Genomic DNA, 72,089 nt, shown 5'->3' with positions numbered 1-72,089 from the left:
ACATACAAAGAACCTTAAAACAACCTCATGACTGCATCACCTACCTCAGAGTCACACAGAGGGGCCAATATGGCAACCAACAGGCAGAGACAGAGAAGGGCAGCCATGATGCCACAGCTATTTCAGGGGTCAAAACTGGAGATCACACTCATGTTATATCACTTTATGCTGATAATATCCCGCTTTTTATTTCTTATCCTGAAATTTATTTTACTACATTTGTAGATTTATAACTAAGACTTGGATTTTCTGGATACAGTATAAACTTGAAAAAGCCTGACCAATAGGACACTTTGGAAATGAGGGATCATTGGGTGATTTACCATTTAAATGGTTAAAACATTGGATTTGCTATGTATTGTAACCACACAGAGAAATTTGCAAACAATACATTTTGCTCCAGTCATGAAAGCAGTGACTCTTTAAAAATGAAAAACATATCTAGCAATCATATCATTAAGATAGTTGGGAGCATTTCCATGAATAGATTTAAAAATCAATAAAAGAATCTTAAAATAAATTCTAAAAGACACAGGCAGCCAATGAAGAGATTTAAGAACAGGTCTCTCATTCTGGTGCGCGTCACAATTCTGGCAGCGGCATTTTGAACTCGCTGGAGATTAGAAATTGTTTGTTACAGTAGTCCAATCTAGTAGAGACAAAGGCATGAACAAGTTTTTCAGTGTCAGCAATGGAGATAAAATTGCATACCTTGGAGATGTTTCTAAGGTGGTAATAGGCAGTTTTGCAGACATTGCTAATGTGGTTTTTAAAACTGAGTTCTTTGTCTAAGACAACTCCTAAGTTTCTCACATGGGTTTTGGCCTTAAGAGATAGAGAGTCTAAATAGGCTGACACACTCTCTCTCTGGGCTTTGTTGCCAATGACAAGGACCTCGGTTTTATCTTTATTTAGTAGTAGGAAGTTCTAAAGTCATCTAAGCAATTTATAGGGTTCAGAATAGGACTCTGTTCCTCAGGTGCTCGTGACAAATACAATTGGGTGTCGTCCGCATACTGGTGGAAACCAATGTTATATTTGTTAATTATATGTCCCAGTGGGAGCATGTACAGATTGAATAATAACGGCCCAAGAATTGAGCCCTGGGGGACACCACAAGATAGGCCACTATGCTTAGAGGTAAAAGTGCCTAGTGCAACATAATATTCACGATCACTTAGATAGGATCTAAACCACTCCAGGACTGTGCCAGATAGGCCAACCCAGTTTTGGAGCCAATCAAGTAAAATCGCATGGTCAATTGTATCAAAGGCAGCTGTAAGATCTAAAAGGGCCAGAACAGAAAGTTTACTTGAGTCACAGTTGACTCTCAGGTCATTAACCACCTTTACCAGTGCTGTCTCAGTGCTATGGTAGGCCCGGAAGCCTGATTGGAATGTCTCATGGAGACTATATGTTTATTAAGGTAATCATTCAGCTGAATGTGTACTACTTTTTCAATCATTTTACCAAGAAAAGGAAGGTTAGAAATTGGTCTGTAGTTAATTAGTAATGAGGGATCGAGATTACTTTTCTTCAGTAACGGTCTAACCATGGCTGTATTTAGATAAATTCCTTTTCGTAATGATTGATTTACAATGTTCAGAATATCAACTGAGATAGAACTAAAAACTTTACTGAGCATATTAAGATCAATATCTAAAAAATGAGCCAAGTTTTAGAGCCCCCATGTGGTGGGGAGATAGCAGGCCAGTGTTGATCAGTGGCTGTCCAGGCCTTTCAGAGACACTGACACACCGGCAGCACAATGATGATGTCACAGATTCTACTGCTGGGCACCCTGGGGCTCCTTGTTCAGGGTGAGACTCTCTTCTGAAAACTTTGCTTCAGGATGTAACCAGGTTTACCAGAATGATGTTCTGCTATGATGGAGAAACGCTGAAACAACCAGCATTTACCTTCTTCCATCTATTCTCCATGTTAAAGAAATTATACTCTTCTGTTTTGAAATTGATCATCTTTCTCCAAGTTGTATTTGTCTCAATAACCACCCGCTTCGGATGTTATCAGCCGATTAAATGGCCGTTATCAGTTGTCATCGGGACCATAGATTTGAGGTAGTATGGCCCTACTCTACCTCCTAATTGGCTCAGTAGGCTGTTATCATCTTCTTCTTATAACCCTTCGCCTCTGTTTTGATATTTTTCCAGATTCATTAGCAGAAATCATTCTGACTCAGTCTCCTGAATCTCAGTCTGTTGAACCAGGACAGACTATTTCTATCAGATGTAAAACCAGTTCAAATGCTAGAAGCTACCTCAGCTGGTACCTTCAGAAACCTGAAGAAGCTCCTAAACTCCTGATTTATGCTGCTACAACCCGTCAGTCTGGGATTTCAGATCGTTTTAGTGGGAGAGGATCTGGGACTGACTTCACTCTGAACATCAGTGGAGTCCAGACTGAAGATACAGGAGTTTACTACTGTCTGCAGTATAGCAGCACACCGTTCACACAGTGATACAACGTCGTACAAAAACCTCCCTCAGTTGGAGAGGAACTAATCTGAATCAACAGCTGCAGAGAAACTAAAACATTAGAGGTTTGACTAAAAAAACAGTTCATAATAGCACACAATAATTACATTTTCATCATGAAAACTAATTTGTAATATAGTTTTAATGATTATATTGTTGAAATTTGGTTTGAAACAGGATTACTGTTACAGTAAGTCTAACACTTTACTCAAAGTCAAACACATTTTAAATATAGAATTTGAACTGTCATGAAGCAAGTTATTTTCTTTCTTTCAACGGTCTTTTTATTAAACAATCAGTTATAAATGGAACAACAAGAGTCCACGGGGAATGTATTTTCTGTCTTATATTAACCCGACACAACAAACCCATACACATACACCCACCCAAACATACACACAGAGCTGACCATAAGTAAAGTGCTTTTAAGATTGGAACTGTATAAAAAAAAACAGACATAAGAAATATTTTAAAGGGATACACATAAATGAACACAATTTAAACATAATGATAATGTTAGCAAAGGTTGATACATTAATTAGTATTAAGTATTAATAATAAATATACTAGCAACAAATACTGTACACTTCAGAGTATACATTAAAAAAATAATTAAACAATAAAAGTAATGTAGCGTCCCAGGGTATAGGGGCGGGGAGAAGCCTCCCAGCATGCCCCGGGGGGCATTAGAATTGTTAGTTTGTTAGTCACGTTGTTGTGTTGCCACATTACTTAGTGTTGCTAGTTATTCCTTGTTCCTTTTCTTGTCGGCTGAGACTTTTATGTTGTATTTCAGTTTCACACATTGTTAAACCATGACGAGTGAGTTTAGTGACCTGCCCTCAGTACGAGGAGGAAGGTGTTCTGTTTAAATGTTGAATTGTGTGTTACTTGCCAAATAAGACACATGTTTGAGTGACGAAAAGATCTCTACATCTATTCTTCTAAATAACGATCCACTGATCGCTACAGTAATAATCATACTATAAAGCAAGGAGTTAGTGATGGGAATTCTGGCTGTTTTTAATGAGCCAGATCATTTGGCTCAGCTCAGCAATAAGAGCCGGCTCTTTCGGCTCCCAAATGGCTCTTCATTTAGTACCACTTCTGGCTTTTATAATTCAGCCAAATTTAGCAATGTTTTGACCTATGATTGGTATGTGTGCACATATCACTTAAATTATTCAATGTTATTATACTAAACCTTAGAATTTCCAGAATACCATAATTTTACATTATGTTTGGTATAAAAACCTTAAATACTGTAAAAACATCAAACACTATTACACATGTGTATTGAATGTTTTATTTATATTGAACTATCCAAAACACAAACCATTCCAAACAAATGACACTCAAATGGAACACGGTGTGTGATATTTTTACCTTTTTACCTTTTTACCTTGCCTTTAGGTTGTCTATGTTATTAAAATGCATCCAAATGCTACTTCGTTTGCGACTGTCACTCATCTTGTTTTCTGCTGTTCTGTCTGTCATCACACGTGATTGGTCGCACGCACATACACATCAACACAACATTCAGTCAGTGCATGGAGTGCGCATGGCCGAGCAGTGTGGCGAAAAGATCATCCTATTATTCTGTCATGTATTACAGTAATTTACAAAAAAAAAGAAAGAAAAAAAGAAATCGGCTCTCAGACGGGAGCCGACTCCCATCGTTCACTTAAGGAGCCGGCTCATAGAGCCGACTCGTTCGCGACCGAAACATCACTACAAGGAATCTATGTGTCAGGGGGCAGGGATTAGGACCCAAATCAGGGGCAAGTGGCCTGGGGGCAGGACAGGAGCGGAGCGGGAGACCTCAGGCGGACAGCCTGGAGGCAGGACAGAGGCCAAGCCGGAAGCCTCAGGCGGACGGCCTGGAGGCAGGACAGAAGGGCAGTGCAGGTCTGGATGACGGTCTGGATGACGGCCTGGATACTGGCGAAGAAGACGGAGCGGCTCCGGAGATCGACCTGGAAGCTGGCGATGTAGAAGAAGCAGCTCCGGAGGACGGGCAGGCGGACGACCAGACCGGCGGACCAGGTCTGGAGGACGGACAGGAGGACGACCAGACAGGTGGAGCAGCTTGGGAGGATGGGCAGGCGGACGACCAGACCGGCGGAGCGGTCTGGAGGACGGGCAGACGGACGACCAGACCGGCGGAGCGGTCTGGAGGACGGACAGGAGGACGACCAGACAGGTGGAGCAGCTTGGGAGGACAGGCAGGCGGACGACCAGACCGGCGGAGCGGTCTGAAGGACGACCTGGAGACCGGCGACGTAGGCGGGACCGCTCAGGAGGTATACTTTCAGTCAAATAAACTGAACAAACTCAAATGAAATAATTTGAACTCTTAAGATTAATAAGAGTTAATAAGTTAGATTCTGCAACAGTACAAACAACAATTTAATGTATCATAAAATTCAATAATATTGATGTCAATATATTATATTTTTGTTACTGTGTGATCAGTCAAACAATTCTCTCAAGCTCAAAGAGAGGTTTGAGGTTAAAGTAGAGATGTATTTTCTTTGCTGTGTTTCTATGTGTCAATCCAGCTCTATTCATGTTTGACCTCCCCATGCTGACCTCCAACCTGCTGAAAGTCAACTTCCCAATCATTCAGCTGTTCCTTCTCCACCCTCTCAAACCAAGACTGGGAAGACTGGGAAGGCTGGGAAGGCTGATTCAGTCCAAACACAAACACACACAAGACTTGTTGTGATTGATTCAGCCTAAAAAACTGAACAACATTCTGTCAATCATCCTTTTTCCTTTTAATTTTTAAGTCCTCTAGCTTTTCCTATAGCTTTTACTTTCAACAGTTCCTTGCCACCACTTTTATTTGCCTCAGTGCTCAATCCCTTTGCAGAGACAGAACACACTCATGTTATATCCCTCTATGCTGATGATATTCTGCTTTTTATTTCCAAACCTGAAATTTCTCTTACTACTTTTGTAGAATTATTACATAGATTCACCATATTTTCTGGATATAGTATAAACTTGACACAACCAGAAACCTTACCAATATGGTAATGAGGGATCATTGGGCGATTTTCTATTTAAACGGTTAAAAAATTTGATTTGCTATCTAGGTTCAAACTTACAGAGAAATCTGCAAACAATGAATGTGAGCAATTTTTCTCCAGTCATGAAGGCCGTGACAAGGGATCTTTAAAGATGAAAATGGCCTCCTTTCATCCTTACATCCACACCTAGTTCCTGCCCATCTTTAGGATACCACCGGTAAACACAATAACTTTCATGTGGCACTCAGAGAGTTTATGAATGTTTGACAATGCATTACATAATCCCATCATTTATTCTCAAATCATCACCAGTATTTATACAATCCTGGTCACTTTACACTGAGACGAGTTCAGTCTCTGTTGATTTAATGGAACCGCTGTTACCATTAAGACAGCATAATAAGACATCTGTTATTTTTACAATAATATCCATGGAAACAACTGATTTGGTGTAAAGATCTTTATTGTTTTGAAATATCAAATATATCAGCATTATTGTGAGCAAGAAAACATTACTATTTCAGAGAGAGAGAGACAGACAGAGAGAGAGAGAGAGAGAGAGAGAGAGAGAGAGAGAGAGAGAGAGAGAGAGAGAGAGAGAGACTATAGTGCTGAGTGCAGACTGAGAGCAGTAGCAGAGTAAAACCAGTAGCAGCAGTCCCAGTCAGGACTGGGAACACTGGTCTCTCCTCTGTGTCTCAGAGAGGGGAGACTGGGAGCCCTGGGTGACCTCACAGGTCACAGAACCCACTTTCCTCCACTGGTCTGCAGGGAGCCTCAGGGTGCTGCTCCAGCTGTAGTGGCCGTCCTTCTCTAGCACCCCGGAGCTCCTGCTCTCCTCCCAGCTGCTGCTGCTGCTGCCGTCCACCTTCCAGGCCAGCCTCCAGTCTGAGGGGAAGCCCTTGTTGGCCAGGCACATGAGCGTGGCCTTCCCCTGCTGCAGCTCCACGTTGGAGGGGGGCAGCACCGTCAGGGTGGGACGGACATCACCTAGGAGACACCAATCAGCTTAGAGGACAGGAAGGCTGCAGCTGTCAATCAATCACCAGGCGGTTTGACACCTTTACTGTGTGAGCGTCGATTTTCCCCTTTAAGGAGTTTCTGTCAGATGGTTTTTATGCTCCACCAGTCACTCACTCACACATTGTTTCACTTCCCTTTAAGAAGCCTCTCATGCATATCAGCATGTATTTGCTACATTTTAAAAAGTTCCTCTAAATTTTCAATCTTCTCTAACTGTATTTTATTTAAAAAGTGAAAAATATAAAAGAATTAGATTACCAATACATTTTAAAATTTTCTATGATTTGGTTGAAATAATGGTCAAAATATAAATGCATACTAACACATGGATTGTGTTGAAGAAGGGGTTAAATTTAAAACAAACAGCAATTAGAATTAGCAAACTGTCAAAATAATGTTAAAGCAGGCTATATTTGAAAGCATGAGATTTTGCTACATTTTCAAATTTTCAGGTATATAGAAACGCTCATTACTTTAGTTTTAATTTGACTTACATTTATGGTAAAACTGGGAAATTAAAAAAGAATCTGGCAAACCATTTCAAAAACAGTAATTTTTTAAGCTCAAGCTGTTGACTTTTGACAGTCCTACAATGTGTAAAGAAAAGTGCAGTAAAGCAGCTGTAAGTTAGACTCCATGGTTAAGGAGAGAAACAGAGAAAAGAAAAGGAGAGTATAAGGCACAAGAAATTTAAATCTACTTCTAAAATTCCAACACATGAATTAAAGCCTTAATAAATAATATGATATTGAAAATTTGTGCAGAAACTTACTTCCAACATCCAGTCTGGTTCCTCCACCAAAAGTCAACCACAGTGATACAAACTCATTGAGCCGCTGTACAAAAACCTCTCACTCTAGAGAGACACGGCTCTCTCACTTTACCAGACAAATGTAAAACTACAATGCCTCAAGATGCAACATTAAACTAAGAGTTATGAATACATGCTTTCTCCTCTGGCCCAAGAACTTATAATAATTAGATTGGTCATTTGGATGACATTTATTAATGTGTTTTTTCACTGGTGAGAGAAAACTGTTTGTTTAAAAATTATATATTAACATGGAAAGTCAAATATTTTGCTCTAAAGTGCATTGCATATGCAAGACATTAAAGTGTAGCTAATAGATTAATAAAAACATTAGATAGGTGAACTTATTTCCAACATCCAGTCTGGTTCCTCCACCAAAAGTGTACCACAGTGATACAAACTCATTGAGCTGCCGTACAAAAACCTCTCACTCTAGAGAGACACGGCTCTCTCACTGTGAACAAAACAAACTCACCAAAATTATTTTCAGTTCATAAAACTTTAGCTAACTGATGTAATAACAAGCTAAACTATCAAATTATGCACCAAAGTTCCAACTTTAATCTTTTTTTATTTGTGTATTGTTAATTTATCTTGTAGTGATATTGATTTCTCTAGCAGTAAACTAAAACAAGACATGAGATATCCTTGAAGAAAACTTGTTTATAGACATCAAGCCAAATCTACATAAAATTTTGCGTGAATACATTGTTAATCAAGAGTTTGGTAACTTGATTGATCCATTTAGAAACAGCATCATCACAGTAATCCAAGTCCCTGTTGGAGTCAGTCAGAGCATTTCCATAGAGAGCCACTTTGCATCAGCAGCACCATGCTCCAGTGCTCTGGGAGAGTTTATAGTCCTGAGAGTTGAACACTGGATGACTGACAGCTGTCCTTCATGACAACAGAAGCCACAGAAATCCTCCTCATCAAAACATGACTTTGATCTCCATCCTCATCTGGACTCTCCTCTGCTACTGCTTCACAGGTAAAATCCAGAGAATCAAACTCCTCTTCTCTATGAACATCCGTCTTTCTGAAATGAAGCGGAGAAAACAATGACAGTGGTTTATGTTTTTGTCTCTGTATCCTCAAAGACCAGAGGCCAGATCACAGTGACTCAGCCTGGAGCAGTGAGGTCTGCTCCGGGAGGATCGGTCACCATCAGCTGTCGAACCAGTCCCAAGGTTTTCGTTTGGAGTGGCTACCACCGTTTAGCCTGGTACCAACAGAGAGATGGAGAAACTCCTAAACTGCTCATTTACTCAGCTAGTTCTCAAGTATCAGGGATTCCAGGTCGTTTTACAGGCAGTGGATCAGGGACTGACTTCACTCTGACCATCAGTGGAGTCCAGGCTGAAGATGAAGCAGTTTACTACTGTCAAGAGTTTCCACTATATCAATAGTCAGCGTCTGTTCACACAGTGATAAAGCGCCATACAAAAACATCCCTCAGTCACGTTGAACAGAGACTGAACTGACTGCTGCAGCTGGAAGCTACTGCAGGGACTGATGCAGTTCACTGAGATCACACACACACACACACACCTACACAAACACACACACACACGCACACACACTTACTCACACACATTGTGTACACATACACACAAACTGACACATACACACAACTTGTTTGTTGAGAATTTATGATATTGTGCATAGTGTCTCTACCAGTTTGCCTTCTGAACTTAAAACAGCCCACCTCCCACCTCAACAACCTGAAAGTTCCCTCAAATGAAGAGGACAGTTCCAGTGAAGAAGCCCAATCAGATCATTAAAAGTACAACAACATCTAGCAAAGTAAGCTGTCCTCATGCCGACCCCCAAACCACTGCTGAATGATCCAAACAGCTTATCCACGCTGGTCCTCGAATATCTGGACTGTCAGGATCCAAAGAGATCAGTGTAATTTTGGAAATGCTGGAATGGAGCAATAACATGTATCACCAACTTTTCGTCAAAATCCAATCAGTGGTATCTGAGATATTGTGCATGATGGACAGACAGTCAAACGTACCGTCCTTAGTCCCTCCTCCAATTTCATTTTGGGAACAATAAAGCAAAGCTAATAGATTTAAAAACTAACCCAAAGATAAGGAATCTCCTGAGGACATTGGAAACTGTGTGCGTGTGTGTGTGTGTGTGTGTGTGTGTGTGTGTGTGTGGGTATGACTTAAGTCACTTTCAGGGACACACACCAGACTTAAGACCAGTTGATTGGGGACGGCTTGTGCAATTGGGGACAAAAGCCGTGTCCCCAATTGGTAAAAAGCTGGTTTTTGGGTCAGTGGTTAAGGTTAGGGTTAGGGTTAGGGTTAGGCAAGTAGTGGTTAGGGTTAGGGTTATTACTCAGGGTATTTTTTTTTTATTAAAAGTTAAAATAAACAGTGACGCTAAAGTCAAAAGGAAAAGGTTGAACTTGTGGTACAAAACAACTTCACGACGGGCAAGAAAATGTGTAAGACAAACTTTTCTCTTTTGATAGTTAATAAAACTGCAAGCACCGTTCTCAGAAAGGGGATCAGCTGACGTTGATATCGCATTACTGCCTGCTAGTGGAGGAGCTAGAGACTGTAATACATCAGTTGAATAAAGCAGTAGTTTCTAGTTTCAGGTTTATGTTCTGACCTCAGCAGATCAAATGGCCTCCAGACAGCATAGAGAAAGAGTGGCTCCAGAGTCATTTGACCCGGGAATGAATGCCGATTGTACCCTTTCACACTGAAGACAAAAGCCAGATGTTAGTGGGTGTTAGTGGGTTTTTTGTCCAGTGTGAAAAGGGTTTAACATTACATGCCATTCATAATTTTTGTATTTCGTTCACTTCATGTTCTTTTCATTTTTCAAATAAACGATTTAAAATAACTTGCCCTGTACGCTATTTCTAATTCAGTTTCATGACAGTATTGTATGGTGCTGTGTGGTTAACCTGCCTGCATGGTAGTGACTGTGAGTATAGCTGCCAGTCAGAGTTGCACTGTGTTTCTAAACAGAAGTGTGTGGCTGTGTAGGGAAGTGAACCAGGTTGACTTAGCTTTGACAGACTACTGATCAACTCTGACTGTATGATGACATCTTGTCAAACTACCACAGCAAAGTGCTGTAAATGCTACAGGGCCAAGGATACCCTCCCCGGAGCTACAAATATTTTTCCTTGAGCCTCCCTGAGTGACTGGGGGAAAATGCATGACCCTCCCCAGTGAGCATTTTTCCGTTGAAAAGACGTTTAAAAAATGACTATGGTCACCGGTGAAAAGACGTTCAAAACAGGTTTAAAAGTTAACGTTTTTTCACCGACTATTTGAAGACATTTAGACCATATTTCACTGGGATATTACACCGGTGAAATATGGTCTAAATGTGAACGGTCAAAGACAGGAAAAATAAAGGGAGAGAAAGAGATGGGGGACCACACATAGAGATATGGGGCCACATGCAACAAAAGCCCACTGCTGGATTCGAACCGCAGACATTGCAGTCATAAGGTATGCATTTTAACCAGTAGGCTACCGGAACACACTGCATGTTATGTTAAATATTTTAGTATATAACCCTTAGTATATACACCACTTAACTATGCCAGTGTCAGTTGTAGTCGAAGCTGTACCACCTAAGTACAACCATTTAAAGTTGTATGTCCCTCCCTTAAAGCCAAAATAAAAAACATAAGTCCCTCCCCAGTGCTTAAAAAATAATTTGACGTGCCTCCCCCGTTTTGCACCGACCCCCCTCTCATAAATAACGAACAGTCCCTAAGAAGACCTGAGCCTAGACCCAACTAGCTAGGACATTTCCATATGAACAGAACGATCCCACGCCTTGAAATAAAAACAATTAATCTGTAATGAATACAGAATATTAACACACCGTTTCCCCGTTACCACGGTGTTACCACGGTGTTCTGACACGTTTCAGCTCACGCTCTTATTTTGAAAGGCTTATTGAGGCGTCGTGACATCACATAGCAAGCAATACCCCTGATTGGCTGATTACATTTGTGGATCGTATTCACACTCTCTGCGGTAAAACGGTGTCAAAACTATTTGTAGACAAATGCGAAGCGATCCACAAATACACTGTGATCCACAAACACAGATTTGACACTTGAACGCTGAGCATTGCACAGAATTTGTACGCGTGTCTTGAAACAGTTGGTTGAAAATACAAGTTAGACTGTGTTTGTTTGCAAATTGTGAAGAGTGCATTTGTAGATTGGTTACACCCAAAAACAGCGGAACAGTAGTGTCAAAATTCTGAAAACAAATGCGAAACAATCTACAAATAGAATACGACCCACACACGCAGACAAATCATTTTGCATTCATTCAAATTCTGGTCACTGAATTCTATTTGTGGATCATGATGTGTTTGTTTGTGGATTTTGAATCTATTTGTGGATCGTGTTTTATATTTGTGGATCATGAAGAGTTTGTTTGTGGATTTCGAATCTATTTGTGGATCGTGTTTTATATTTGCGGATCATGAGTTGTTTGTTTGTAGATCGTGTTTTGTGTTTACAAATTGTAATATATATTTGTGACTCATAGTCTGTGCATTTACAATGATTTTGACATCGATTTACCCCCATATACTTCCCATGGTCAGAAAAAGCCAGATTTGTCGCTAGTCGCTTTTGAGAAATAAAGTCGCCAGGGGGGTCTGAAAAGTCGCTAAGTCTAGCGACAAAGTCGCCAAATTGGCAACACAGACGGCAAAATGTACTATAGAACCGCATAGGCAGGCTGTCCGTGTCCGCTACTCGTCCGTGGCAATGTTTTTTGGAGTATATCAGGGTCTTACAATCAGCAGCTCAATTCACATTCTCAGCCAGAATCTGACGGCTGGCCAAACAGTAGCTATTACAGTTTTTTACGATTGCTAGCAACCTTTTATCAGTTCTGTAGTCACATTTTCATAACTCTTAACACAGTTAGCACAACATCGGTCTGTTGCGGGCCATACCATTAACACATTTCTTGTTCCTTTGACACAAAATGCATTCAGTGAACACATTTTAAAAACTCTTGAATTTCTTTTACACACAAGCTCAACCAAAACCAAAACTATGGATTTTTACTGCCAAATTTACAAATGCTTTCACGCTGTATGTCAGAACAGATAACCTCATGTTCTAAACCTAACTTATAGGCTAAAGTTGAAGTGAACAGCAGTTCACATTGTATATTGAAACACAAATATATGTCCTATATTTTTTTTATTGCTATTGAGAAACTGATTGAAGTCATGCAAATAGACCAATCACAGCTGATTCCCGTCTAAGTTGGAGACATACCCAGGTGTTGAGGTTCTTTCAGTTGCATGACCATATATGTAAAAAGGGGACCTCTTTGGACTGATCTTGTTCAATGTGGACACAGAACAATATAGAGCAGCAGAAAGAGAGGGCAGATTAGAAAAGGACTGTGTATTTTTCTTTTTTTTTGTTCTGTGCCTTTTTCTGTTTGTATATTTTATTTTTACACAACTGTAACCAGCAGCTATATTACAGATTTTTGTTGATCTCTTGCAGTAATTTCCTATTGCAAATACTGTAAAGCCTTTACTACAGCAATTCTGTCACTTATTCCTTTTTCATATACTGTACATTCTATAAAGTAAAGATGAGTCATTCACTTTTGATATAGAATGTTTGCAAAAAAGAAGCAAAAAATGCGAACATTTACTACACTCAACAAAAGAAAAATGTGACTTCAAAAGAAACTTCAGTGCGAAAAAACAATTGACTATCAATATACTGTCTATTGTATAAGGGTAGAACTGACACATGTAAAGTAATGTATTTTCTGTAATACCATCTGCTGTTAGTATTTTGTATGTCATTGTGCTGTGATTGACTAAATGTTCCTGTTGGAAGAAAACATGTGCTAGTGTTTTGAAAGAATTATTTGATTTTGAGACATGTTTGCAGTGTTTTGGTAGAGTTAGTGTATTTTGACAAAGTATTCTTGCATTTTGAAAATTAGTGTTGGTGTTTAGTTTACAATATGTGATTTTGAGCATAAAATTAACTGTTTTGCCAACTGTGTGTTGTAGGTGAGTTGGTGTGTGAAGAGTTTAGAAAAAGTATTATAAGTATTGAAAAACGCTTGCTAGCGATCGTAAAAAACTGTAAGCACGATTTTTGCGTTTTACGTTAAAAAAGTGGGGGGGACACAAACAGGATTTTGAAAAGAGGGGGGGGACATGTCCCCCCCATCCCCAGTGGAAATTACGCCCCAGGGTGGCACTCTTCATAGCTGATTTGTGGCTTATCCGCATGGTTATCTTGGTATCCTTACATAAGGATAGGTAAAATTTGGTCTACAATAGCTCAAATCCAAAAGTAGGACTGTGATTAGGGAAAACATAAATACACTGAAGGAGTTTTGCCACTAAATAAGCAAAAAAAAACCAACCAAAATACAAATGGCTTGATTATATCCAGGCTGGAGTACAGAAACTATGTTTGGAAGAACCTGCAGCTGGACAGAGGTGAAAATTAAACATTGCCATAGGACAAAATTGAAGACATTTTTGGAAAGGCCTTGACCTGGAGAGTAACATATGTCAATATGAAGAACATGGGTGGTTCCTGCACTGCAATATTGCCCTTTGAACTCTGACCCTGAGCCACATTTGAAGGCTTATTATGCAACAACAGAACGGGCTAGAGACATGGGGTTAACTTCTCTAGAAAGCTATAGAGCTGTACTGTCATGGGGGTTGAGTTACCCATACGGGGCTCCACTGAGTAGGGTTGAAATGCAATATTTTATTGTGACCTTAGAACAATATTGAGCAGGTCTTGGACCTCTTAAAGGTAAGCAGCCAGACACCGGATTAGTTTACAAAAATAATCTTTATTCACAATCCGTTAATTTGAAGAAACTATGGTCTTGAAGAGGCAAGTTGGACATCAAAAGTAACTTGGCTCCACAATATTAAAGTGCACCAGTGCCACAGGTTCACACACACTGTCAACTGCATCAATACAAGCTACAATGAACGCCAGCTAGAGCTAACATGCGCAGCTGTAGGCTAAAGCAGTGACCAACACATGAACAACAGTCCTACAAATGCACACAACAGAACCGTATCATTCACACATAAAATACATCCCATGCTATCCAAATGAATACAAATAAATTTACTACAAGCAGCAGCAGCAATGCCCACTCACCCACTACGGTAGACTATGCTTCCGTCTCTGGAGCTACAAGGGACCCGGGACCAACAGCTAGGACAACTGCCGCTAGGAAGAACCACATCCCATTAACTGCGCTAGCACAATACAATACTTAATACAATATAATCACATAACATCTTCAACAAAATACCAAAGACATACAAACAGCAAAATACCTGCGCAGCACTGGCTCATGCACACCACCCTCCGTGAGACTGCCCGGCCGATAGCACCTTTCTGTAAATAGTTTTCTTTTTAAACTCAATTCAGCAATCCAGACACTTTACCGGAGCTTAAGAATAAACTTTATCGACTATGTAAATATCCAAACCATACTCACGAGGCAAACGGAATGCACGAGCCCCGCTATCCGCACATCTTGTCTCTGGCTCAAACAAAGAGAAAAGTTTGCCCGTCCCAACCCCCGGAAATACACGTGAGGAAAGACAGGTGCCACACCTACACTACGTCTGACAGGCCACCTGACTTGTGTCCCCAGTTCCACCTGGCTACATTATGAAATTCTCCTGCTTCCCATGAAGATGGCTCAAATAGAATTTGAGTAAGGGGTATTTGAGTAAGGGTAAGGGTAAGATGATATAAACAAAAATATCTATCTATCTATCAATCTATCTATCTATCTGTCTCTCGAAATTGCTCTACACCCATATTAACCAGTTGTTAAAATCCATATTATCACCTAAGATCTCAAGCAAAGAAATGCAGTAAACAGGAATGAGGAGCCACATTTACAATTAAAAAATAAATGAAATTGAAATTGAAATTATGCTCCATTTCCCAAAACTCTAAACACAAATGCATAACTGCACACACATCTTCACAAACTTCAAACTTCCATGTCAAAACCAAACTCTCCACTCAAAACCATGTAATCTTACATCTAAACCAAACTTTGCCTTCAGACATCACACAAAAGCCATCAAATACACATACACTACAAAATGGCCATTACACACTGGTGAGATCAATTCAAAACACTACCGTAAAAACCTGTTACTGCAATGAATAATGGCACTTATGGTTTTCCCCCAGAGTCAAGTCAAGTTTATTTATTTATATAGCCCTTTATCACAAGCATGTCTCAGAGGACTTTACAGAGAATGTGTCTAGCTAGGTCTAACTAAACACAATCAGTGGTAAACAAAATTTTGTAGGACAAGCAAAATGAAAAACACAAGGTAGGTAGGAGCAGATTTAGCGAGACAAACAATCTGCCTATTCTATATAGCCTAACCTACCCGGCACCCCAGCCTTAGACCCTAAATGCACACAAGGAAAAACTCCCAGGAAAAACCTTAGTGGGAAAACTTGGAAGAAACCTTGGGCGGGCTGAGGCAGATAGGGATCCCCCCCCAGGACGGCTTAGCATGCGATAGGTGCCGGGCAAACATTGACAGAGTCATGGCAACAATGATGACAGGAGAAGACAGAGAGAGACAAAAGAAGGAGAGGCAGCATGCGGCGGTGAGAGGGGGCTGAGGCCAGCACTAAAGGAGCGAGGGCAGCAGTCGTAAATCAGCGTCCAGGTGGGAACAGCGGAAAGGAAGAGCAAGGCAGCACTGACGACGAAGAGCCAGGGCAGCACCCGTCACTGCCAGGTAGAACACTGACCTGGAGTCAGAGAAGAGGAGAGAGAGGAAGCCGCGTACACACACACAACACACCCAGACAGACACACACACACACACCCAGACACACACACACGTACAGACGAAGGGGGGAGACAGCTGCACACAGAACACACAGGGTCAGAGACACGATAGGGGGAGCAGCATCAGGGATGGGACCGAGGCCGGCGCTGACGACCACTGGACTGCACCGGAGTCTGAAAGGGGGAGAGAGGAAGGGGAGAAGCAGCAGCAGCAGAACACAAGACAGAAACGTTGGGTAGGGAGCAGGACCAAGGCCAGCGCCGACGACCGGCCGGGGCAACACCTGTCACTGGCAGGTGGAGCACTGGACCGGAGTCTGGGGAAGGGGAGAGAAGACAGCTGCACACTGAACACACAGAGTCAGAGCACATCGGGTGGGAGCAGCAGCAGGGATGGGACTAAGGCATGCACTGGCGACCACTGCACTGCACCGGAGTCTGAGAAAGGGGGGAGAGACAGGTACACACAAAGACAACGAACACACGGAGAGAGAGAGATCCAGGTGGGAGCAGCGTCAGGGATGGGACTAAGGCCAGCACCGAAGACCATCAGGGTCAGAGGAATCTGAGAAAGGGTGGGGAAAACCAGCCGCACACACACACACACACACAGAGCTGTGCAGAAGCAGCACAAAACCCAGACGTATTTGGGCACAGACACGCTCATACAGATAGCAGATAGAAAGTGATTAGACACAGTGTAGCCAGAGGGCAGCCCTATGCTTATGTTCCCAACAGCAAATTTCTATATAAATACTGTCTAGGCTAGGGTAAGAGAAAAGACTGTCTCGAGCCCAGGCCAATGGTGCTGAGGTAGGTCGTATGATTGCGAGAAAAGATAGGTTTTGAGTCTAGATTTGAAGATTTCGACAGAATTAGCTTCCCTGACTGTAAGAGGTAGCTGGTTCCAGAGATAGGGAGCTCGGTAGGAGAACGCTCTACTGCCTGCTGATTTTTTCTTGATTCTAGGGACAGTAAGGTAGCCAGCGTCCTGCGATCGGAGGGCACGAGGTGGAATATAAGGGATGATGAGGTCGGATAGATATGATGGTGCAAGCCCATGTAACGATTTATAAGCCAACAGAAGCACCTTAAAGTCAGATCTGGCTTGAATTGGGAGCCAGTGAAGGGAGGTTAGGATTGGAGTAATGTGGTCAAATTTTCTAGTTCTGGTTAGTATTCTGGCAGCAGCATTTTGCACAAGTTGTAGTTTTTTAATACTGCAGTTAGGTAGGCCAGAAAGTAAGACATTACAATAATCGAGTCTTGATGAAACAAAAGCGTGTATTAAGGTTTCAGCATCCGCCGTGTTTAGCAGGGAGCGAATTTTCGAGATATTGCGAAGATGGAAAAATGCTATCTTAGTGATTTCCTTAATGTGAGCATCGAATGAGAGAGCTGAGTCGAACGTAACGCCAAGGTTTTTAACTGTGGGACTCTGGGTAATTAAGCAATCCCCAAAATTTAGAGTAAGGTCTGCAACAAGAGGTAGTTGGGTTTTTGGGCCAACAACTAGCATCTCAGTTTTGCTGGCATTTAGTCGCAAGAAGTTTTGTGACATCCAATTTGTGACAGCGATTAGGCATAATTCTAGGTTTGAACGTTGTAAATGGTCATCAGGTCTAATTGGTATGTAAATTTGAGTATCGTCCGCGTAACAGTGAAATTTAATACCATAACTGTGGAAAATTTCACCAAGAGGTAGCATGTAAATGGAGAAAAGCAAAGGTCCGAGCACGGAGCCCTGCGGTACGCCAAAGTTAACTTTAGAGTAGTCAGATATAGTATTTTTATGTGAGACACAGTGCGTTCTATCAGATAGGTAGGAATTTAGCCAGGAAAGCGCAGAGTCGCGGATGCCAACGTAGCTCGCTAGGCGGTTTAAGAGAATATTATGATCAACTGTATCGAATGCCGCACTCAAATCAAGTAAAATAAGAACAGAAGAAGAATCGGAATCTGAGGCGAGGAGTAGGTCGTTTACCACTTTTGTGAGAGCAGTCTCAGTGCTATGGAGAGACCTAAAACCAGATTGAAAGGGTACAAAGAGACTATTACACGAGAGGTAGTCAGTTAGTTGGGTAGAAACTATCCTTTCCAAGACTTTAGAGAGGAAGGGGAGATTGGAGATTGGTCTAAAGTTATTAAGATCATCAGGATCAAGGTTGGATTTTTTGAGCAGAGGTTTAATTACGGCTGATTTGAAGGACGAGGGCACAATGCCAGAGGAGAGAGAGGTGTTAATGATTTTGAGTAGGGAGGGGCCTAATATTGGGAGAAGTTCCTTAACCAATTTGGCAGGAAGAGGGTCAGATAAGCTGGTTGTGGATTTAGAGGAAAGTAATAATTTAGAGAAGGTGTCTAAGGAGACAGTCTCAAATTGCGAGAGTACGGCGGTGGTCTCTATTGTGTCAAATGCACGATTAGGAGAGGGATCAACGCCCTCGGTGGGTAAAGAATTGCTAATTTCATCTCTAATACAGTCAATTTTGTGATTGAAGAAATTAAGAAAGTCATTTGCAGTAAATTGAGAGCTCGCTACAGGGGAGGGTTTGCAAGTAAGTTTTGCTACCGTGTCAAATAGAAACTTCGGGTTATCTTTATTAGTGTTAATAAGATCTGAGTAGTAGGAGGCCCTAGCGGCGGAGAGCGTACACTTGTAAATCATTAGGCTATCGCTCCAAGCTAGCCGAAAGACCTTGAGTTTGGATAAGCGCCATTTGCGTTCTAGCTTTCTACACGCCTGTTTTTGTGCACGAGTTTCATCAGTAAACCAGGGCGACGGTTTCTTTAGACGGCGGGTCTTTATGAGTAGGGGCGCAACAGAGTCAAGCGAGTCAGTTAGAATAGAGTTAAAGTTATCCGTGAACTCGTCGAGGGAACCAATTCGTTCAGGGAGAGAGGCAAGAGTTTTAGGTAGGAGATCAGCGAGTTCTGTAGTTGTGGAAGTATCAATACGGCGGATGCTGTAGGTATCAACTAGATTAGAATGCCGACAGGGCAGAGCAATTTGAAATTTAATGAGATAATGATCTGATAATGCCGGTGGATACGGCAAAACTTCTAAGTCTGACACGTTAATACCACAAGCGAGGACCAGATCAAGAGTGTTGCCGTTAGAGTGGGTCTGTTCGTGAACCAACTGAGTAAAGCCAAAAGTGTCAATTAGGGACGAAAAAGCTTTGCTAAGTGGATTAGTTTTACAATTTAGATGAATATTGAAATCACCGATAATTAGGATGTTATCCGTACGAATTACAAGGTCAGAGAGGAAATTGGAAAATTCTTCTAAAAAAGATGAATAGGGCCCAGGAGGGCGATAAAGGATAATTAGGTAGAAAGGCAGAATACCAGAGTGGTTAAGGCCCATGCTAACTGGAGTGGACGGGCGCATAGTGAGCATCTCACAAGATGAGAGTTTATTACTTAGATCTGGTGAAAGGTTCAGACTCTAATTGAAGATTAGGCCAACGCCCCCACCTTTCTTAGATGTCCGAGCGACATGCGAGTTGGTGAAGTTAGAGGGGGAAGCTTCAATTAATGGAAGAGCGTCATTTGGCTTTAGCCAGGTTTCACATAATCCCATTATGTCAATATTATGTTCTTTAATTAAGTCATTGACCAACAGGGTTTTGTTAGCAAGTGATCTGATATTGATGAATCTGAGTCGTATGCGCTTTGTGATGCTAGTAGGTTTGGGACGCTCAGCATTGCGAATAGGTTTAATCTTAATTACGTTACTACTTTTTGTTCCGGGCGGCGGCCGAGGACGACGGGAGGAGAGACGGGGAAGGGATACGGTGCTGATTTGCGAGTACGCAATACAGTTCGTTGTAGAGTCAATGCTGCTGCCAGAAGGGTTGATATGAATAAGGTTATGCTGAGAACGTTTGGCTCGGCGATGGCAAAAGGTGGCACGGCGAGGGCGGGACACAGTCAAGATTGGATACACTAAGCTACCTGAGCTATCAGACCCCAAACCCGCACTAGGTGAAATCCTGGCAGGCTGTCTAACAACCTGCGACCCAGCATGCTTTAGGGGAGTGTGTCATGCCTGCCTCAAGCACCTGTCCATGTTCCTAGACAAAATGTGGGCACCCAACCCAGTAGGGTGTATGCCATCAGTCTTAAGCATGCCAGGTTTACCCCAGAAGGAGGGCCAGTTATCTAAAAACATAAAACCCTGTTGCTCACAATACTTGGCCAGCCAGCGATTAAGGGCGACTAATCTGCTGTAGATATCATCATTAAGCGTGATGGGGAGGGGACCAGAGACAATTAAGCGATGCCGACTCATCTTGCTGGCGAGGTCACATGTCCTAATTATGCTGTGTTTAGTGACCTCCGACTGTTTCATCCTAGCGTTGTTGGTGCCAACATGTACTACGATGCTATCATGAGTAGCCTGGTTAGCCTGGTTGTTGTGTGCCTTATCCACATGTCTATGCCTGTTTGTCAGCACCCTAAGAGTAGCCTCTATGTCGGGAACTCTGGCCCCTGGTAGACAGACTATTTCGGCTGGCGCTTCTAGCCTAATGTTATGGGTTATGGAGTCACCTATAACTAGGATGCGTGGTTTAGAGCGGGGCCGAGGAGCCGGGGCGGCAGGCCGGCCACAGGGACTACCAAGCGGAGCAAAACGATTCTCAACCGGGGGCGGCGGTTGAAAATCGGGCCGTACAACAGACGGCTGGCTCATGCGGGCGCTCCGACGCCTCGGGACCGGGATAAACTCATCACCCGTTGCCGAAGGGGCTGAGCCCCAGAACAACCTCTTTACATGTGAACACAATATAAAGACACAACACATGTATACATTTTCAAAATGTTTAATTCCTCAATGTACTGTAGTAAAATAAACTGAAATTGAGTGAAAAAGTAAATGTACTGTAAAAATATGCAACTGATAAAGAACGTAGAATACAGTAAAATAATTTCCATGTATTTACCAATATACTGTAAACCAATGAAAAAAAACAACAGTTTGTACATAAAGAAAGAAATTACATTTATTCTGCCTCACAAAACATCACAAAACAAGTGAACTGACCCATGGCCCTTTTATCTATCTATCATGAGGTTCTGATTGGTGTGTGAACAATTTTGACTCTTAGTGTTTCCACCTGGGGAATTGTGTGTTACAGTTTTTTACGATTGCTTACTGTAATAGGCCCAGTTATAGTGTGTAAGCGATTGAGAAAAACTGTAATTTGAACCAGCGGAACACATCTCTCAGAGCCATTGCTCTGGTCCCACTTCCTGTTACCTTGAGTGACAACGAATACATCCAATCAGTAACAATAAAGAAAGGACCTACCTTTTCCGTTTTCTGTGAATTGATTTCTCTTTTGCCGTTGTGTTTTGTGAAATGTTGTGTTTTGTGAAATGTTGTTGTGTTTTGTGAAATGTTAATTTGTTTTGTGAAATGTTGTTTTGTGAAATGTTGTGTTTTGTGAAATGTTAATTTGTTTTGTGAAATGTTGTTTTGTGAAATGTTGTTGTGTTTTGTGAAATGTTAATTTGTTTTGTGAAATGTTAATTTGTTTTGTGAAATGTTAATTTGTTTTGTGAAATGTTGTTGTGTTTTGTGAAATGTTAATTTGTTTTGTGAAATGTTGTGTTTTGTGAAATGTTAATTTGTTTTGTGAAATGTTGTTGTGTTTTGTGAAATGTTGTGTTTTGTGAAATGTTAATTTGTTTTGTGAAATGTTGTTTTGTGAAATGTTGTTGTGTTTTGTGAAATGTTAATTTGTTTTGTGAAATGTTAATTTGTTTTGTGAAATGTTAATTTGTTTTGTGAAATGTTGTTGTGTTTTGTGAAATGTTAATTTGTTTTTTGAAATGTGTTTTATGAAATGTTAATTTGTTTTGTGAAATGTTAATTTGTTTTTTGAAATGTGTTTTGTGAAATGTTAATGTGTTTTGTGAAATGTTCATTTGTTTTGTGAAATGTTGTTGTGTTTTGTGAAATGTTGTTGTGTTTTGTTAAATGTCATTGTGTTTTGTGAAATGTTGTTGTGTTTTGACCCTCACGGCCACCGTAGGAACAGGCTCAGTCATTTGTTTTTCAGTTCTGATTACTTTGATTTTTGCAATGTGGCGTTCAGGAACAGGCTCAGTTGTTTCTTTTTCAATTATAATTTCATTCAAGGTGTGCTGTGTGGTGTTCAGGAACAGGCTCAGACATTTAATTTTCACTTCCAACTAATTAGTTGTGCAGTGTGGCGTTTAGGAAAAGGCTCAGTCGTTTCATTTTAAATTCTAAATGCTTTGAGTTTTGCAATGTGGCATTCAGGATTCATTTGTCATTTGTTCTTCAGTTCTAATTGCTTGCAGTTTTGCAGCGTGGCGTTTAGGAACAGGAGCAGTTGTTTGCTTTTCAATTCTAATTGCGTTGCGTTGCACAGTGTTGCATTCAGGAACAGGCTCAGTCATTTGTTTTTCACTTCTAATTTCACTCTGTTGTGCAGTGTGGCGTTCAGGAACAGGCTCAGTCATTTGTCACCCACTTCCAAGTGGTTATTTTTGCATTGTGGCGTTCAGGAGCAGGCTCCGTTCTTTCTTACTCAATTCTGATTGCTTTGAGTTTTGCAGTGTGGCGTTCAGGAACAGGCTCAGTCATTTGTTCTTCAATTCTAATTGCTTTGAGTTTTGCAGTGTGGCGTTCAGGAACAGGCTCAATCGTTTGTTCTCCACTTCCAACTGGTTAATTTTGCAGTGTTGCATCAGGAGCAGGTTTATTTGTTTATTCTTCAATTCTAATTCGTTAGAGTTTTGCAGTGTGGTTTTCAGCAGCAAGCTTCGTTGTTTGTTCTTTACTGTAATTCTAATTGGTTAAAGTTTTGCAGTGCGGCGTTCAGGAACAGGCTAAGATGTTCTTTCTCCACTTCCAAATGTTTAGTGTTGTAGTGTGGCATTCAGCAGCAGGCTCAGGCATTTGTTCTGTCAACACCTGTCTGTGTGTGTGTGTGTGTGTGTGTGTGTATTTTTAGAAGAACACAACACATTTACTAGTGATATGATGTGTCTGTTTTGTGTTTGTTGTTTTTTCACGTTCATTGATGTGGGGTGTTTTGGTTTGTCTATGTCACTGCCACTATTGGATGCAAGACAAATTTCTACTTTAGCAGACAATAAAGTCTAATCTAATCTCATCTAATCTCATTATTAGCTAACATAGTTGACTGAACCATAGTTAGAACTACTATTTTCCACATTTGTTGGTGTTTTATCCATTGAACGATAATCGAGCACAGTCGGGTCTAGTTGTGACATTGTGCCGGACTGTCTTTGATGGTTGATAAATGTTTCATAAATATCTATTTATGAAAATATCCTAGAGATATTCAGGTGTCACTTTGCGTATACGCTTTGGACAGTGGCCCCCAATATTATAGCAATTTTTGCAACTTTTAAAAGGGGGTTTGACTTCAAAAACCAATGTTATCAAGTCAGAAATGAAATATGAAATATGATTCAGACTAAAATACATTTCACAGTAATACACAGTGGAAATACACTGTAGACAGTCATATTTCTACTACAGAAGCAGATATACATGTAGATATATATATTTATATTTGATGATCCAACCTACCAATGTCTTTACTGTCGTTAATTAATACATGTGCACTGATGATTACATGTATTTACATGTAATCATCAGTGCACATGTATTAATTTGGACTGCTCAGACAGACAGACAGACAGACAGATACATGGGAATGTACACCACTACCACATGTAGCAATGACACCAAAATGGACAAGAGCACTCTAGTGCTCGTACTCATCTGCACCTACTGCACATACATGTCATATGTCAATAAGCAATTATATATATACAGTATATACAGTATATATACTATATGTATACATAGGCCTATGTACATGCAATCAAGGCTATTTGTAACAACTTTATGTAAATCCATTCGTCAGGCATATTTATATACTGTATATATACAGTATACAGTATATATGCTACTACTACTACTGCTACTGCTGCTGCTAGTACTAGTACCACTATTACTACTATTACTATTACTACTGTTAATACTACTACTACTCTTACTACTACAACTGCTGCTGCTTATTTATTGTTTATAGACCAGCAATACTCTAGTGATGGCTGAGAGGTGAAAAGTTATTTTTCATTGATAATATTTATTGTTTATAATAATTACAAAGTAAAGCCATATTACTCTTCCTTGCTAACTGACCATTTATAGTGAATGGCTGCACAATTTGTCATTTTACAATTGTCCAGTTTCTGTTGCTAATGGAGAGCCTACAAATAGGCTACTCAGTAATGGATGTTATTCTGCCCTCACTAGAGTGTTGAGGTGCTGACTAGCTTGGCTGACTAGTTTCTTCAATAAGCATCCAAGAGGCAGCAGGTAAGTTTTAGGATGTTTACTGTTAAAAGCACTGTGAAACTGAAATACAAATAAATAACAATTACAAGTTACAATGTGTCACAATGTGTCTAATTTCTTTTCATGTACATATATTGAGGCAAAAACAAGTAGGTTACAAATACACACAACACAAATAAACATACGTATGTGCTGCTTAGCTGGTGTAGCTGTTATTCAATGAACTGGATAGTATTAGCTTGTATCCAGGTAGGGATTAGCGCAAATGCTAATTTAACATTAGAAAAGCCATAGCGTGCTAACGCGATTAGCATTGCTAACGTTTTTATAGTTATTACAAGCAAGAAGAAAATAGCGATCTTTCAGGCAAGTATTAAAGCTGAGAAACACATAAAGGTAAGTGTCTAAACGAAATGTTAATTATTACTTACAGACATATGTTGTTTAGGGATTAAGAGAAAACTGAACAGAAAAGAAAAAACAGCAGTTGGCACTGTTACCATGGAAACCAAATTAGGCAAGTCTAGAGACAGCATGGACAGGCGATTCCATCAGTTCTCTTAAAGGGGCAGCACACTCCCTGCCTGGTATAATGAGTTGTACCACTATTTACCTTTGAGAAGCAGCATGACTTCTGAAACAGGTCGTGAATACACCTTAGGGGTGCCCTCCTTTACCACTCGTACCGCCACCTTACGGACTCTGTTGTCTTGACCAGGAAAGGTATTCACTATAAGTCTATAAGTCTTCACTATAAGGAGGGCCAGTTATCTAAAAACATAAAACCCTGTTGCTCACAATACTTGGCCAGCCAGCGATTAAGGGCGACTAATCTGCTGTAGATATCATCATTAAGCGTGATGGGGAGGGGACCAGAGACAATTAAGCGATGCCGACTCATCTTGCTGGCGAGGTCACATGTCCTAATTATGCTGTGTTTAGTGACCTCCGACTGTTTCATCCTAGCGTTGTTGGTGCCAACATGTACTACGATGCTATCATGAGTAGCCTGGTTAGCCTGGTTGTTGTGTGCCTTATCCACATGTCTATGCCTGTTTGTCAGCACCCTAAGAGTAGCCTCTATGTCGGGAACTCTGGCCCCTGGTAGACAGACTATTTCGGCTGGCGCTTCTAGCCTAATGTTATGGGTTATGGAGTCACCTATAACTAGGATGCGTGGTTTAGAGCGGGGCCGAGGAGCCGGGGCGGCAGGCCGGCCACAGGGACTACCAAGCGGAGCAAAACGATTCTCAACCGGGGGCGGCGGTTGAAAATCGGGCCGTACAACAGACGGCTGGCTCATGCGGGCGCTCCGACGCCTCGGGACCGGGATAAACTCATCACCCGTTGCCGAAGGGGCTGAGCCCCAGAACAACCTCTTTACATGTGAACACAATATAAAGACACAACACATGTATACATTTTCAAAATGTTTAATTCCTCAATGTACTGTAGTAAAATAAACTGAAATTGAGTGAAAAAGTAAATGTACTGTAAAAATATGCAACTGATAAAGAACGTAGAATACAGTAAAATAATTTCCATGTATTTACCAATATACTGTAAACCAATGAAAAAAAACAACAGTTTGTACATAAAGAAAGAAATTACATTTATTCTGCCTCACAAAACATCACAAAACAAGTGAACTGACCCATGGCCCTTTTATCTATCTATCATGAGGTTCTGATTGGTGTGTGAACAATTTTGACTCTTAGTGTTTCCACCTGGGGAATTGTGTGTTACAGTTTTTTACGATTGCTTACTGTAATAGGCCCAGTTATAGTGTGTAAGCGATTGAGAAAAACTGTAATTTGAACCAGCGGAACACATCTCTCAGAGCCATTGCTCTGGTCCCACTTCCTGTTACCTTGAGTGACAACGAATACATCCAATCAGTAACAATAAAGAAAGGACCTACCTTTTCCGTTTTCTGTGAATTGATTTCTCTTTTGCCGTTGTGTTTTGTGAAATGTTGTGTTTTGTGAAATGTTGTTGTGTTTTGTGAAATGTTAATTTGTTTTGTGAAATGTTGTTTTGTGAAATGTTGTGTTTTGTGAAATGTTAATTTGTTTTGTGAAATGTTGTTTTGTGAAATGTTGTTGTGTTTTGTGAAATGTTAATTTGTTTTGTGAAATGTTAATTTGTTTTGTGAAATGTTAATTTGTTTTGTGAAATGTTGTTGTGTTTTGTGAAATGTTAATTTGTTTTGTGAAATGTTGTGTTTTGTGAAATGTTAATTTGTTTTGTGAAATGTTGTTGTGTTTTGTGAAATGTTGTGTTTTGTGAAATGTTAATTTGTTTTGTGAAATGTTGTTTTGTGAAATGTTGTTGTGTTTTGTGAAATGTTAATTTGTTTTGTGAAATGTTAATTTGTTTTGTGAAATGTTAATTTGTTTTGTGAAATGTTGTTGTGTTTTGTGAAATGTTAATTTGTTTTTTGAAATGTGTTTTATGAAATGTTAATTTGTTTTGTGAAATGTTAATTTGTTTTTTGAAATGTGTTTTGTGAAATGTTAATGTGTTTTGTGAAATGTTCATTTGTTTTGTGAAATGTTGTTGTGTTTTGTGAAATGTTGTTGTGTTTTGTTAAATGTCATTGTGTTTTGTGAAATGTTGTTGTGTTTTGACCCTCACGGCCACCGTAGGAACAGGCTCAGTCATTTGTTTTTCAGTTCTGATTACTTTGATTTTTGCAATGTGGCGTTCAGGAACAGGCTCAGTTGTTTCTTTTTCAATTATAATTTCATTCAAGGTGTGCTGTGTGGTGTTCAGGAACAGGCTCAGACATTTAATTTTCACTTCCAACTAATTAGTTGTGCAGTGTGGCGTTTAGGAAAAGGCTCAGTCGTTTCATTTTAAATTCTAAATGCTTTGAGTTTTGCAATGTGGCATTCAGGATTCATTTGTCATTTGTTCTTCAGTTCTAATTGCTTGCAGTTTTGCAGCGTGGCGTTTAGGAACAGGAGCAGTTGTTTGCTTTTCAATTCTAATTGCGTTGCGTTGCACAGTGTTGCATTCAGGAACAGGCTCAGTCATTTGTTTTTCACTTCTAATTTCACTCTGTTGTGCAGTGTGGCGTTCAGGAACAGGCTCAGTCATTTGTCACCCACTTCCAAGTGGTTATTTTTGCATTGTGGCGTTCAGGAGCAGGCTCCGTTCTTTCTTACTCAATTCTGATTGCTTTGAGTTTTGCAGTGTGGCGTTCAGGAACAGGCTCAGTCATTTGTTCTTCAATTCTAATTGCTTTGAGTTTTGCAGTGTGGCGTTCAGGAACAGGCTCAATCGTTTGTTCTCCACTTCCAACTGGTTAATTTTGCAGTGTTGCATCAGGAGCAGGTTTATTTGTTTATTCTTCAATTCTAATTCGTTAGAGTTTTGCAGTGTGGTTTTCAGCAGCAAGCTTCGTTGTTTGTTCTTTACTGTAATTCTAATTGGTTAAAGTTTTGCAGTGCGGCGTTCAGGAACAGGCTAAGATGTTCTTTCTCCACTTCCAAATGTTTAGTGTTGTAGTGTGGCATTCAGCAGCAGGCTCAGGCATTTGTTCTGTCAACACCTGTCTGTGTGTGTGTGTGTGTGTGTGTGTGTATTTTTAGAAGAACACAACACATTTACTAGTGATATGATGTGTCTGTTTTGTGTTTGTTGTTTTTTCACGTTCATTGATGTGGGGTGTTTTGGTTTGTCTATGTCACTGCCACTATTGGATGCAAGACAAATTTCTACTTTAGCAGACAATAAAGTCTAATCTAATCTCATCTAATCTCATTATTAGCTAACATAGTTGACTGAACCATAGTTAGAACTACTATTTTCCACATTTGTTGGTGTTTTATCCATTGAACGATAATCGAGCACAGTCGGGTCTAGTTGTGACATTGTGCCGGACTGTCTTTGATGGTTGATAAATGTTTCATAAATATCTATTTATGAAAATATCCTAGAGATATTCAGGTGTCACTTTGCGTATACGCTTTGGACAGTGGCCCCCAATATTATAGCAATTTTTGCAACTTTTAAAAGGGGGTTTGACTTCAAAAACCAATGTTATCAAGTCAGAAATGAAATATGAAATATGATTCAGACTAAAATACATTTCACAGTAATACACAGTGGAAATACACTGTAGACAGTCATATTTCTACTACAGAAGCAGATATACATGTAGATATATATATTTATATTTGATGATCCAACCTACCAATGTCTTTACTGTCGTTAATTAATACATGTGCACTGATGATTACATGTATTTACATGTAATCATCAGTGCACATGTATTAATTTGGACTGCTCAGACAGACAGACAGACAGACAGATACATGGGAATGTACACCACTACCACATGTAGCAATGACACCAAAATGGACAAGAGCACTCTAGTGCTCGTACTCATCTGCACCTACTGCACATACATGTCATATGTCAATAAGCAATTATATATATACAGTATATACAGTATATATACTATATGTATACATAGGCCTATGTACATGCAATCAAGGCTATTTGTAACAACTTTATGTAAATCCATTCGTCAGGCATATTTATATACTGTATATATACAGTATACAGTATATATGCTACTACTACTACTGCTACTGCTGCTGCTAGTACTAGTACCACTATTACTACTATTACTATTACTACTGTTAATACTACTACTACTCTTACTACTACAACTGCTGCTGCTTATTTATTGTTTATAGACCAGCAATACTCTAGTGATGGCTGAGAGGTGAAAAGTTATTTTTCATTGATAATATTTATTGTTTATAATAATTACAAAGTAAAGCCATATTACTCTTCCTTGCTAACTGACCATTTATAGTGAATGGCTGCACAATTTGTCATTTTACAATTGTCCAGTTTCTGTTGCTAATGGAGAGCCTACAAATAGGCTACTCAGTAATGGATGTTATTCTGCCCTCACTAGAGTGTTGAGGTGCTGACTAGCTTGGCTGACTAGTTTCTTCAATAAGCATCCAAGAGGCAGCAGGTAAGTTTTAGGATGTTTACTGTTAAAAGCACTGTGAAACTGAAATACAAATAAATAACAATTACAAGTTACAATGTGTCACAATGTGTCTAATTTCTTTTCATGTACATATATTGAGGCAAAAACAAGTAGGTTACAAATACACACAACACAAATAAACATACGTATGTGCTGCTTAGCTGGTGTAGCTGTTATTCAATGAACTGGATAGTATTAGCTTGTATCCAGGTAGGGATTAGCGCAAATGCTAATTTAACATTAGAAAAGCCATAGCGTGCTAACGCGATTAGCATTGCTAACGTTTTTATAGTTATTACAAGCAAGAAGAAAATAGCGATCTTTCAGGCAAGTATTAAAGCTGAGAAACACATAAAGGTAAGTGTCTAAACGAAATGTTAATTATTACTTACAGACATATGTTGTTTAGGGATTAAGAGAAAACTGAACAGAAAAGAAAAAACAGCAGTTGGCACTGTTACCATGGAAACCAAATTAGGCAAGTCTAGAGACAGCATGGACAGGCGATTCCATCAGTTCTCTTAAAGGGGCAGCACACTCCCTGCCTGGTATAATGAGTTGTACCACTATTTACCTTTGAGAAGCAGCATGACTTCTGAAACAGGTCGTGAATACACCTTAGGGGTGCCCTCCTTTACCACTCGTACCGCCACCTTACGGACTCTGTTGTCTTGACCAGGAAAGGTATTCACTATAAGTCCAGTGGGCCATTCATTTCTTTTGGCTTGGCTGTCCTTTAGGAGCACAACATCTCCAATCTGCAGGTTAGGCTGGTCTGCCTGCCATTTCCTTCTAGGTTGAAGTGTTGCAAGGTATTCTTGACGCCATCTTCTCCAGAATGAATCGGCGAGGCTCTGGACTTGCTTCCATTGTTTTCTGTAGAGGTCGCTGAAGTCAAGCTCTCCTGGAGAAGCAGACACTGTATCTGTCTTTTGCGTTAGAAGCATAGTAGGTGTAAGTACAGCTGGCATATCCGGATCTGATGACACAGGAACTAACGGCCGTGCGTTCATTATGGCAGCGACCTCTGCTTTAAGTGTCACAAGAACTTCATGTGAGAGACTGGGGGAGTGCATCTTGAGCAGCATGGCATCTAAGATGCGGCGAGCGATTCCTATCATTCTTTCCCACACTCTTCCCACATGGGAGGAGTGTGGGAAAGAATGAAGTCCCAAGTGCAGCCATGGTCTCTGAGGTAAGACTGAAGCTCCGGATCTTCTGTTTTTATCCTGAGTTCTTTACAGGCGCCAACAAAGTTTGTTCCACGATCTGAACGAAACAGCTTTGCTGAACCCCTGATTGCAGTGAATCTTCTAAGAGCATTTATGAAGCTTGATGTCGATAGAGACTCAACTACTTCAATATGTACTGCTCTTGTGACCAAACAGGTAAACACGACGGCCCAACGTTTGGCCTCTGAAAGACCTCCTCTGGTTCGACGAGCACAGACGTTCCACAGCCTGAACACATCCAATCCAACGTGCGTGAATGGAGGAGCTTGGGTAAGATGATCGACAGGTAAGTCTGACATTTTTTGTTTTTCCATTCTTCCTCTTAGCTTTCTGCAGGTCACACACTTGTGTATGATGCTTGACACCAATCTCTTTCCTCCTAGGATCCACAGGCCGGCAGACCTGACAGCTCCTTCTGTGATGTGTCTACCTTGGTGTGCAACCTGTTCATGGTAATACTGCACCAGCAATGTAGCGATGTGATGGTTTTTGGGGATGATTATAGGATGTTTCTCTTCCCAAGAGAGCTCAGCTGATGATATACGGCCACCAATCCTCATCACACCATCTGCATCCAGGATGGGATTTAGTTTTCTGAGAGGGCTGCGTTTTGAGACTTCTCCTTTGGACAGGCTCTTGATTTCTTCTTTGAAGACCTCCTGCTGCACACTCCGGATGATTACCATTCTTGCCTGCATAAACTCATCTGCTTTTTGTGTGACCGCCTCTGGAGCTCCAGAACAGGATTTGACTTTCTGGATGAGTTTGGCTATCCCTCGGATAAGTAGCTTCCAGCTGGAGAAGCGTTTGAATCTGTGTGATCCAAGCAACATTTCAGAAGCTTTAAAGCCATTTCACACCGGTGCGATACGAAAATGCGGCACGGATTTGCGGAATATCCGTGCGGCAATTTTCTGCATGTAAAGCATGCACACTGAGTCCGGTGCAAATTTTCGCATTCTTGTGTTCCAATTTCGCACCAAACGAAAAAAAAAAGTCGCAGTTTATTAACTGACAGAAAATGGACCTAGAAAGTAGCAGCGACGACGATGTTATTTAAATTTTTTTAAACAAGAAAAAGAGGAGAAAGTTTTGGGTCCATCCTATTTTGGAAAGGCGGGCGGAACATGGAGAGTTCCATAGGCTCATCCAAGAGCTGCGCCTGTATCATCCATGCTTCAGACAATATTTCAGGATGTCGGTAGCACAGTTTGAAGCCCTTCTGGAGATACTGGGTCCTCACCTCAGGAGGACACGAACCAACTATCGTGAGCCAATCGATCCTGAGCAACGACTTGCGGTATGTTTGAGGTATGTCATTTACATATGCTGTCTGTGAAGTGCTACCATACTTTCAATTTGGCAGGAAATACTTTCATCTGCGGATATAGCACCCATAAAGCCTGCCTAGCCAAAGTGGATCAGAGCGTGTGCCTCACCTGTGCGTAAAGGCGCACGACGGTGTGGTCACAGGCTATATGGACACATGATGACTAGTTTGTTAGAAAGTGCATAAAGCGAAGATATAATCTATTAAGCATATAGCCAAATAGCCCCTTGAGAACTTGAGACTTGGACTTGAGTCGTGAAAATCAGGACTTGCGACTCGACTTGGACTCCTGTGCTGTGAGACTCCAACCAAGACTTGGCTTGACTCGAGACTTGAAAGCAAAGACTTGATCAGATTTAAACTGGTAAAACTCCACAGCAATTGCTTATTCAAAACATGCAGCTTTTAAATGCCTCCCTTTATTGATTAGGCTATTCTGCCTTTAGCTTTTGTTTTGGAGTAACCTTGAGGCTGGGCTGCCAAACTGGTATAGCTGGTAGCCTATGCCTAATGATGAGCCAGCCGGTAATGCTGGTGACTGATAAGGAACGAAACTAACTTTGGTATAGGCCTAAATGTTTCCATATCGGCCTAAATGTTGTCTAACCAGCCTTGAAGCATAAACACGCCGCCAAGCCTGCAGCCGCTCAGCTGCGCCGGGATGAAAGCGGCGAACAACTCAGAGAAATTAGAGAAATTGTGTGGCTGAGTTCAGAAAAAAAAAAAAAAAGTATATGAATAGAGTTAAGCTGTCCAAGTAGTCCATTTGCCCAACAATGCCTGACAGGAAACAATTGCAATATTTGTGTGAAGATTGAAGAAAGAGATTGTGTGGCTGAGTTCAGAAAATAAATAAAAATAATAAATGCAGGCCTATATGAATTTAGTTAAATAAAACGAGTAGCTTACATATATTTCTATGACTGTAGCCGCCAGCATACAAATTCATTTTTTATATGCCAATTCCTGGTCTTCGTTATCGATAGAGATGTTTTTCGTTTTTATAAATATTAAAGATTATTACTGATGCCTTTTCGTCTATATTGTACCTGCAATTATGAGAAAACCTCCACCCAGTTACACTACAATGAAAACCCACTTTGAAACCTCTTCCACTCCAGATTCCTGTAGGCTACCGGGTCCTGGAGACCATCCTACTCTAAATTAGCCTACTACCAAGAAGTAAAGTGCCGTGGTGGCCTTTCCCCCCCTAATATTTCTAAAATACAGGAACTTAACAAGCTGTCCAAGTAGTCCAAGTGTAGCCTATTTTGTCCAAACAATGTCTGATAGCCAATAATTGCAATATTTGCATTACAAATTAAAAGCCCTCAAACTGCAAGGGACAGTTTCATAGTTTACATTTAAAATCTTCACATGGAATGAGTTTAATATTTCACAGATTTTTGTAAGTCATTCCATTAACAGTAAATATGAATAGAACCTAAAACCAGTTTCGCCAAGCTCAGTATTTACAAAAGGTGTATTTAAATTTAAGTAGTTGTGTGATGTACTTACTTTACTAGGCTAATTCTACTGTAATTAAAGGTTATTAATGAAGAAAAATAATTTAATAGTAATAGTATTTAATAGTAATAGTAATTTGACTCCTTGTGAGCCAATTACGCACATATCATTCCTCTCAAAATCCTCTGAACAGACTGCATAAATGCATGTATGAAATAATGGAAAAAAGATAATCTGTGTAACTTAATTATTTAATTTGTTTATTCTGCAGGTTCCTCAGCACCGGGGACTCTTTTATAACGATTGCTTCAAGCTTTCGGCTCAGGGTTTCCACGGTGGCTGGAATAGTTAAAGAAACCTGTCGACTGATCTGGGAGCAGCTCAAGGGCCAATACATGCCGGTGCCCACGGAGGAGACCTGGAGAAACACGGCACAGCGATTCAGAGAAAGATGAAGGGGATGAAGGGGATGTCACAGGCGATGATGATGATGGTGATAATGACCCCGAGCCCATCCTGCGTAACCTCAGGCCTCTGCAGGGAAACCGCGGTTCACTTGAGGCCATACGTGTCCGGGATACCCTCCGCCAGTTTTTTGCCTCGCCTGCTGGCAGCGTCCCCTGGCAATACTCCCGTGTCTGTCGCGGTGTCTTCAGTTAGAGGAGCACTAACTGATGTTGTGATATGCAACTGACACACTGTGTGTTTATTGATTCATGTTGTCTACCTGTTTATCAACCAGTCATTTGTTTGTTTATTCCATGTGTTTACATACATATTCATTATTTACTATGGATGAGCAGTTTTCAGATTGTAATCTTGAACAATAAACTACTGTTGCAAAACCTAACATTTTCAAAGCATATTGTCATGTTGAGCAAGCATATAGCTATAGAAGCTATAGATAAATTTCCTCATAGCCTTTAGTAGGTTCGAGTTTATAAAATGGGATAATGGAGTACATTTTCATGTTTCAGCTAGGGAAAGAGTTAAAAATCCAAACCAGATCCATCCATATGTCACTCTCCTACACAAAGCAATATCCCTATAAGTAAAACTTCCATAAATTATTCCCATGTGCCCACTACAGATAGGTTTACCCATACTGAATAGGAAATTATTGGGGTTATAGTCAGCTAATCTTAATACACCTTAAATACTAAATAAAACACATCCATATGAAATCATTTAATAACAATAATACAATAAATAATAAAAATACAACAAATAAATTAACAATAATAACATGTTGGAAGTTAATAAGTTAAGTTCATAATAATAATAAATACATTTAGTAAAACTGTGAAAACACTAGATAGATGAAAAGCTGGTGGATTGACCAAATTGACAAAATGCTTGGTCAAAGTAATTTCCCTGCTGCTGGTATGCTGCACCAAATTCTGCCTCATGCAGAAGTTCTGTTATTTTGAGCCTGACCCAAGACTGCTTCTCTGGTGCAAGCCTTTTCATCTGGGGTGTCAAACCAAGAAGGACGTGCTGCACCCCATCCTTGTCACCCTGAAGCTCCCTCTGCCTGGTCTGCTCCCTAGCCTCTTTCCTCTCCAGGTATTTCTCTAGGAAATCTCCCTGGCTGCGCTTTGCCCTCTTCTTTGCAGTTTCACCTATCTTGGCCCTGTCTCCTGGCTGAGTGCTGACTTCTGCTGATTGCCCCTCATCCTCACTGTCCTCAACTGTCTCTCCTTCCGCTTCATCTGCCTCTCCCTCACAGTCAATATTACTGGATACACTGTTGTAAAATGCAACTTCAAGTCACAGCATGCAGTCATTTTATAGACTTCTATAATTCTAGGTTACTTTAAGGTAAAAAAAAATAAAATAATAAGTCATAGTGTAGCTTTAAATCACTATGGTAAAATTGTTTAACATCATTATGCCACAGTTACATCAGTCTAATTTACTCTCTCTCACTGTAGGCTACCTCATCAGCACTGCTGTAATAGAAATGCCAATCCCAATGCCAATCACAGGCCTGTCTCACAAGATAGCACCAACTTTCCAAGCCAGTAAAACCCCATGTCACATTGATCTGAACCATAGTTCTCTGTGCTGTGTGGAAAGCAGGGAAACAGGTAAGTATGGCCTTGGAATCTGAAGCTGTTCGAGTGCCATGAGTGAGTCTTTCCACAACTTCCACTGTGTCTCTTTTTCAGCTGGCAACGGAGCATCCCATTCACAGTTCTCTGTGCAAAGCTCTCTGACTAGACCTTTGCTTTGCATTGTTATAGGTGCCACAAATCCCAATGGGTCATATAGGCTGTTGACTGTCGAGAGAACACCTCTTCTAGTGAATGGCTTCTCCACTTGAGATACAAAGAAGGTAAAGCAGTCAGTTTGCAGGTTCCAATTGAGCCCTAAGCTGCGCTGCAGGGGCAAGGGATCCACACCTAGCTCCAAGTCCTTCAGCTCCTTAGCGCGTTCCTCAGAAGTAAACGCCTCCATCACTGCGGTACTGTTGGAAGCTATTTTGTGCAGTCGGATGTTTGAGTTAGCTAACATTTCTCTTGTCTTTTTCAGGATGTGGATGGCTTCATCGTCGGTGGAGAATGAGGTAAGTCCATCATCAACGTAAAAATTCCTTACAGTGAACTGCTTTGCCTCCATGCCATATTCTTCTTGTTCTTCCAAGGCAGCTCTTCTCAGGCCATATATGGCTACGGCTGGAGAAGGGCTGTTGCCATGAACGGTCATGCGGTACTCTGTGATCGTTTTGTCAGGGTCGTTGTCTTCAAACCAGAGGAAACGCAGAAGTCGCGGTGGTCCTCGCGGACAATGAAGCAGTAGAACATTTGTTCTACGTCAGCCGTTATGGCAACTGGTTCCCTACAGAAACGCTTGAGGACCCCCAGGAGTGTATTGTTCATGTCCGGGCCAAGGGAGATGCCGTTGTGTTTGGCGCTGGAGTCAAACACTACACGTATTTGACTTGGCTTGCGTGGGTGGTAAACTCCAAAGATTGGTAAGTACCAACACTCTTGTTCTCGGTTGAGTGGCAGAGCTGGTTCAGCATGACCTGACTCAAACATCTTCTGCATGAAGGTAAGAAAATGTTGTTTCATGTCTGGCCTTTTTTCAAGCATGCGGCGTAAGGATGCAAGACGCTTGGTTACTTGTTCTCGATTGTTGGGGAGTTTGCGTCTTGGCAGTTTGAAGGGTAGAGGTGCCACCCAACTATTTGAGTCATCCATAAAGACTTCCCTGTCCATTATTTCGAGGAAAGCTTGATCTTCCACAGACATGGCAGGAGTGTCGTCATGTGGTGTTCTCTGAAACACTCCTTTTCCAAGACTGTCAGTTTCATCAAGGAGGTCAGTTGTCTCAGTGGTGCTTGAAGGAAAATGGTGAGGCATAGGAGTATCAAACTTCTCTCTGACGTGGATGCTGTTAGTGCAGGGGTCGAAGAGAGATGTGCGCCCATTGCTTAGCACACTGGTCTGATAAACATTAACACTGGCTGGCTTGTGGGCTCTTCCGAGGCAGACTTCTCCTATAATCACCCAGCCAAGGTCGAGACGTTGAGCGTAGGTGCATTGAGGGGTCCATTACAATGTTCGCGGACTTTGTGCACTCGTGGTATGTCTCGGCCAAGGAGAATAAGGATATCTGCATTAGGGTCCAGAGCTGGGATCTTGTCCACTACTCGGCTGAGGTGCATATAGAGACTGGCCATCTCAGGTGAGGGGATCTCAGACCTGTCATCCGGGAGCATATCACACTCTATCCGAGTGGGGAGTGGAACATGAGTTTTGCCATCTAATGATTCAATAATGTAGCTGTTAGCTCGCCTCCCTGCAGTTTCAATGACTCCCGAGCATGTCTTCAGGGTGTATGGTGCCGTATCTGCCGTTATGTCAAAGAGCTCGAAGAACTCTGTCTTTGCCAGGGACTTATTGCTCTGCTCATCGAGGACAACATAGGTTTTGATAGCTCTCTCTCTCTGGCCTGCTGGATAAACTCTGACGAGACAGATTTTGGAGCATGATCTTGAATTGAATGCACTCCCACAGATGTCAGTGCATTTTGATATAACAGGAGGCGTGGTGTTTTCCTGTTGCTCCCCGCCTTGATCTCGTGTGGTTGTAGAGGCCCCAGATTGCCATGGAGCCGGCCCTGGATGTAGCGCAGTAGGGTGGTTGTCGCTGTTGCATTCTTTGCATTGAACATTCTTGTCGCAGTATTTAGCCAGATGACTGGATGATGCACAGCATCTGTAGCAAATGTTCTTATCTCTAAGGTAGGCTCTCCTCTCATCCAGGGGTTTGCTCCTAAAAGTACGACATTTTCTCAGGGGATGTGGTTTGTTGTGTATTGGGCATTGCTTGTCCGGGTCAACCACCTTATTTCCTGAGGCCATCATGGCTGCCATCAGAATCGATTGAGACCTCTGTCTGTCTGACAGACACTGGTGTTCTGATGTTGGGTTTAAAGGGTTTCTCCGTCTTGGGCATACTTGGACCACTGTTAAGTAGAGGAGCAAAGCTTGGATCGTTGAGGGTCTTGGCTTGGTCACAGACAAACTTCACAAAGAAGGGGAACGGTGGGTAAGATGTTAGATGATCTTCCTTGTAGCGTGACGCTAGGGAGACCCACTTGTCAGACAGGTGGTATGGCAGCTTTTGGACAATTGGAGTGATGCCACGAGATGTGTCCAGGTAACTAAGACCAGGTAAGAATCCATCTGCTATGGCTGCATCAAGCTGCAAAAGAATGTCTCCCAGCTCTCTCAGCCTTTGATTGTCTTTGTTTGTGATTTTTGGAAAATCATCAACTTTCTTCAGAAGCACATTCTCTATCGCTTCAGACGATCCATAACAGTCCTCCAGTCTTTACCACACCATGTTGGCACCTGCAGCCGCATCGTGGATGTGCACTGCTCTCATTCTCTTTGCCTGCTCAGATGATTTTGGTCCAAGCCATTTACAGAGGAGATCTAGCTCTTCCCTCGCTGTCAAGTTCAAGTCCTCGGTGGAACTGAGGAAAGATGCTTTCCAGGCCCAATAATTTTCTGGATGATCATCAAACTTTAATAGCCCGGAGCTTACCATTTCACAACGTATTAAGTACTTGGCTAAGTCTGCTGTTGCTGATGAGTTGGTTTCATTGGCTCTGGGGGTTGAACTTGGGTGTGGCTGGAGGGGTTGATAATCATTGCTGAATGGTCTGCTGTGTGACTGCTCTCTGTGTCTGTAGGTGTCTCTGGATGGACATGGCTTGTGCGGACACTCTTGTTGGAGGTAGGCGTTCCTGGATGGGCTTTGGGTGTATGGATGATTAGGAGAGATGACATCCTGTCTGAATGTATGCCGAGCAGGTAATTCATGGAACTCGTGGACGCTGATCTCACTCGACTGTGCATTACTTTTCCCCATGTGGCGTATAGCTGTCTCACCATCGCCCATTGCTAGCTGGTGCATTGGTGCAGACATGGGTTCTAGTAGCTTGGAGTCTTGGTGAGAGTCAGGTACTAAATTCACTGTGGACTTATGCTGGGCATATTGACTCTTTATGCTTGGATGATATGGCTCTCCAAATTCATTCTCAGCAGCTGCCTCCAGAACTTCAGCTTCGGCGATGGCCGCAGCGGCTGCTCTCTCTAGTTGCAGTGTGTGTAGGTTGGCTTGTAGCTCAGCTTTCTTTCTAGCAGCCTCAGCTGTAGCCTTTTGTTGCTCCTCTTCAATATATGCTTGAGCCTTAATCATGTCGGCTTCTCTTTGATGCTTGTGCTCGTGCAGCCTCTGCTTTTGCACGTGCTCTGACTGCAATGGTACTGGCTGAGGAATGTTGACTGGTACGTGAGGTGCTAGAGCACTGTGATCTGATTTCAAGCATTTCTTCCTGGCTATCCATGTTGACTGCAGATTTAATGGCTGAAGAATGCTGTTTTTCTGTGATGATCAGCTCTTCTCTGGGCAACCCGTTAAACGTCTGTCTTTTCACTATTCTGCCCTCACTAGAGTGTTGAGGTGCTGACTAGCTTGGCAGATAGCTAAACAGGTTTCTTCAATAAGCATCCAAGAGGCAGCAGGTAAGTTTTAGGATGTTTACTGTTAAAAGCACTGTGAAACTGAAATACAAATAAATAACAATTACAAGTTACAATGTGTCTCAATGTGTCTAATTTCTTTTCATTTACATATATTGAGGCAAAAACGTAGGTTACAAATACACACAACACAAATAAACATAAGTATGTGCTGCTTAGCTGGTGTAGCTGTTATTCAATGAACTGGATAGTATTAGCTTGTATCCAGGTAGGGATTAGCGCAAATGCTAACTTAACATTAGAAAAGCCATAGCGTGCTAACGCGATTAGCATTGCTAACGTTTTTATAGTTATTACAAGCAAGAAGAAACTAGCGATCTTTCAGCTAAGTATTAAAGCTGAGAATCACATAAAGGTAAGTGTCTAAACGAAATGTTAATTATTACTTACAGACATATGTTGTTTAGGGATTAAGAGAAAACTGAACAGAAAAGAAAAAAACAGCAGTTGGCACTGTTACCATGGAAACCAAACTAGGCAAGTCTAGAGACAGCATGGACAGGCGATTCCATCAATTCTCTTAAAGGGGCAGCACAGATGTGATTTAAAATATAGTGAACAACCTTGGATTTTGTTGTGTTTTGCTCAGTGAACTTAGATGTAAAATTGTCCTTAAAGATTTAGTGCAAATCATTTAGAGCAAATCATTTCTACACAGGCAAAAATTTTGAATGCTTATTGTGATCTGGGGTTTAACATGTCACAGGTTCCAGCCTACGTTGTCATGAGCAATGAGCCTAATTGTAATAAGAGTGAAAAAATGAAAGTGTACCTGTACCCAGCTAGTGAATGGCGAGGAACACCTGCTGACCTGTAGAAGCCAGAAGTTACTTAAAGAAACTATGACGCCACTGTGCAAAAGCCCTTGGTAATCAAATGGGTGATGAAGAAGTAAGAAACTTGAAGGTCACAGCAGCAGTACAGAGGAGTGTGGGATGCGGTCCATCAGAGCATATGGGGTGCATCTCCTTTTAATCTAATTTTAAACCAATTATACAAAAATTTACAAAAGTACAAAAAAAAAAAAGACAACGATGATGAACTAAAACAATTCGTCCAACCGTCCAAGAAGACAAAATTTAACAAAAAGTACTTCAAACTACACTAGGCCATTCACACAGTGGTGGCTCCAAATGGCAAGAGACAAAAAATTTGAACTTCAACACCTAGAAATCCTGTAATGAGACAGCAGTAAACTGCACACAGCACACTCAGGTTTACCAGCCTGGCCGGTCTGTGCTGCTTTATACCAAAGGACACCAAAGGGACCAGAGAGGCAAAAGATGGAACGCTGATGAATCCAGCTTTCTCTGGATGGAGCGCTCAGGCGCTGCTGTTTCAGAGACATTTTTAGATTTGCCTCTTAAAGTCAGTGACTTTAAAAATAACGGTAATTAAGTAATATCCAGGTAAAATAGATGTAATAACATTAGAATGACTGGTAACTAAGGTGATTTTTACCAGTAATTGTATTAGATAAGTGGCACAACCACACACTTTTGAAAAAGGTGCTACAGGTGAAAGATAAATGAGCTGAAAAAGTTTGAATCACACTGCGTTGATTTATCTTCCATTCATTACAGAAAGTGACGCCTGTGCAGAAACAAACTGTTTTTTCATTAGGTTTTCATTTGCTTATAAAGTAGAATACATACAATATTATATTATATATTTAAGAAAAGACATCCCAGTACTGACTATGTACAATATTCACATCAACACCAAAAAACAGCTTCTTTACTTGTATATTAGGCAGTTAGTCATTCTAATGCTATAATTAGTTATTACATCTGTTTTACTTGGATATTACTTCGTTATTTCCAGTCATTACTGCATAATTAATGGCCCGTAATTTAAATGGTCATGGATTCGTCACCTTCTTAGCTACTTTTCCATGCCATAATATACACCTATTGAACAATAAATGAAGCAAAAAATAATTTTCTTGTATTTTTTTTCCCATTACTTTTACTTGCTGGAAACAGCGTATCTACCTCATAGTGTACCACTTCTGGGTAAATAAAAATTCCAACCAGTGAAACCATGACAGATTTTTTAACAATCCCAGCCCTCTCTGCCCCTCCCATCAATTAAAACTGCCTTTCTCTCCCTAACTGATATCCCATTGGTCTGTCTCCGCATTATGTCCCGCCCCAATCTCCTGAGACGATGACACACAAACCATCTTGGTGAAATAAATATTGTGTACTTACATCTGTAGCCCTGAAACTGGACTACCACCAGCACTTATAATCATAAATCAGAAAACAAGATTTTTGCCTCCTCTATTTGCGGTAGCAGTAAGCTTTAATAGTTCCACCCTATGACTATTGTGAACATTTCCTGAGCATTTCCTCATTTTCCATACAAAACAGTTTACAAAACAGACATTCACAAAAACGGACGCCACTTGTGTTAATTTTTTCTTTTTAATGTCTTCTTTACATTATGTTACAGTATTAACAATGTTCCTCTTGTGGTTTTTCTACCCATTGGGTAGGACATGTGCATAATATATTAAAATTATATACAACACTGTACAAATAAACAGAGTCAGACCACTGAAAAAAGCACCATTGGAAGTGAGGCACAACAAAGGTGGGGGCTTTTTGAGTGCAAGTGGTTTCCTATGGCTGCTCCAACGTCACCATCAGGCACCGAATTAGCTCACATATATATTTAACATGCAAACCCTCTTAAAAACAAATTGGAAAAAACGTATCCTTTGTAAACTACAAGAGCAAAAAGCCTATTTGTGATAAGGAAACATAAAAAAGAGCAAAAACATTGACTTTCTATAGTTTTTCTCGAAATAACGTCTTGAACACATACCAATGGAAAGAGCTGACGTACTAACATTGACAACAGCAGCAGCAGCAGCACGAAGAAGCAGCACATAGCAGCAGCAATACTGAATAACAGAGCTTCACCTGGGCGCTCAGAATGAGTGACAAGGAGCAGAAACCAGGAGAATGGAGTTTGAAGTCCGAGGCCAGGCTGCTGTCAGGTGGAATCGAGCAACGGCCATTTCCTTTGAGCTAGAATTTCAGCATTCATAACACAAATGAGCATGTAGAAACTGAAACTCGGGTGAAATTCACGGCCCAAACATGAACAAATTAAGTTTGTAGCTACCGCTTATCAAATGGCTTCGCCATTCATGGAAAACAACAAAAACAAAAACATCCCCTCAAACTGTAACATCAAATAAATAAGAATAAATAAACTCTTCTCAGATAGTTTTTACGTGGGTCTATCTAAAACAGAGGGCCCACAAACAAGTGTTTTTCTTGAAACGTTTGGGTCCACAACACCAGGTCTCAGAAGCATTCAAAACTTAAAACTTCACTCTTTGTCCAACGACATACCAACTGCATTATCATTCTTTGCTGTGAAATCTGTGGGCCAAAGCTTCAAGTTCAACATTTTTATCTCAATAATTCAGATCAGCCTTTGTTTTCATTTCCCCCTTTTGTTCTTGCTGATATCTGTGAGTCTCCAGTATAACTAACACTGCTGATGTAATCATTCAGCGATTTGCTTTCATTCAAAATTGGCATATATCTTGAAAATTGTTGCAATTCATGACATATCTCAGAAGTTAAAATGATCCGATCATCAAAAATGTTATTATTTTGTTGGCACAGGTCTTTTGGTAGCTAGCTAATAACAAATGTTATTTCATAATGAGTTTTTACTTTCATCTCAACAATCTTTATGTGGCCAGATTTTTCAAATAGACGATATCTAACATCGGAATTAAGTTCTCCCAGTATTTGATGTGGTGAAATGTGAGCTTTGATGTTAGGTCAATTATGTGCCAGCAGAGATTGTATTAGAATTGCATAAATTTGAATTTGAACTGCTGAATTAAAAAAATGAATATTATTTTAAATTATGTTATTGCATAAATTCAAAGATTTAATTTGTAAGGCACGATTTGAAATTTAATGCAGTGGCTTGAAACTGAATGTGATTATTATTGAATTTAACTTACACGATTATTTCAAATTTATCTTTCTCAATTCTTAATTCAAATTCAGTTTTCTCGATTCAGATTGAGCTCTCTGAGACACACTGAATGAATTTAGGAAAAGCAAACGAGCAAAGATTGAGTCCTACAATGGAGGAGTGCGCACTGCTACTACTGCACTGCCAATTGGCCAAACTGAATTTGAAATACATATATATAAATATATAGTTGAAATATGTAGTTAAAAGTTAAATTCAGTAATAATCACATTCAATTTCAAGTTATTGCATTAAATTTTAAATTGTGCCTTACAAATAAAATTTTTGAATTCAGCAGTTCAATATGAGCATGGCAAATTCAAATGCAACGTCTGCGGGCACAAATCTCTTTCAATAGACTTGAGCGAGACTAACCTTTGCTATGCATGTGTAACCCACATATGAAATCACACTAGTAATTAATGTCATCTTGCATTTTCTGTTGCATTTTGATCCAAATACACACAAGACAAGGGCTATACAATTTTTCGGCAGTCAAAGTGTTTTACGGTAATGCCATGTTATGTGGATAGGTGGCGCATGTGTATTGCACTGTGAAAACTCCTGAAGAGAGAAAGCGAGCATTGTGTATGAGCTCTGTGTAAGAAAGTAATGCAAGTTCTTAAATACTAGTACTGCCGTGGAGTGTCTGCCAGAATATTGTTTCTAAAATCTTAAATGTGCCAGCGCGGGAGACGGGTGAGAAGGGGCTGCCATTTTCTCCACTGCCGATTGGACCGCTCTGCAGACATCGACCAAGTGGGATTTAACTAACTTTTCCAGTTAGCTATTCTTCTCTTCAAGTAAGATTGCTCCTTACATGCATTAAAAGACTTAAAGGATTAAAGGCACCATCAAGAAACTATTTGATTTTGTTATTTTTCTTGGACACTTACCCAAGAAAAGAAAGACAAACAAAACTGAGCTCATAACTCATTAACTAGGTGGTTGTGCACAACTATAAGTTCCACTGCAGCTAGATAGGATTTGTTTTCTGGGTTGTTTTTTTAAAAAAATTATTATATTTTCTTTTTACGGCCGAGTTTTTGTTTAAACTTAAATGATCTTTGAGAATGGTGAAATACTGTACTCCAGGTTCCATGATATGCATGTAAACGCTTGTTTGGTTTCATAAGAGACAAACATTCAAATTTAAAGTTTGAAACAAACTTAATTATCTCTGGTGTCATGTATGAGTCCTCCACTGTCCAAAGGTAATAATCTAGAAATTTCATATGAATTATTATCTTTTATCAATTGAACCAGGATGCTATAACTAAATGTAAGAGTGTACTAATCCCAGACCTTGTGGATAAATTTTCCGGTATTTCAACTTTAGGATTTTATTGATACCTGGTTACACATGGACTTGAAAGGGAGCAATTTTGAAAACTGTAAAGCACATTTCCTGAGAATTTGCACTTCACGTAAACAAAGTCGGGGACCGTGCAGAAAAACCACAACCCCATGTAAACTAAACTTCCCACGATTCCTCCTGCTCTTGGGTCCCTGTAAAAAGCAATGAACTGACGAACGCACAAAGTGCTACTGGACTGGCTTACAGAGATGGTGGCATCCAAACAAAGACTGGATGGACCATTTTCTAGTCCGTCTCAGGGAACAGAACTAGAAAAATGGCTCGTAGTTTAACGTCTAACATCTGAATATTTTAGGCTGGAGCAGAGTTCTGTCTCTCAACAGATTCAAAGAAAACAAACCCAAACATACCATATATACTGACAATACAACTCAGGAGCTCACTGACAAGAAACTCAAAACAACAGAAGCATTATCTGCTTTTAAACAATAAGTTAGTGCAACTTCAGATTTGCTTCTGTTACGTACATCCCCCTGATTAATGGTGTGAATCATGGCACTACAAAATTTGGATTTGATTGGATTCTGAAGGTTTGTGCACAGATCTGGGAAATCATAAATAACAACAAAAATGCCTGTTTTTTTTCCAATGCCTGGGCTGAGTCCTCTTTCCAACAAGTTCAGCAATCTTACATGTCCACAATCTTAACATACGTAAATAAAAAGCATACAAAAATAGACAAAAACAAACAAAATGAGCTATTAAGCCATAGTATCCAAGCGAAAGCTCACAGCTCTAGCTCAAATATTACAAAAAAGATCCTCTTATAAGCTCGGTTCCTCAGTGTTTGTTCAGTGTTTGGAGGGAGGGAGTAGATCTCGGGCAGGTAGGCTACTCTCCTTTTAGGTGATAGAAGGGAGGAGTAAAGTGGAGTTTGTTTTGTACATTCCAACTCCCGCCTCTTCCCTCTCTCACACTAGATTCTCCCGTTGACTGTCCTCGCTCTTGCCACTGGAGGCTGCCATTGTGCTTTCATGACCACCGCTGCCGGCCTGGTACACTGTCTGGGAACTGCTGGTTCCTAACATATGGCCCAGCGGCGGGGCGTTATTGCTATACTGGCTGTGAAAGGCTGTGGAGCCCGGGTAGTGTCCCATCACCTCACTGTAGGTGGGCGGCAGGCCCTCCATCCTGGCGTTAGCGGCGCTGACGCCGGAGTTGCTGCTAGGCGGCTGCAGACTCCCGCCGTGGATGTAAATGTCTATGAAGTCGCTGTCGAAAACAGTCCGGTTGGGGGGGGCGCGCACCGAGGCTCGGCTCAGCTCCAGCTGCTGCTCCGGGTGGCGGAGCTGCAGGCTGCAGGGACCCTTGTAGGGCGGCAGCTCCTCCCCGTCCGACAGGCAGATGGTGGGGGGGAGGTCGATGATCTCCTGCGGCAGGTAGGGGTAGGTGGGCTGGAAGCGACACAGACGCTGCTGCTGCTGCTGCATGAAGGATGGCAGGTTGCTGGTTAGACGCCCACATATCACCTGGACACACACACACACCAAAGGAAAATAATTTCAGTCAACAGGCACAGGTGCTTTACAGGGTCTATGTGTAATTTCTGGTCCAATGCTGGCCTCTATCATTCAGCGTCATTGCAACAACACTCTGCCCTCCATAGAGCGAGACCATCATCAGCATGGTGGCGCAGGTCGGACTGTTTCACAATCAACAACAATGAACGTTCTCTCACGTTTTACCAAGTTAGCGCATTTTTTTTGTTCGATGGACACTTGCCGTGATTAGGATACTGACATTTCCATGATTCCTGCTGTCTGTGGAACATATCGAAGATAAGGAGTCACTATTTTGTGTGTGAAGTAACACCACTTCCGCGGTGCATAAATGGGCCGATCCGTTAGAATGCGAGCTGTTTGGAGGATTATATACACACCGAATTTACCAGAACACCCTACTGATTAGTAATAAAGTCTCAAATTATATTTTCTGATGTGTGCTTTTTGCCAATAAGTAAGGCAAAAAAAAATTGCCAGATTTTTTAATGGACCTTGGTGTGGTAGGAGGGCCTTCAAACTAAACAACAAAAACACAGCTTCGACTGCGCCTGTATTTCTGAATGCAGAAATAACTGCAGCACGTGCGCTGTGGTTGTTCACTTTGTTTCACTCACTACCATTCGTGAACCTCTGCTGTAATTTACTAGTCATATTATGCTTCAGTACAGCAGAAATATTACACATTTAACCTTTACGTAGCATCATCTTGGATGTGGGCGTTTCTGCTTCTTCTGATATGACGTGAACGCAGCATTAGTCAGAAAACATTAATTTTGTAGGCCAATATTTGTCTTTAGAAGACTCTTCAACAAACAGGAGTTTATCATAGACGGCCATTCCAACAGTGACCTCTTATCAACGTTAGAGTGTAAAAGTTAATGATGCGGCTCAACATCCGTACTTACCTCAGTCGTTCCCTGCTGAGTCAGCACACTGTCTGGCCACACACTGCCATCCTGAGAGAGAGACAGAGAGAGAGAGAGAGAGAGAGAGAGAGAGAGAGAGAGAGAGAGAGAGAGAGAGAGAGAGAGAGAGAGAGAGAGACAAGAGTATGAGGACGGGGGTCATTAAAATTCAGTTTGGCTGTGTCTGACATAAAGTGCTGACTAAGAGGAGTCTCTGCTGCAGCCCTGTGTGTGTGTGTGTGTGTGTGTGCGTGTGTGTGCATGTGTGTGTGTGTGTGTGTGTGTGTCGGCTGCAGTGGGTTCTCTCTGCAGTCTGACTGTCCACTAGCCCCCATGCAGCGGTAGTCCTATTAGAAATAATGAAGACAGCAGACAGTAGTACCTGCTTCACACTGAGGCTACATTGGTGTTATTGTTCAGGGATTTATGAGACAGTACATTTTATTTGACATGACTGACTGAAAACATGATTCATGAGCCAATAGGCTGTAGACAGTAGCCAGTACCTGCCAATAAAAGTCCATAGATATTTCCTATTATTATTAATCTGTAAAACTAACAACATTTAGACAGAGTTGGTCTTAGTGATATACTGTTTCACATGACAGACCGCTGTTACACATATAATATCGCTCCACAATGAAGAAGTCCAGTCAATTCTGTTGATTTCTAATCAAATTAACTGGCGACACCTTGTGACTAAAAGACATTACTGCTTGGTTACTGCAGACAGTTCTGCTGGACTAAAATCATTTTATATCAATATTTCATATCAAATGATTAACCTTGGTAGGTAGCCATGTAATAAGTGAGATAAAGTACAGTGTTGAGATCTTGATTCATCCTGTCAGACCTATTTTGCAATAATGACAGGTCGCACATTATCCCTTACTAACATTTTTATATTTTTTAAGGCCATAAATTTATAGAACTTAATGGAAGACTTTTTAAGCACCCATGAATACCCTGCTCCTGTTGTCTCTGTCTCTAAAGATGAGAGAACTGGCTTGTGTGTGTGTGTGTGTGTGTGTGTGTATGTGTGTGTGCCTATCTTCTGTCTATGGGGAGCTCACAGAGGAGTCTACAGTCTAGACGGTGGCTGCTGGACCATTCACCTCGAAACAGGGAAGACAGGAAGGGTCTGGAATAGATAGAGTATGTGTGTGTGTGTGTGTGTGTGTGTGTCTCAGAAAATAGTGTATTCTCCGTTAAGTGAGAACACGAAAATCATCCATGGATCCCCGGTAGATCGTTGGCTCCAATGCACTCCATGCTAACACTTTTAGCATACACAGCATGTACATTGTGTGTGCTTAAGTGTTAGCATGGAGTTTACTATCACTCAACATAGTGTATGCTAATGGGGCCTACTATGACTGAACATAGTGTATGCTTAAGTGTTAGCATGGAGTTTACATAGCTCACTGAACATAGCATATGCTAGAATGTATGCTAAAAGAGCCTACCATCACTCAACATAGTGTATGCTAATCCTACTATCACTGAACATAGTGTATACTTAAGTGTTAGCATGGAGTTTACTATCACTCAACATAGTGTATGCTAGAGTGTATGCTAAACGAGCTTACTATCACTCCACATAGTGTATGCTAATGGAGCCTACTATCACTCAACATAGTGTATGCTAAAGTGTTAGCATGGAGTTTACTGTCACTCAACATAGTGTATGCTAAAGTGTTAGCATGGAGTTTACTGTCACTCAACATAGTGTATGCTAAAGTGTTAATGCAGAGCCTACTATCACTCAACATATTGTATGCTAATGGCGCCTACTATCACTCAACATAGTGTATGCTAAAGTGTTAGCATGGAGTTTACTGTCACTCAACATAGTGTATGCTAAAGTGTTAATGCAGAGCCTACTATCACTCAACATATTGTATGCTAATGGCGCCTACTATCACTGAACCTAGTGTATGCTAAAGTGCTAGCATGGAGCACCAGAGCCAACGATTTAATGGGGACACATAAATGGTTTGGTGTCCAATGTCATAAAATACAATATATGAGCTACAACAGGTAAATAGGTAAATATGTGCAGGCGTGGTTGTAGCGCCACCTACCAGTTGTGTGGCCTGGTCTCTCTGGGCGTGGCTGTGCCTGCTGAGGAAGGCCAGGGCTGACAGCCGATAGTGGTTAAGAAGGCAGATGATCACGACTACCATCACCGTCATCACCACCAGGATAATTATTATCTGAACAAACTCCAGTTCAGCTGTCAACACCGAAAGATAGAGAGAAGCACAGAGAAAAAATTAGACAATATTTTTTTTTACACATTTAAGTATTTAAATAACCTCCACACTGCACATATTAGAGGCTTTGCAGTTGTGTCACAAATGTATCAACCAGAGCTGGCTCCATCGTGGAGGTCCACTGGAGAATTAGCTGTTCGTTAATAATGTCTAAATATATAACAACCAGGCTACAAAAACAGAGGTACCTGAAAAAGAGATTGTTGTGCTGTGGCTGTAAAAGTAAATGTGAATAGTCTGAAAAGGTGGATTTGTTTCCAAATGTAGGTTACTGTGACACAGTAAACTGTCTTGTCTTTAGCCCTAGTCTCTACTCCAAAACACTCTAAGTTGTTGCTTGAGAAGAGTCAGCTCAGTAAACCTGAACAAACAGCTGGTGTTTGGATTTGTTAGCTAGCTAACTAGTCAGCAGGCTAATTTAGCAAAACAAATGATGTTAATTTGTGACGACTAGCCACTAACACAAACTTCTAGATATGTTAGCTAGTGTGCAAATGTGTTAACAGTGGTTAGCAGACCAGATAGCTAGCTAACAAGCTGGCGAAACACAAAATCGATCAAATGTGTCAGTGATGAAAAAAACCCAAATTAACCATGTCTATTCAATTCTGTTGAGATGGCCAGGTCGTACTTTTAGAAATGCGAACAGCTGTTCATACCCGCTGTTGCCCAAGAGCTGAGGACCTCCAATAATAAATCCCTATTATTTTCTGAACTTTTCAATGAATGGTGTATACATTTATTCAGAGAGGCTGGACACTGATTAGCTGAAGTGAATTACATTCATATTCACAAGTATAAACATTGGAGTGTCTGTGGACAGAACGCCGGCTCAAAACAGTTGAAACCAAAGTGCAAACAGCCCAATATGATGGAGAGTGACAAAAATATAATGATTCATCTGGTCTTATTACTCCAAAATATACATAAATACAAAAATATAGGACAATTACAGTACAATTATTGTATAAATGATGACAGAAGCAACCAAGTAAGACATTTTTAAAATACAAAAGATACAGACTTATGCCAATAACAGGTCTGGGAGCAGGCGTTGACTAACTGCTGTGCAGCTAGGGAGGCCAACATGAACAACCCAGATTAATACGTGGGTCGAATCCAGGCCTAGAGTTTGATATATGTGATCTCGAGGACACACTGAAAAGAAACCAACAAGAACTCACACACTGCTAAAAATGAAAGAAATCCAAAAGAGGCCAACTGATGCAAAAAATGGCCTAAACTTTATTTAGGTCTGCATGAGGTGCAACATGGGAGTGACCAAAAAAATGCAAGAATTGAAAAAGCACACCAACAAATTTCGGTCAATAGACCATCATCAGTTCTCATCGTTTTTTGTCATTTTAACACCTTGTGCAAACAAATGTCTGTTCCAGACAGACAGGTCAACAGATAGGCCAACGGCATGGCCACACACACACATACACACACACACACACACACACACATATTCACCCCTACACTCCATAAAGCTTCCAATCTGGCATTCTCCTGGCTTTAGCTGGATTATCTGATCACACACATACACACATACCCACATACCCACAAACCTCACTTTACACAAGAGGCTCTAATCCCAAACCTCAGTTGGCCAAAGTCTCAGACAGGGACTCCCCCAAACCCTCCACCCCACCCTCAACACACACACACACACACACACACACACACACAAAGTACATATACATTGAGACGCACACAGCAAAGAGTCAAGTTTTCTTTTCCCCTGGACTCTAAAGACTACAAAAGCTACGGACAAAAGAATCTAATAAAATTGTGCTTTAAAAATTGTCAAATTTGATCAATTAAAAGGTTCCATTACCAGTTTTAGATGCAGTTTGCCCTGACTTCCTACAGGCAACAACAATATCATGGAAATGTGTTGGTTAAGAGGAGCTAAAGGGTTTTTGATATCATTAATTTCAAAACCTGCACAGGAGAAACCCAAGTAAAAATATAATTCCTGAAGAATTTCTTCTGCTTCACAATTTTTCTTGTAGCAATTTTTAGCTCACGAGCAATGTGAACCATCATTACTGCTATTTTTGTCTTTTGCCTGTCATTGGTTCCGTTCACACTGCAGGCCATGATGCTCAATGATTTTTGGATGACTGTTCATATCTATTCTAGGATATATGAACTGACAGCCATGACCAGAGTAACAATACCAGAAGACGTCACATCCATTTTTATACCTACTCTTCTCCTGCTCTCTATGTGATTTCAAACATAGAAGGGCCAAGATTTGTTTCCCATAAAATAATGTTTCCTCAAGCAATGTGTTGATTTCATGCCAGGATAGAAAAGAACAACACTATTTCAATTTTTGGGGATTTTTTGCCTATCGCTTGCTTTGGAAACAGTAAAACAACATTTTAAAAACATTTCACTGGATTACAAAGAATGAAAGTAGCCTACCTCAAGTAACTTAACTAGTCGCCTCGTAATAAATGGAGGTCATGCTTGTTTGTGATCTCATTATCTCAAACCACAAGCACCCATTGATTCTACAAGGAAGTTGTTAGGCTATACATTAGTCTACTTGTCATTTATTAAGCGCATTTCCTCCCATGATAATTTCCTTGTGCTGTGGCAAAACAACAACACACAGGGCAAAGTGAGGACATAGCCTATAAGGAAAAATATTACTAGGGAATACAAATTATGGGGACAGAAGCCATGCTGCTCTCGGCGCTAAAAAGTGAATGATGTAAGATTTACTTTACTAAGATTGGAATTGAAGAAAAGCTTTTTGCTGTTCACACTGATTACGAAACATCAGATCTGTGTCACATGTCAGGGAGCAAAAATCTGAATTGGGACACTTTCGGCTGCAGTGTGATCATAGCGTTTTACATGTTTCGGGTCAAAGGATATTTGTCTAGCCAACCAGGCGGAAGCTGTTCATGTAATTAGCTAACACTAAGTCCATAGAGATATCCTTGCTAACAAGTTGAAAGCAGCTTGTTCCCGGACAGCCACTGCTGACAACCGTCACACGAACCAGGCAATCATGACAAAACGTGATTTGATGGACTATTTGTATTGTTTTTCAAAACTGAAAAATGGACAGATCAGCTACGTATGTCTACTATAGCAATTCCAAAGCTCTCACTATTGGGTTGAATCTTCTGTCAAAACAAATTAGTGTTAAAATAGGGCAATGAGCTTAGGCAGACACTTTCCAGTGTGGAGAGACAGTGAGAGAGAGCTGGAGAAAGAGAGGTAGAGAGAGAGAGAGAGATCAGATGTATTTTTCATGAAGCCATTTCCTGTCTCCCTGCCTGGCCAGTCAGCTGCTTCACAGAGGAAACAGATGAGGCTGACAGGAAGCAGATAGCAGCCAATCAGAGGCCATCTGGATCTACGTGTGTGGGAGAAGATAGAGAACTGTTCACACACAACCCTCCTGTAGAGTACAATCGCGCGCACACACACATACACACTCAAAAACACCAAATCAGCAATGAAAACACCCCCCCAAAATTCTCTAAAATGCTGTACTACACTTTGCTCTGCTTAAAGAGACACCAGGTCCAGCACCTTTTTTTTTTTTACTTAAAGTAATAATCTGTGAAACTTTCATATAAAGAAATGTCCATTTAATGTAAATGGACTGTCATATGGTGTTGTTTTTTTTTTCAAAATCCCTGTTGGGTTTTTTCATCATAGGTATTTTAAGGTTTATGTCGGCTATTAGCTAAAAAGGCGAAACAAAAGATGGAGGGTGAGGGTGAGACGCAGACTTTCAGCAGCTGGAAGTATTCCCATTACTTTGAATTGCTCTTAGTCAAGGATGCGAAGAACATTATCGTCCGTTGTGAAGTTGTGTGAGCAGCAAAAGAGAAACACTCGCTGTATTTCTTTAAGTCATGTTCTGTACAAATGGGATTTTCAAATGGAAGTTTTAGATCGTAGTCCCAGATTATCTCAAATTTGTTAACGTGGACCATTGTGTCAATTTTCAGTTTTTCTGGCACAAAGTTACATTGAGGGGCGAATTCACAAAAGGATTGCGCGGCTTTTGCTGATGCTAAACCTGTGCAAATAAGACAAAAAGAAACCGTGTAATTCACAAAGCACTCGCAAAGGGTGAAATGCCCCGCTAACTGCGCTGCCACGCAAATAGCGTCTCGGTGCTCCTGTGCTATTTGCACGTATTTAAATTAGGTAATATGCATACATTTGGCGCAAAATTGGCCCCTTTCTATGCAAATGAGCCTCACTGCAAAAACAGTCCAATTCACAAAGGTCGGCGCTAATTGCCACACGCAGTTAGAGTGAAATTATTAGCGTCTTCAGAGAGTTGGTGGTAACTGAAGCGCATTTATAAGGGGTGTCACGCCCAGACTTTATCACTTGTTGATTTAACTGAGAATTGAATTGAATTGACCTTGCAACTGTCTCTGCAACAATTCCACCTTTGTGTGACCTAAAAAATAAGATTGTCTGTAAATACAGTCTGTAAATAATATTTTGACATTATTATTATTAATATTACTATAGAACTTTAACACAGATTGCTTCACAAACGAAAGCAAATAAATCAGTACAACCAAACAATCAATACAACTCAATTTCTCACTCAATTTTCACTTATCTCACTAGTCAGCACAGTGGGCCTTATTTTGGCCTAAAGATTCAGCACCATGGACAGCTCTGCTCAAACTCATTTACAGTATTACCTCTGCCAAGGAGGTTATGTTTTCGGTGCCGTTTGTTTGTGTGTGTGTTTGTCTGTCTGTCAGCAGGATTACAGAAAAACTACTGGCCCGATTTTCATGAAACTTCGTGGAAGGGTGTAGCATGGGCCAAGGAAGAACCCATTAAATTTTGGAGCGGATCCGCATATTGGTTGCGCTTGCACATTTGCATATCATAAAAGACTGGATTGGCCTTGGCGGAGGTCTGCGCTCTCGAGTGCCCTTCTAGTTTATTTTGGGATGCAGTGAGATGCAATGACAAACAAAGGATGCAGTGACAGGATGCAATTATGTCATGAAAAATAAATGAATAAAGCTCCCCTACATTCTCCTTTGTTCTCCGCTTCAAATCATGCCATCTTCTTTTGCAGTCTGAAGGTGCGTTTGGAAACACCAACAGCTCTGACAGACTGGGATATTAAATCCCAAATATGGTTTCTCACAGTCCCGGTTAAATTTCTTGCCTGAAGTTTTGAGGAATGCCTCTGCACCTCGTCCATCAGGACTTGCAGCTCGCGGTCTAAAAATTTCATTTTTCTCTTTCTCTCTGCCATTGTCCTGTCTACTGTGTTCTTCGCGCAAAGGCAACGTTTATACTTTGCCACATTGATAATTGTAATCAGACGCAAAACAGGGGCAAATTGCACTCAGTTGCAACAGGTTATGGGCGTGTTTGCGCTGGCATAGCATTAGTGCAATATCTTTTGTGAATCGGTCCTTGAGACGGAGCAAATAGCGGTTGCAAATGATACGCAATTCATGGTGCTATTAGCGGCCGCAATCCATTCTTTGTGAATTCGCCCCTGAATGTATTCGTATGACAGATGGACAAAAAGATTCATATGCACACACACATACACAAACACACGTACACACACACACACACACACACTGCAACCAATCAGCTTAATCTGTATTCCAGGTCAAGGCGAGCTGGATAACCCATGCCGGTAGCAGTGTTGCATCAATCTGTCTGTCAACAAACACACACACACACACACACACACACGCACAGACACATACACACACACACAGAGCGACTGAACCCTTGTGTAACCTGCATTGGCCTGGTATTAGAGCTGTAGGGATGATACAGGCGCCAGACACACGTCTAGACGCTCCCACCACATAACACACACACACACACACACACACACACACACTGCACTAGTGCTGAATTATTGAGGCTGCTGGTTAGCTGAGTAGGATCAGTATGCCAGGGCTCAGGAGCAAAAAGACCAGACGCCACCTGCCCTAGCTAAACACACACACACACACACACACACACACAGTGCAATACTCTCTTACCACTTACACTTAGCGTCCTAACTAATCCTAATAACTATAATATAATATATATAATAACTATAATAACTAATAACTAGTCCTAATAACTATACATGGCTGCTGAGCGCTGTGTTAAAGCTAGGTGATGAACTGCTAAATGAAAGTTGAAATGCCATGGATTGTATTGGGGTCAAGTCAAGTCATGCTAGTTTACCAGGAACTGGGGTCAAAAATTTGTATTTGCGAATTAAAATTACCAATCGACATAGGCATGCTACCTCATTTAAGATGTTATTTTAACTGCTGATCTATAGAGCGGGGCTTCTCAAATGTTTTCATGCCACAGACCCCCATTTCATCAGATTTAGTCCCATATGTGAAGATTTTAGTTGCTGATTTTGAATTGTCTACACTGGAGATAATAATAGGGAGATAACAGTGGTGAGAGTGCCAATTGATTCTGACCAAAAACTACACAGCATGCATAACATTTGCGTATCCAAACTTGTTGCGGTCCAGTTGCAGCACTTTAGGCATTTTAAGCTGCTACACCAGGTCCATTCTTGTTCCGCCTGCGATATGCTGGTTGTGTTGCACCTACCTACATTTTATCTATGTGTAAGTGAACAATTATCTAGTTTTGCTTATTCTTCCACAAACAACTCAAGTTGTACTGTGAGGAACATTAATGTACTATAGAGGAGTAATTATGTCACTTTTTAGTACGTATGCGTACTAAAGCCAAATACAAGGCTTCTCAGTGGCTATCCATAGATACCAACATTTATTTAAGTGACAATGGTTCATGTATCCGTTTTTATTTTATTTTATTTTGTTTACTGACATGGTGATAAATGCTTATAATAAGCAAAATTTTGGCATACTGTATATACACATGTATATGGCTCAAATACGCAACAGACGTATACGTCAGCGCAGCCACTGGAGCAGGCTGTACTGAAGGAAATGGCTGCGTATCTGATCTGACACTTTCAACACAAATGGATGGAACAGAAAAGGGCCGTGGCTGCAATCATAGACACGCCCCAATGTTCACAAACTAGCTGGTTAGCTAGCTATATAGCCATACGCCCACCTTTATTGAAAGAAAGTTCACACCCCTTCTCTGGGGGTTGTCGAAAGGCATTCTGGGAAATGTCAGAAATCACTAACTGAAGTAGAGGTAGATGAGGTAGAACTTGCGTACACCTAAAAGGAAATTACAATGCTTTGTAACTCCCGGAATGCATTGAACATCAGAGGTTGATGATATCTAACACTGTGAGAGTATCTGAGGAGGAATTTTCCTTTGACTGTACTGTGGATGGATGTAGTTGGCGGTGTTCACGCAGCTGGATGCAGCAGAGACTGGCTTCCTGAGGGAAAAGGTGCATCAAGAAAAGAGGAAGTCCACCCACACATCAAAGTGACACACTGGCCTCATACTGTGGTAACATGGGTAATTGGAATGGGTAGTTGGAGGTCTCTAACCCTTCCTTGGAAACTATTGATTGACAAGCCTCACAGGCAGCAGGAGGTTATATATGCATGACTGCATAATACAACAGATATCACTATCTACCAACAGCACAGTAGGAAAATAGGGTTATTCATGAAATGATTATAGGTTGTACATGGTGTATTTCTGTCTTTGCATTGCAACTGAGTAATCACTGATGAAGGCACTTAAACATGTAGGGTAGCTGGAAAAAAATAAAGGCTTTTTTTAAATTTTGCACACGAGTGCCTTGGCTTCCTTTTTTCAGATTTTACAGTATGAACTTGCTTTAGTGTGGGGGTATATTCATTTAATTTTCTTTTCTGGACAGCATGCAAATCTTACTGTTGCTTTTATATACATACAATTACAAATGTTTATGGATATGCCAAAGAATGGCATAATAAGATCAACTTGAATAATCTTAGGCTTGGTTAAAGAAATTATCCTGTACTTAGTTCTAGGTTAGTGTTTCAGTCAAATGGTCAAGCACCCCCTTTCTCTTCCAACTGGAACACTCCGTCATCACTCTTGGCGGTATTATCAGAGATAACAGTAGTGAGTGACTTGAAGTGACATCAATCTAAGTATATACTACTCCAATCAATACTCCCATCAAAGGACACATTTTAATTAAGCTTTGGGTTCAATTGTTGGAGATTGCTTTGGCCCATATACTGGGGAGCAGTGTCACCTGCAAATTCAAGGTAGGTAAAGCTCTACAGTGAAGTAAGTGATGAAACACTGAACACAATTGCCATGATGGCAAAAACTAGGAAAACAGGACCAAGGTTCAAAATAATAAAATAACCGCAATTCTCCTTTAAGGCCTGTGTCCCAAGAAACACATACACAGCTAATGCATAACAGCAACAACAAGTCAAATATACTTTTAAAACATAACTTAAAGCTGGGACTTTTTTCCAGTAATGGAAACTAATTTCAGGTTACATAATACCACCAATTGGCTGTTTTACTTAAATTACAAATGTAATATTATATATTCCATCTTGTGAAGGGCTCATTGCATGAGTGGAATATGGTCTCAATAAAAAATGTAAAATGCAAGTCTCCTTCAAAAACGATCCAAGGCACACTGTAGGGTTTGTGCAAAATTAAAATGCCTTTATTTTACATAACAATATATATTTAAAATGACCAACGCGTTGCGACCGACATAGGTCTTCATAGGTCTCATATTTTATAAATTTTTGACCAAGTAGGACAAAAGTTTGCTAACTATCCAACTAATGTTACCCAACACAGGTTACCTGCGCTGGATAGCTGAGTGATGCTAGCTAGTTAGCTTACTAGCCTACACAAAGACTTTACATTGAAAATAGGTTTTGTTTAGTTATTTGTATATTTGTATCCCTCCGCTATGTTGTCGTCTATCAATAAAAATGCTATTTGGTGAAATTATGTTCTAAAAAACATGACCAAACGTCAGTTGAAAATCACAGTAGCAGGATCTGTTGTTGAATCTGTTCACAAACGTGTTAAATGTCAGTTTTCAGTCTATTTTCGTGGCTCGTTCAAATGAATGGGAAGTAAAAGTCTGAATGCTACAAACTCTTCCAGCTGCATCCAATCTTGGTGATTAGTTTATATTCTGGTTTTCATGGCGGTCAAGTGCCCAATAACGCCTATGTTAAAACTAAGTGGAATATTGCTTTAACATTCTTAACTCCTTTTTTAAGTCAAGTACATTGCATTGTGCTGAGGCTATTTTAGCTCATGGAAGCAGTGGAGTAAGAGGCTTAGCTAGCAGAGATCAGCGTCTTGTAACACTGACCCACATCAGTTCAGACGACACACGCAAAAAAGAATTACAATGTAAAACTGCCCTTTATCAATTCACTACAACGTATCTTTATACAGATAAAAAAAGAAAAGAGGAAACAAATGAGAGGAAAAAAGAGCATACACAGCATTCGTAGGTCTGATAAAAGGAATCCAAATATGGTTGACGGCAAACATTTGAATTAGGTCTATACCAACACACACACACACACACATCCTAAACATCTTGCAAACGTTTAATCAAAATATGATCAGTAGTGTCTGAAATACCACGTGATGGAGACAAAAAGAGATGAAAGATACAAGAGGACGGTAGATGAGAGCAGACTGATCTCCAGACAGTAAAAGACTAAGAGCTGGGGGGCTGGTTGAGGGCAGCTGTATGGGGGTGGTGCAATTGTGCATTAGGAGTGCACAAGCGGGACCCAATCAACATCCTGACGGGTAAATAAATGAGGATCAGGCCCCGGGGATGACCTTCAACACCCCCACACAATGCATGCTGGGAATGGGGTCTGTGGGTGGGAGGGGCACAAACCCTTGGTTCATCCAGGAGAAGTTAACCGGACAGATTTAACTTGAAAAATATATATCTATCAGAATTATGAAACATGACTAGAATATAATTCTATCATGAGGGATGTGACTCTGACATTAACTAAATACACTGAGAGTAATCTACTGATGATGAATAGAGTTAATCCATATTTGAAATAGCTTGGAGACTCAGAAGTCCAACAATGGTAGTAATCATGACAGAGGCTTTAGTTGTCCTGGAAGACCATCTCTTTGCTGCACTCAGCTCCATCATCCACCCATCCATCCATCTATCCATACATCCACCATACATCCATTCTTCCACCATCCATCCATCCATCCACCATTCCACCATCTATCTGTCTACCATCCACCCATCCATCCATCCATCCATGCATCCATCCATCCACCATCAATCCATCTAATTCCTGAAATTAAGAATAACAAATACAAATTAAGGTAAAATCAAAAGGCTACTCATTTCTGGCAATGTATTAAAATGGAAAACTAAACCACCTTGGTGTTTGCATTAAAATAAGATGAAGCATTAATGATACTTCAATGATCCCTTGAGGAACTTGGGTAAGTGTGCCACTTTTATTAATTCTTAACAGAAGCACCTTTTACTTTGATAACAGCAGTAAGACTGTTTGAATTATTCTCTACCAACTCTCTACCAAGCAATGTTCTGCCATTCTTCTTTGCAGAAGTGTTCAGGCTCACTCAAATTGGAAGGGAACCACCTATGTACACTCGTCTTTAGGCCAGTACACAGACTTTCTATAAGTTCAAAGGTCCAGGCTCTGACTGGGCCATTCCAGGATACTGATCTTGCTTTTTTCAGTCATTCCTTTGTTGAGTTGGCTGTTTTCATGTTGAAAGATGAAATTCTTCTTTAACTTGAGGTTTTTGCAGAAGGTTAGCACATTTTTTTACCTTGGTCTTATCAGACCAGAGGACATTTTTCCACATGGTTTCGGGGAATTGACTGTGTCATCTTCATAAAATGCACTGGCTGTTGTTTTCAGTGAGAAGTGGCTTCCGTCTTGCCAGAATCAATAGTTGTTACATGCATGGAGTGTCCAGACTCTCCCATCCAGTCCTGCACTTGTTTTAAGGTTGCTGTGTCCCTCCTGGCTTCATTGATGAGCTTCCTCCATGTCAGTCATCCATCTTAACAGGGATTGAGCTAGGCAAGGTCCTGCTGCTGCCATGTTTCCTCCACTTCTTCATTATAGTCTTCACTGTTCAAGGCCTGTTTGAGGACTTGGAAATTTCCCTCTCCTAAATTTGAACCTTTCAAAAATCAGATTTGTATTTGGTGTTAGCCCCTTGTCGTCAATGCTTGTCTCTGCACACTGACATGCACTACGCAACAAAGAAACCTACAGTGACATCCTGGTTTGTAATTGATCTACTGAGAATCACGTCATTTGATGTCTCATAAAGGTATCTCATAAAGGCTTTGTGCTTTTTAATGTGATTAAGTAAATATTACCACAATAGGGTTGTTCACACTTATGCGACCAAGGTATTTTAGTTTTCTATTTTTAATATTATCAGAAATGTGTAGCTTTTTGTTTTTACCTTAATTTGGATGGTTATAACACAGTATTTAAATGAAAGTGAAATGTCTGATTCAATGGGTTTTGATTTCAGGCCTGAATTATGGCAATAAAACCTAGAAAATTGGAAAGCATGTGTAGACGTTTGATATCCACTGTGTCTACAAAGAGAGAGAGAGAGACAAAGGCTGAATGACTGGCCATGACTGACAGGCCTTGACCTTTCACCCCTGACCCTGGGGAAGGGCGGCAGCAGGCGGCTCATAATGAGGAGTCTGGTGCATTGGTAATGACCTTGTTGGTGTGTGTGTGTGTGCGGGTGTGTCTAGCATCTGTAGGCCTGTCTGGTCGGCTCATCGGTCCTCCTCTCCACCCACCTTCCCCCGATAAATAAAGACAAGAATAAAAACCAGACAAGAAAGCACAAGTTCTCCTGTCAGACGTTTTCTACACCGTTCAGTCTGTCAGTCCAAATTTCAGTATTTCCCTTCTCATTTCTGCCAATCTCTGGATGCTTTTCAGTTTCAGTATCAGAAACATTCAGTAGACTTTGGGCTGTAATTCCATCTATATGATACTGCTAAGTCACAGGGCTGGAGATTGCAAGGGGTTTAACTGATATACATCACATTAACTCACACCTCCAGTTGGTTTTCTTTGGTCTGAACCAGAGTGGAAAAGTTAATGTTCTCAGTCCTAACAAACCGCACCACAGTTCTCTTGTTAGAGGACTGAGACCTGCAGTTTCAGGTGTCTCTGTGCCATTATTTTGAGATTGAATGGCATTGTTCTCACCTGGCCAAATGAATGGAGTAAACACTCCAGAGTTCAAATAAACCGCTCCAAACATGCTGCGTATGAACACACCCTTATTCACATCCCTACTTTCCAACCTGGAAGCTGTCTTCAGCATCCAGTAAAGAAACTATGAACACAACACCAGACAGGTACAAATAATTGTTTGTGTGGTCTGATATGGCTTCGTGTTTTCTATAGAAGGGAATGTAGAGCTGCTCAACTACCAACCAACACAATACAATCAGCTTGTAGGTCTTTTAGACAAAGCAGGCGAGACCCAGACCTCAGACTGATGCACCATAACACACACTGAATCTATAAACAGCCAGATAACCCCCTCACACATACACACACACACACACACACTGAGACAGCCCCTACCATGGGACAGACTACAAATCTGCCCAGCAGCTCCCTTGGGGGAGTTAGTTTATGGATGGAACACACACACACACACTCACACACTCACTCACACATACACACACCCATACAGGGGAAACATGGCCAATGTCAAGGCTGGCTCACTATAGGGACCTCAGCTGCTACTGGCAGAGGGCAATGCACACAAATAAGCATGGGGTCACACACCCCCACACACACGACCCCCACACAACTAGTTTAGCATATTGCTAAATGGGGGAGGAGAGGGGATGGTGCATCCAGATAACAAAGCCTGGATAGTTTTTTTTTTACAGCAGACTGGTAGGTCTCTGGTTCGAATCAGACCGGCTGGGAAAATGTGGTTGGTGAAAGAGAACGAGTATGCTCTCCCCTCTCTCAGCAACTACTGTTGAGGTGCCCTTGAGCAAGGCACTGAACCCCCAACTGCCCCAGTGGAGCTGCTCAGTGGCCGACAGTAGAAGACTGTTTGTCCACGGATTGGTGGACTGGAGGATTTCACTCTTCAGTTGAAATACTTACACATTGCTATCAGGCTGATATTTGGCCTAAAACACTAGCGGTGAGTTCACATTGCAAGCAACACAATAAACAAGTACACCAGAAGCCCTTGTTTCCCTACCAGTGAGATTTTGTTTCATGAATAGTTCTGCCTGACCAGTGGGAAAAGGGCGAGAAGTTGATTACAGTCATTCAAAGCTTCCCAGTTCCTTACAACTTTTACTTGAAGGATGACAACATGATGTTTGGAGAACGACTGCATCCATCGTTGGAGTCTATGGTAAGCTCTAAACTCATTTTGTTTATTTTTGATTAATGCTACCTAATTAGTAGGGATGGGACGATATGCTTATCTCACAATACGGTTCGATGCGCGATATGGGGTTCATGATTCAATACAAACGCGATACAATGTAATAAATAACAGTTTAATGTCACCAAAGTGTGACTGTGCAAAATTCTGTTCATTTCTGAGACACAAATCTTTCTAGCAATGGCATTGGCTGCTAGAATGTAAACAACAATATAAAAATGTCATTACAAAGTGCAAATAATATAGGATGGAGAGCTTGTGAAACTGTGATGGTCAAGCCGTCTCATTTGTGATTACTACAGCAGAGTAAAAAGGAGATAATATCACCATTCATTTTTCTGACCCACCATATGTATATTGAATTTTGATATATCTTCCCATCCCTATTAGTTGATACATTATAATATCACTTCTAATGTGTTGTTTCTAACATGTAAGTCTCCATTGTGGTTTTATGATTGTTAGTTGGTATAGAATATCACCAAGTGCATTTCTTTGTTTTTGTCTTAAGATGAAAGCATGAAATATGACCAACATTAGTTGACATGAAAAAACAATAACTTACGCAATACTAATCAATACTAATCAATTCTTGAGAAACTCTTTCCATTTTTCTCATTTTTTGACATGCAGGAAATAAATTTAATTCTTCAATTCAGCTGATGGAAACGTACCTAATTTGCATTTTATGTTCACATTTCAAAAGTTTGCGTACAATTCTCTTGGCATTTGGAAACAGAGCGAGTGTCTTCTCTCATTTTCCTCTCCATTCCACTGTTTCCATCTCTCCTCCCCTCTCACCTTTCCTATCATCTTTTCTTCCTTTCTTCTATCCCCCTCCTCCCCTCCATTGTTCTCCTCGGTCTGATAGCTGATATTATCCCCCCCCCGAACCACACACACACACACACACACACACACACACACACACACACACACACACGGTCTACATTACTGCTGGGCTGGAATTATAAGCCTCCTCTGCTTGGAAACAAGGGAGGAGGACAGAGAGGGAGAAGATAGAGGGTTAGGATGGGGAGGATGGAAAGAAGAGAAAAGAGAGAAGGGATGGAAAGAAGAGAAAAGAGAGAAGGGATGGAAAGAAGAGACAGGAGAGAAAGAATGGAAAGGAGAGAAAGGTTTGGAAGGAGGTAGGATGGAAAGAATAGAATGGGAAGGAGAAGAGAAAGGATGGAAAGGAGATCATGGATGAAAGAATGAATAGGAGAGGATGAAAAGGAGACAATGGATGGAAAAGATGGAAAGAAGAGAAAGGATGGAAAGTATGTTTTTGAAGGCTGATACTGATACATTTTTGGATTTAAGCTGCCAATAGATGATACTTATCATCGATAGATGATGTTATCATCGATAGATGTTACTTATATTATATTCTGTTTTTAGGGTGACACTGTAACATCTGTCCAGGGACTAGAGATGAAAAATAGCCTCTTGGCTAACTCTGGCGCATTTACAGCAATGTTTATTAATGTGCACTGTCCCTGTTAAATAAACCAACAAATAAATAAATAAAATAAATACTTTGTGCCACTATTCAATATCTTTAAATGTGTCAATTTTCACAACTGAAAATTTGAAACGAGGCACTTGAGCAGCTTAATTTCCCACCATTTTGACTCATTAATATGCACATTCTTTGCATATTAAATTTAAAAAAATTACATTTTGTGAATTTTCTTCTTGTTGGGGTGGAAAAGCCTCTGAAACAGCATTTAGGAGAGAAGAGAGAGAAAGGATGGAAGAGGCAAAGAGCAGATAGTTTGGTAGGGATAGGACAATATATTGAAATTCAATATATCACAATACATAAATGTGACAATACGTATCGTGGGGCAGAAAAATGAATCGCGATATTATCTACATGTCATTCTGCTGTAGTAATCACGAATGAGACGCTTGCCCATCACAATTTCACAAGCTCTCCATCCAAATTATATTATTTGCACTTTGTAATGACATTTTTAAATTGTTGTTTACATTCTAAAGCCAATGCCATCACTAGAAAGATTTGTGTCTCAGAAATAAACAGAATTCTGCACACTCAGACTTTGTCATTGAACTTTTATTTATTACATCGTATCGTGGATGTATTGAATCGTGAAGCCCATATCGCGCATCAAATCATATCGATAAGCATATCGTCCCATCCCTCGTGTTGGGATTCTTATTGATCTGCTTGTTTTATGAGGACATCAGACAATACGCACTGTCATCACACAGACATGCTTCAAAAAGAGGTGAGTGGGCTTTTACACAACTATGTGCAAACCTGAGACAATCAAACCCATTCTGAAACTACATGCTTGAACAGGCGCTATTCACTACTCATTCATTCATTCAGCCATATGCAGAGAAAAAAGACCCAAGCTTTATTTTTGGGTCTTTTGGGTCATTATGTCCCCAGTGCAAATAAACATGAAGTGTACGGTACATGAAATTCCTTACTTTGCACTGAAGCAGTTTGTTTTATGACAAACATCATAAAGACAACTTTGCTTACAATCATCATTACACACTAATCTTCCTGATTATGGTTCACGTTGATCAGCAGCTTCATCATCATCAATATGACCATTACAATCACATTCATGTCAAACAAGATGTGTACTATCACAGTTGCCTGCCTAGCTAATATGATCATAGCCACCTATCTAGCAAACTATGCATTTACCAACGGCAACAAAGAGTTAAGAGCAGACTTTTCACATTTTCACTTTTCAGTGGGCCATGCAGTCTGCCTGGAGAACTCCTTTGATTTGAAGCTGCACTATGCATAAGATTTTTTAGGTAAAAAAAATGTAGCCATCTTATCAGGGAAGAGCCCCACTAATGGAGACGCTGTAGACTGCTATTTGCCCCAATTAAGCTCTGGTGTCGGTATGGTCACTGGTGGGAAATCTTCTCCACACAGGAAGTGAAAAAATCAAAACTGGAAAATGCACGTTTTATGAGCATCAAAATAAGAAATTCAATGCATCAGGTTACATCAAAGGAAGTAATTTCGAAAAATGTCGAAGAATGCCGCGCAAAAAAGTTGTATGTAGTCCACACACTGCCAAGAGTTAGCTGGACAAAAATCTAGCCAAAATAATCAATGTATTAACACAAATGCATAGTGATGAACCTAAAAAGGTGCAAGTGCATCAGCTAAAAACAAAAACTGGAAGAAAAAAGAGCGAGTGTGCAGTTTACCGAAGTCACCTTACAGGATTTCTGGGTAATGAAGGCTTCAAAATTCAGTTACCACTTGCTGCCTATTGGAGCTGCCAATATGCACAAATTGTACCATACAACTTATAAAACACAAGCAGCAGCTGAACTCCAGTATCAAAGATGTTCTAAAACTATGATTGCTGAGCTGTGGAAGTAAATCATCACCTTTCTCGGATTCTATATACATTGTGGGTCAGTGTAGGTAAGGTAATCTTGCTTGTTTTACAATCTTTGACGGTGCCGACTTGACAAACGTGGGGAAAGGAGGATGGTTTAGAGCAATACTTTTGACTCGTTTAACTGAAATCAACAAATTATGAATGAATGAATGAATTAAAAATTAACATTTATTTTCAGATATTAAAAATCTAAGCCACTTTCTTTAGTAGCCCTTTTATATTCCTGCAACAACTTTGGATCCTACGGAGCCCCTCTGGGGTCACATGGTAGAAAAAAAAAACCGATGCGAATCCGTGCGAATGGATTTGCAAACTGTGCAAACGGATTTGTAACCTGTGCGAACGGATTTGTAAACCGTTTCCGTTCGCACAGGTTACAAATCCGTTTGCACAGTTTACAAATCCGCTCGCATGGATTTACACATCAAGTTTTTTTTTCTACCATTTGACCCCAGAGGGGCTCCGTAGGATCCTCATCCAGTCTTTGAAAAACTGTTTCACAGTGTGGTGTTTGATCGTGGGTTTCGTCAGAGGAAAGCCTGCATGGATACGTCTGCCTAAATACTGTCGTAACAACTTCACAACCAAATAACAGAGATATTGAGATATTTCTTCTACCTTTCTCTCTCAACACCAGTCTATAAATAGCCTTACATTCTCTCTGAAAATGGCTGCCAGCTAGCAGGCTTTTGGCAGATAAGAGCTACCTAATACATCTCACTATACAAGACAGATGGATGAGAATTTTCTAGAATAGTGCCGTAACATTGCTACAGCAAGACAGAAGTCCTCCATGTCCCTCCCAGCCATCTGCTATAGGAGTGAGAGTGATGAGTTGCCATTGGAAGGCGGCTATGCCTGTGTTCAGCTAGACAGTACAGGCCAACACCGCCGAGCAAAAACATCTTTGTGATGAGATTGAAGGCCATAATCATCAGTAACTTCAAGTTGTTGTTCAGTAACTTCAAGTTGTTCGTTTTCACACTTCCTACAACTCAGCAAAGTTGGAAGACAATAATGTTCTAAGATACAGACTTAAATTCTGTACTTTTTTTTTTGTTGAGAAAATCATTCAATATTTTAAAGTGAAAATCTGCAAGATTCTTGTTTTTCTTGATTTTGTCGACACCTTTGGTGATAAATTCTCATTGCTTTGGTGTTTTGCAATCAATGTCGACAGCGGCATACTGTGATAATCAAGGTGACAGCTGTGTATTAAATTTGAACTATTATTACATTATCAGTCCAGTTTTATTTATTTAATTTGCTTATTTATGGAAACTGACAATATTACCCATCTTGATACTGTAATAAAACACAATAACGTAGTAATTATTATGTTAACAGGAAAAGTTTAATTCGTTTATTTATTCATTTGTTTATTAATGGGAAATTTCTGACATTAGGATTACTACACTATTGCTGCAAATTGGTTTATTAACGGTAAGTTATTACATTAACAGTTGTAACAACACTAATTTAAAGGCATCATTTGTTGGGGACACATTATTAATTAAATCAATTATTAATTAAAACAAAGTGTAGGCTGAAGCTGAACAGAAAAGTGAGTTAGTGTGCGGCGTCTTCCATAGAGCCTGCGGTCTCCAGCAGCCAGATGGAGTAGTCTGGACCAGTCTGCTCTCATCTGAATATGACAATACATTTGGCCATTTGTCACCAGTGAGGCCCCACTGGTTTCCATTACCGTCTTTGTCCTGCTGGGACCGGGCTGTCTGGCAGCAGCCTGGCGGTGGGAGGTGAGGTGATGTGGGGGAGGGTGGAGGCCTGCTCTATCAGCCTGTCCGCACAGACAGCAGACAGGCCGAACTGGGCCAAACAGGGCCAAAACTAACCTACCGCAGTCTACTGTAGCCTACGTCTAGCCAACTCTGAGCCGCCTCATTAGTAGGAGTATGCCAACTTAGCCAAGCTTATCTCTCTCCTCTATCCTCCAGCTGTAACCGCATTTTATAGGCCAGGATGCATTACTCAAGTGTAACCGTAAAAAGACACCGATAAGCATACAACTCCACATAAATATGAAATATTGTGACCAGCCATGCTCACAGACAGTTAAATTGCAGCCGAGAATTAATCCGGCCTCGAAAACCAGTGGGCTACAGTCGGAGAGACACGGCCGTCGAGATGGCTAGGTTTTCCAAACTCTGGCTTTAGCCTATCCTAAATGATTTTACATCAGATATGTCTCAGCTCAGATATTAATTAAGCGCATTTTCTAACCGGATTAAACACAAGAGCTCGATAGAGTCGCTTATGCTGTTACAATGTAGCGGAGTCTGGGGATAAACCAATTATTGTACATTGACGCGCTTTAGCTCGCCCGGAAATGCGCAAAACTGGCTAGATTTGTGCCCAGAACAGCCATAATAACACCAAAGCGATGACTTACATATATCCATGCCCTGTGGCTGGGATCCGGTGCAATTGCAGGAGCAAAAAACATTGGAGTTTGTGTTGCTGGAGCTTCCCGGGACCGTTCTGTTTTGCATGGGGCTGGGAGTAACGGGACGCCGGGGGAGCTGAGCTGCCAGCCGCCAGCCGAGGAGCGGAGGGGACGACTGGTCCAGCAGCCTGCTGTCAGCGCCGGCCCCTAGCCTTCATACACATCCTCCATCACGACATTCTGCTCTTCCCTGGACACATATATGCAGTTCCGTCTGGAAAATAGATCGCCCACATCTTGAGATACAGTATGATATTTTTCCCGGTCCGCTCCCCTCCGGTTCATTCAGAAGAATAGCCGACTGTTCAGTGCTGTGGGTGTGGGCTGGCTTTGACACTCCTCCTCCTCAGCCAGCCAGCCAGCCAGCCGTGGGGGAGGGAGAGAGGCTGGTTGCTGGTGACAATGGCGGAGGGGGGAGAGGGGCTTGTCTGGCGTTTACAATTACAGCCAGCCACCAACAATCCAGACAGCCATTGAAAAAGCTAGCCTTTCATTGACCCTGGAGACTAGCAGAGAGACTAGCAGAGCCGCTGTTGGTCCCTCTGTTGCTCTACAATACTTAATAATGACACATTCTAGATGTAGTTTTTTTTCATTGGCTAACTATGCACCCATCAATTTGAAAGTCACCAGTCAGCTGAAAAAATAAACTGCATGATAATGACAACTGTGTACAAAGATAATAGGCAGCATAAATGACATAAACCAAACCAATTATTTCAAAAGCAGAGTGTGCTACAGTTTCCAATACCAGTGGTTCTCAACATGGGGTCCGGGGACCACCAGGGGTCCTTGGAGGGGTTCCAGGGGGTCCCCAGAAAATTAATTGTTAAACTTCACTGTTATTTCATTTACAAGAAGTTAACACAATTAGAGAATGTAGAAGAATGACCAGTTTGATCATAGTTTCACTTTATCTCTCTACCTACAATACAGATAGTCACGGAATTCTGGACAAAATCATATCTAACAATAAAAATATTCTCAGATTTGGGTCCGAGAGAAAAAAATCTTACCAAATGGGGGTCCATGGCCCTAATGTGGACTAAATTAGGGGTCCTTGATATGAAAAAAGTTGAGAATCACCGCTAATGCACTTTAATGGGAAGTTTTCACACTGCCTGTGCAGTACGCACTAAACTCAATGGCAATACGTCTCTCTGGGTGGTGGGTGAGTTGACTTTATGGCCCCTCCTTGTGGAGATGCATTCAACAGTCCATGGACTAGCAGACACAAGTGGAGATAAGCACATAGACTAGGGGAAACTAGTCGTAAGCAGAGAGACTACTGAAGAGACTAGCAAAGACTAGTAGAAAGTAGCAGAGAGAGTAGTGGAGAAATAAGTGGAAAGACTAGTGTAGAGTAGTGGAGAGACTATAGGGGCGACTAGCAGAGAGACTACCGGAGAAACAAGTGGAAAGACTGGCAGAGACTAGTGAAGTGTCAGAGTGTCCCCCACTAGGGGGACCCAGCCTCAGTAGACCTTTTAAGTTGAATGACGTCAATTTCTCTATGGGGAAAATGAATGGGGTTTTCACATAATCGTCCCTGTCACAGTCTAAGTGTAATGCATGGTTTTCAAAGTTGGTCCATTTTTACCTACGTATATTTATCTCTCTAATGGCACTGGGTCCGTTGATTTCTGTAACCGTTTCTAGTCTAAGCAGTATTTTTGCTAGCAACAAGCTAAACACTTGGGCACATATAATTTGCATCACCTGGTGGCAGGATTCCCTCTCTCAACATCAAAGCAGCAGACAGAGAAGGTTGTTGACAGTCATGATATAAGAAGACTATATAACCTTTTTACATACATTGTACTCCATTGTAAGCAGTATTTTTGCTAACAACAAGCTAAACACCTCGTCTGTTAAAAACTGCGGCTGACATAATTGCAATGCTCCTAACTCGCATTCAATTCAATTCACGTAAATTTTTCAATCCAAACTAAAACGATGCCTTCTATCTGGAAAATGGCTCACGTTCTACCACTGCACAATGGTGGAGATCCTTCAAAATTGAATAACTACAGACCCATTTCTAAATTATCTGCCCTGGCAAAAACCCTTGAGAGCCTCATGAAATCTCAGTTGAAACCAAGCGGCCAAAACCACGGGTGAATTTTGAAGCCAATAAGGAAGTGGTTGAAAGCTGCAGTTCCTCTAACGTCCGCTAGGGTCGGCTCCAAAAAGACTCTAAATCCTGCCCAACTCCATTCATGTCTATTGGATCACAGCCCAACTTCTCACTCAAAATATAAAGTCAATAATTTTTTTCGACAAAAGATTATGGTCTCAGTAGATAATTTCACTTCTTCTAATATGTGTCCGTATGGCGATTTTCAAAAAAATCGACCCTTCAGAAACCTATGGGTGACGTCACACTCACTACGTCCATCTTTTTTACAGTCTATGGTTGAAACCGAAAATAATATTCTCAATAAGCACCAATCTACGGAGCCCCTCTGGGGTCACATGGTAGAAAAAAAAACTTGATGTGTAAATCCGTTCGCACAGATTTACACATTGAGTTTTTTTTTCTACCATGTGACCCCAGAGGGGCTCCATACCAATCAGGTTTTAGAGCGGGCCCAGCACCACCTCGGGTATCATGAACGTTGTTAATGATGTGATAAACGCCTTGGACAGTAAACAACACTGTGCTTGTCTCTTTGCTGACCTGTCCAAGGCTTTTGACACTGTTGACCATCAAACTCTCCTCAATAGACTGTGTGATGTTGGGCTGAGTTCTAGTGTGGTTGGCTGGTTTAAAGGTCCCATATCGGGTAAAACAGGATTTCCCTTGCTTCTTTGATTATAAAGGAGCTGGATGTGCTATCTAAACAACGCTAAAGTGAGATGCAAGGTAGCCAACTAAATCCACACAATCAATATTAGTAAACCAAGCCTCTAAACGAGCCGTTTGGACTTCCGTAACTTTGTGGCGTCACAAAGGTTAGTTCATTATCATTTTTGTAAGAAATAACAGGCTAACAAATTGTTTTTTTT

At 40.9% G+C, this 72,089-nt stretch overlaps 1 protein-coding gene and 1 pseudogene across 1 annotated transcript; both read right to left on the bottom strand.

The window, feature by feature from the left end:
- Positions 1–6,194: 6,194 nt before the first annotated feature.
- On the bottom strand, positions 6,195–9,414 carry LOC144542916 (Ig kappa-b4 chain C region pseudogene; annotated as a pseudogene).
- A 36,450-nt stretch (positions 9,415–45,864) lies between these two features.
- On the bottom strand, positions 45,865–69,126 carry LOC139920571 (protein TMEPAI-like). The gene is made up of 4 exons (XM_071910604.2): positions 69,027–69,126; positions 49,590–49,741; positions 47,494–47,556; positions 45,865–46,567 (listed from the first exon to the last, which is right to left on the bottom strand). The coding sequence occupies exons 1-4, from the start codon at positions 69,124–69,126 to the stop codon at positions 46,010–46,012; spliced, it is 873 nt and encodes a 290-aa protein (XP_071766705.1). The 3' UTR covers positions 45,865–46,009.
- Positions 69,127–72,089: the final 2,963 nt, after the last annotated feature.

The sequence above is a fragment of the Centroberyx gerrardi genome, chromosome 19, assembly GCF_048128805.1.
Source record: "Centroberyx gerrardi isolate f3 chromosome 19, fCenGer3.hap1.cur.20231027, whole genome shotgun sequence".
In the NCBI taxonomy this organism is placed as follows: Eukaryota; Metazoa; Chordata; class Actinopteri; order Beryciformes; family Berycidae; genus Centroberyx; species Centroberyx gerrardi.
The sequence above is the reverse complement of the archived record's forward strand: the minus strand, read 5'-3'. Positions and strand labels throughout refer to the sequence as shown.

Coding starts and splice junctions, on each gene's coding strand:
- LOC139920571 (XM_071910604.2), bottom strand. CDS start 69,126: ATGCAAAACAGAACGGTCCCGGGAAGCTCCAGCAACACAAACTCCAAT. Junction 49,742..69,026: donor GCCACAGGGCATGGATATAT/GTAAGTCATCGC, acceptor CGGTGTTGACAG/CTGAACTGGAGTTTGTTCAG. Junction 46,568..47,493: donor CGACTGAGGTAAGTACGGAT/GTTGAGCCGCAT, acceptor GTGTGTGTCCAG/GTGATATGTGGGCGTCTAAC.